Source organism: Panthera uncia, chromosome B4 (assembly GCF_023721935.1).
Source record: "Panthera uncia isolate 11264 chromosome B4, Puncia_PCG_1.0, whole genome shotgun sequence".
NCBI classification, from domain to species: Eukaryota; Metazoa; Chordata; class Mammalia; order Carnivora; family Felidae; genus Panthera; species Panthera uncia.
This window is the reverse complement of record NC_064809.1, coordinates 52,615,562-52,687,650: the sequence shown is the minus strand read 5'-3', so window position 1 is coordinate 52,687,650 and position 72,089 is coordinate 52,615,562. Positions and strand designations below refer to the sequence as shown.

Sequence of the window (72,089 nt, the reverse complement as noted above, 5' to 3'; positions counted from 1 at the left end):
ATTGGGTCATTTCTGGGAACTGGTTGAAGGACTCTGACTCTGTAGTGATTCAGGTCAAACTTCCATTTACCAGAATCAGGGCTTTGTATTCTGCATATTCAGATTGAGTTACCTGTTTCAAGGACATCATGACCAACTAGCCAATGCCAGAGTTCTCTGTGGACTATTGTGATTACTGCTTCTGTTCTCTTGCCTCTTATAGCAACACATGTGCCTTTTCTTTGGTTATGAATTGAATTGCTACCATGTAGCTCCCATGCCTTGGAATCCATCATTCTTATTGATTCTGTTGACCTAGTTCAAAGGCAGTACTTTCCTTACTGTCATTCCTAGCTTACAGAGAACAGCCACTATGAGTTCTTCAGGGATGCTGGGGCTCCCTTATTAATGTATTTTTCACAACCTTAGTGAAGGGAGTGTCCTCTGGATTTTGCTGGTGGACACAGCAAGAGAGTAGATAGTAATCTACCTGATAATCCACTCTAGCATTCCCATCTCCCTAAGCCTCTGGACTCCCTTTTTAGACTATACCTAGGAAGTTCTAGCACTTCAGTGTCATTGGAATCTACACCTGTGTCATTCCAGCCCAACTTTCTGACATTAATCATTGGAGCCATGTTTCTGGCAAACAGCCAAGTAAATTATTAGAGCCACTCCTGGCCACTGTATTTAATGCACTAAGCCAGAATTTTTGTATCAGTAAATTTAGCTTTTTACCTATTTTGTTCTGTTCACTCTGATTTAGTATCCTTAGAATCTATTCCCACATATATTCCCTACTTTTCTGGTGATACAGGCATACCTCAGAGATCTTATAGGTTTGTTTCTAACCACTACAATAAAGCCAATATCATAAAGCAAGGTAAATGAATTGTTTGGTTTCCCAGTGCATATAAAAATTATATTTATACTGTGATCTATTAAGTTTGCAATAGAATGTCTCAAACAACAATGTTCATATCTTAATTAAGAATACTTTATTGCTGGAGTTCTGTCAGTTGAGCATCCAGTTTTTGGTTTTAGCTCAGGTCATGATCTCACGGTTCATGGGTTTGAGGCCTGCTTCAGGCTCTACTGTCAGCGTGGGGGCCTGCTTGGGATTTCTCTCTCCCTGCTCGTCCCCAACTCACACTCTCTCCCCCTCTTTATCTCTCAAAATAAGTAAATAAACTTTAAAAAAAAAAAGAATACTATATTGCTGAAAAATGAGCTTTCAGTGAGTGTAGTATTTTTGCTGGTCAGGTGTCTTCCCTCGATGTTGATGGCTGCTGACTGATCAGGGTGGTGGTTGCTGAAAGTTGGGGTGGCTGTGGCAATTTCTTAAAACAAGACAGCAATCAAGTGTGCCACATTGGTAGGCTTTTCCTTTTTTTCATGTATGATTTCTCTGTACATGTGGTAGCATTTTACCTACAGTAGAACTTCTTTCAAAATTGGAGCCAGTCCTCTCAAAACCTGCTGCTGCTCCTTTATTAACTAGTAAGTTTATGTAATACTCTAAATCCTTTGTTGTTCTTTCAACAATTTTTACAGCATCTTCAAGAACCACTTTATTCACTCACCCCTAAGATGACTCCTGTTATTTTTATCATGAGAGTGCAGCAGTTCACTCCCGTCTTCAGGCTCTACTTCTAATTCTAGTTCTTTGGCTGTTTCTACTGTATCTGCAGTGACTTTGTCCAATGAAATCTTGAACCCTCAAAGTCATCCATGAGGGTTGGAATCAACTTCTTCTGAATTCCTGTTAATATTGATATTTTGACTTCTTCCCATGAATAATGAATTTTCTGAATGGCATCTAGCATGGCAGATCCTTTCCAGAAGGTTTTCAATTGACTTTGCCCAGATCCATCAGAGCAATCCCTATCTGTGGCAGCTATAGCCTTATGAAATGTATTTTGTAAATAATAAGACTTGAAAGTCAAAAATGACTTATTGACCCATGGGTTGCAGATGGATGCTGTGTTATCAGGCATGAAAACAAGATGAATCTCTTGGACATCTCCATCAGAGATGGAGCTCCATCAGAGCTCTTGGGTGACCAGATGCACTATCAATGGAAAAAATCTTTCTTTGTTTTATTCCCCCTGAGCACTAGGTCTCAACAGTGGGCTTAAAGTACTTAGTAAACATGTTATAAACAAATGTGCTGTCATTCAGGCTTACTGAACATAGACAGAGTATATTTAGCATAATTCTTGCCCCTATGAGTTTTGTAATGGTAAATGAGCATTGGCTCTGTTAGCTCCTAACAGAAAATCAGCCTATTCTTTGAAGCTTTGAAGCCAGGCATTGATTTTTCCTCTCTAGCTATTAAAGTCCTATTGATCTCTGTTTTATAATATAAATAAATAAACTTTTAAAAAAGTTAATGAAAAACAGTTGTTCTTGTAGACATTGAAAATTAACAGAGAAAAGTGTAGGGATTCTTTAAATCTTAATCATTAATCTACTCAACCTACATAAAACCATGTAGAAAATTTTAGATGAAAATTAAAACTTTATTTACCCAAACAAGCAGCCAGTTCTTAGTTTATTGACTCCAGTCTAGTGAGTATAGGTAATTGCAAGCAATTGCAGTAAAGGTTTTGTGATAAAGGTGTTAATAGGGAATTAAGTCAGTGCAAAGATCTGGTCTAGGGGCTGTCCAGAGAAGGCTGTCTGAGGAAGTGGCATTTGAGCTAAAAGCTGAAGGATAAGTAGGCAAAGAAAGGATAGCAGAGTAAGGAAGAGTGTTCATTCAGCGGAGCAGTATTTCTGAGAGCCCAAAAGTAAGAACATGTGTGTAGGGAATATCAGTAATCTGGAAGAATTTCAGTGTGGCAGGCAGTGAGGGGCAAGGCATGTGGAAAGAGTCTTGAAAGATACTATAAAATCTTCCTTAGATTAGTGGGAAACCATGGAAGGGTTTTATACCGGTAAGAGACTTGTCAGAATTGTGGTTTAGAAGACGGAGGAATTATAGAAATAATTAGGAGGTAGATTCAGAAGGACTTGGTATTCACTGGATGGGGGTAGGAGAAGGGATAGTCTAGAATGACGCCCAAATTCTAGGCTGGGACAAATGGTGAAGTTGTTCACTGAAGTAGGGTACATTTGGAGAAAGAATTTACGTGGGAATGGAGAGAGAGGGGAGAGAAATTGAGGATGGGGGGCTACTGAATGGGATATTCTTTGGAATGAACTGCTGTGAAGGGAAAAAGAGAGGGTGCCCTAAATTAGGTATCCAGGGTTTTTCAAAGATGAGAGAGGCTTGCCCATGTTTAAATGTAATGAGAAGTTACCATTGATGAGGGAGAATGTGAAAATACAGCAGAGAGACTATTTGAGATGGTAAAATCCCTGATAAAGTCTGAATCTGAGTATAGTTTTTAATTTATCTGCTCTCTGTCTCAGGTTATTTTAAGGAACAAACTACAGAGGTCAGCAATTTTAATAATGTAGAATAGCTATATAGCTGCAGACAGTTTCAGTAATAAGAAAAAGGGATATACTTTCAGAACTTCGGTCAAGGGGTGCCTGGGTGGCTTAGTCAGTTGAGCATCCAACTCTTGATTTCTGCTCAGGTCATGATCTCATTGAGTGCTCCCAGTGTAGAGCCTGCTTGGAATTCTCTCTCTGCCCCTACTCTGCTCATGCCATCTCTCTCTCTCTCTCTCAAATAAAATAAATATTAAAAAAAAAAGAACTTCAGTCAATAAACTATTCATCAGTTTCTACTCAGCATAAATTAATCTGGTACAGTGAGTGTGGAAGAATGCTTATGTAACTACCATTCTTAACTATACAGGTTGCTATCTTTGGAAAGCTTTGTAGTAATTTTTTCCCGATATAACTGGACAGTATTTGACTAGATTTATGTTATTTTGCTGAGATTACCAATACTGATTGTTAAAAAATGATAGTAAAGTAAAAATTCAAAATGATACCTATTTTTATTATTATTATTTTTTAATGTTTGTTTATTCTTGAGACAGAGACAGAGCGTGAACAGGGGAGGGGCAGAGAGAGAGAGGGATACATAGAATCTGAAACAGGCTCCAGGCTCTGAGCTGTCAGCACAGAGCCCGATGCAGGGCTTGAACCCACGAACTGTCAGATCATGACCTGAGCCGAAGTCGGATGCTTAACCGAGTGAGCCACCCAGGCGCCCCTATTTTTATAGTATTGAATAAAGGAAGAGATTTCCCTGTAATCTTCTATTTGCTTATTTGGTTAATGATCATTTATTTATTGCCTCTATTAATGAGGCTAAAAAATAGGAAGTATATTAATGTGTGATGCCCTCAGGTGAGTGGTAGAAACTTATTCTGGAGAAAGTGTAAATTTTAAGGTAGTTACTTTTTCTTTTAGGTTTTACCCTTGTGATTTGCCCATTGATCTCTCTTAGGGAAGACCAGTTAATGGTTTTAAAACATTAGGAATTTCAGCTACCATGTTAAATGTTTCTAAGGTATGCTTCTGTGGTTCTTTTTTATTTTTTTTCCTTTTTTTTTTTTTTTAAATTTAAACCCTTTACTGAAGTAGAGCCTTGGTTATAATTCAGTTGGTTCTAAAATTATAGACTAATGGGGCGCCTGGGTGGCTCAATCGATTAAGCCTCCAACTTCAGCTCAGGTCATGACGGTTTGTGGGTTTGAGCCCCGTGTCGGGCTCTGTGCTGACAGCTCGGAGCCTGGAGCCTGCTTCAGATTCTGTGTCTCCCTCTCTCTCTGCCCCTCCCCTGCTTATGCTCTGTCTCTCTCTGTCTCAAAAATAAATAAATAAAAACATTAAAAATATTTTAACTTAATTTAATTAACATAAAGTGTAAAAACAGATTAGATAGTAGTGGCCACGGTTGCATTTGATACGGGAATTAATATAACAACATGGGAGGTTTGTTATTCATCAGTGAATAAATCTATTGAATTATTACCAAGGATGTGCAGGTATGTATAACTCCTATTCAGAAGTAACTTTTAAAAAAGCTTTTCTAGAGAGCACACTATAGATGATGTTTAATAATTCTGTATTTTGAATCTTCATTATTAGCTACTATTTTTAGAATGAAGTCATTTTTGCAGTTTTTTTTTTTTTTTTTTTACTTTAAGTGCCTATTTTACTTGTATTGGAGTGTTATGAATTGTTTCCTATGTTTGCTAAGATAATTTGGTGTCCCATCTTTGCCTTCTGAATTTTTGATTAGTGGTCTCTAATCTATAACTTCAATAACTGGATTATTTATGTATATATTTTTTAACTCATAAAGTGGATTAAGTTTCTATAGTCATTTTTTTTCTTTTTATAATTTGAGGGAAGCTGTTACAAATTAACTTTCACATTTCTGAACTTTGTAGATGTGATATATTTAGACTATAAAGCATTGCTACCTGATTTTATATATATTATTTTTGCATATTTTGAAATTTTTAAGTAGCTATGCAATCTCAAGATTTCTCACACTACCAGCTGAGATGACATGAAAGCGACTGTATTTTGTATTACAGCTTTGGAGATATATTCAGAATAAGTTCAATGGTGGTGATGGAAAATGTGGGACAACAGAAGCTTTATGAGATGGAGTCATTTTGTCAAAACATAACCAAGTAAGCCACATATCTTTTTTTTTTTTAACTTTTTTATTTATTTGCATTTAAACATAAGCACAATTTGAAAGTCTAAGAAATTACTTTGAGTACTTGTTCACTAAGTAAATACACCAGTAGAGTATCAAGTATAAACCTGAAAAGCAAGTGTCTGAAGGATGGGAGCCAGTACATGAACTCTTAGGATCTGCCTTAATTCAAGAAAATATATTCTCTCTCTCTACCTGATAATCCTCCAAAACTATTTTTTTGTAGTTTTTAAGCAAAACAAGTATACTAAGATGCTGATTTTTTTAGTTGAAGAATAATTGAAGTAGAATGTTGTATTAATTTCAGGTTTATAACATAGTGATTCAGTATTCTCATACGTTACAAAATGGTTACCACAAGAAGTCTAGTTACCCTCTGTCTCCCTACAGAGTTGGTACAACATTATGGACTATATTCCCTCTACTGTACATCATATCCTGCTGTTATCTTTATACTAGAAGATGATACCTCTTAATCCTATTTCATTCATCCCCTCTTTCATTGAAAGTTTTGATATAAATTGACAATGAGCTTAAGCTTTTTCTCTCTGGCACTGGCATATAGCTACATGCTTTATAATTTTGAAAAGGTGTATATAATAGGTTTTGAGAATTGAGCTTAGTAATGTATCATCTCACCAGCTGATGGGTTGATGAAATAAGAACATAGTTAAGCTTCTCCATAAGAAATAAATTTTAAGGCCATTTAGGGTGGTTTTAATGAGACCATATAATTCCCCAATGGCTTCTTAGTATTAGTCATCTTTATACTACTCAAAAATTTTGAACTGATAAGCAGTAGCTGGACAATAATGCCATTTCTTTCCTATAGAGGGCACAATAATCTAGTTAAATAGGAAAATGAAAATTTCATTAGACATCCAGTAGACTCCCAAGAAGTACATTTTGCGATTTAAATTTTTTTTTTTTTAATGTTTATTTTGTTTTTGAGAGAGAGAAAGACAGAGTGTGAGCAGGAGAGGAGCAGAGAGAGAGGGAAACATGGAATCCGAAGCAGATTCCAGGCTCTGAGCTGTCAGCACAGAGCCTGATGCGGGGCTTGAACCCACGAACTGTGAGATCATGACCTGAGCCGAAGTTGGACGCTTAACCGACTGAGCCACCCAGACGCCCCTGCATTTTGCGATTCAGAGTGAAACTGATACTGTAAAAGAAACTGCTTTGCTAATCAGGAAGATTATTTAATAGTTGCAAAATACTGAATTTCAAAGTGAATCTCTGACAACTTCATAAATGTTGTTTAGGGTACATATGGAAAAAATTATATGTGGTGGGGAGAAGACCAGTGCCCCAAAGATGTCTAAATCCAAATTCCTGTAAACTGTAAGCTACCTTGCATGGCAAAAGGGGATTAAGATTGCAAATGGAATTAAGGTTGACAATCAACCTTAAAGTAGGGATATAACTCTGGGTTGTTTGAGGAGTCCCGTATAATCCAAAGGGTCCTTAAATGTGGAAGGAAGCAGGAAAGGTCAGAATGATACTTATTGGCCTTGAAGATGGAGGAAACGGGGGCATTAACCAAGGAATTTAAGGCAGTCTTTAGAAACTGGAAAGGACAAGGAAACAGAGTCTTCCCTAGAGCCTCCAAAAGAAATCCATCCCTGCTGACACCTTGATTTTAATCTAGGGAGACCCATGTCAGACTTCTAACCTATAGAAATGTAAGATAATAAATTTGTGTTTTTTTAAAGCCACTAAGTTTATGGTAATGTTATGATAAGCAACAGGAAAGTAATAGAACATATAACTGTGTTTTGGAATAGGAATTTTTAAAACTTGTTAGGTCATTTTAATAATTTTTATCTCTAAATGTGTTTGCAATGTCACTGTGTATCGATAGCTCAACATTTTGATGAAGCATGCAAGAAAATGTGTGATAACTGATGTAAAGGCATTTATTGAGTTCACTTTTTTCCTCACTGAAGTATAGGTGACATATAAGGTTATTTTCAGGTGTACAGCACAGTGGTTTGGTAAGTCTATACGTTGTGCTGTGCCCGCTATAAGTGTGGCTACCATCCATCCCCATATAGTGCAATTACAATACCATTGACTACATTCCCTGTGCTGTACCTTTCATCCCCATTACTTATTCATTCCATTACTGTTAAGCTGTATCTCCCACTCTCCTTCACCCATTTTACCCTCTCTCCCCTCTAGCAAACATCAATTTGTGTTCTGTATTTATGGGTCTGTTTCTGGGTTTTGTTTATTCCTTTGTTTCTTAGTTTCTACATATAAGTGAAATCCTATGGTATTTGTCTTGGACTTATTTCACGTAATACCCTCTCTAGGTCCATTCATGTTGTTGCAAATAGCAAGATCTTTCTTTTTATGGTTGAGTAATATTCCATTGTGTATGTATACCACATCTTCTTATCCATTCATGTGTCAACAATGGACACTTGAGTTGCTTCCATATCTTGGCTGTAAAAATAGGAGTGCATAGGTATTTCTAAATTAGTGTTTTCATTTTCTTTGGGTAAATACTACGTAGTGGAATTACTGGATCATATGGTAACTCTATTTTTAATTTTTTGAGTAGCTTCTGTACTGTTTTCCACAGTGACTGTACCAATTTGCATTGCCATCAACAGTGCACAAGAATTCTCTTATCTCCCCATCCTCACCAACACTTGTTTCTTGTGTTTCTGATTTTAACTATTCTGGCAATGTGTGAAGTGATCCCACATTGTGGTTTTGATTTGCATTTCCCTAATGACTAGTGATGGTGAGCATCTTTTCATGTGTCTGTTGGCTATTTGTAAGTCTTGTTTGGAAAAAAGTCTGTTCAGGTCTTCTGCCCATTTTTTTAATTGGATTATTTCGCTTTTTTGGTTTGAGTTTATAAGCTCTTTATATATTTTGGATACTAACCCTTTATTGGATATGTCATTTGCAAATATCTTCTCCCATTCAGTAGGTTATCTTTCAGTTTTGTTTTTCTTCATTGTGGAAAAGCTTTTTTGGTGTGGACCCAATTAATTTATTTTTGCTTTTCTCTTGTGTTAGGAGACATATTCAGAAAAATTATACTATGGCTGATGTCAAAGAAATTATTGCCTAATGTTCTCTTCTGGCATTTTATGGTTTCAGCTCTCACGTTTAGGTCTTTATTCCATTTTGAGTTTGGTTCTATGTATGGTGTTAAGAAAGTGGTTCAGTTTCAGTCTTTGCATGTAGCTGTCCAGTTTTCCCAACACTATTTATTGAAGAGACTTTTTCTTTATTGTGTATTCTTGCATTCTGTGTCATAGATTAATTGACCATGTAAGTGTGGATTTATTTCTGGGCTCCCTATTCCGTTCCATTGATCTGCATCTATTTTTGTGCTAGTACAATACTGTTTTAGTTATTACAGTTTTCTACATCTTGAAATCTGGGATGTGAAATCCAGCTTTGTTCTTCCTTCTCAAGATTTATTTGGCTGAGGTCTTCTGTGGTTCCATACGAATTTTAGGATTATTCTAGTTCTATGAAAAATGCTATTGGTATTTTGATAGAGATTGCATTGAATCTGTAGATTGCTTTGTGTATTAGGAATTTTATCAGTATTCTTCCAATCCATAAGCATGGAATATCTTTCCATCTGCTTATGTTACCTTTAATTTCTTTCATCATTGTTTTTTTCATTAAAGTATATGTTCTTTCACCTTCCTGGTTAAGTTTATTCCTGGGTATTTTATTATGTGTAGTGCAATTGTAAATGCAATTATGTTTTTAATTTATCTTTCTGCTACTTCATTAGTGTATAGAAACATAATTGATTTCTGTGTATTAACTTTGTATCCTGCAACTTTACTGAATTCATTCTAATACTTTCTGGTGAAGTCTTTAGGGTTTTCTTTGCATAGTTCTTTTTACTTACATATAGTGGCATTTTAATTCCTCCCTTACCAATATGGGTTTCCTTTATTTCTGGTTGCTGTGGCTAGTACTTCCAGTACTATGTTGAACAAAAGTGATGAGAGTGGACATCCTTGTCTTGCTCCTGATTATAGTGGAGAAGCTCCCAGTTTTTCATCATTAAGTGTAAGCTGCAAATTCTTCACGTATGACCTTTATTATGTTGAGGTGTGTTCCCTCTAAACTCACTTTGTTGACTTTTTGTCATGAGCAGATATTGAATTTTGTCAGATGCTTTTTCTGCATCTATTGAGATGATCATATGGTTTTTACTCTTCCTCTTATAAATATGTAATAGATTTGCCAGTATTGAATTATCCATGTATCCCCAGAATCAATTCCACTTGACTGTTGAATGATCTTCTTAATGTATTGTTAAATATGGTTTGCTAATGTTTTGATGAGTATTTCTGCATCTTTGTTCATTGGGGATATTGGCCTATAGTATTCTTTTTGTCTGTTGTCTTTGGTTTTAGTATCAAGGTAAGTCTGGCCTCATGGAATATATTTAAAAGCTTTCCTTTCTCTTCTATTTTTTGGGTATAGTTTGAGGAGAATTAACTCCTCCTTGGAGCATTAACTCTTTTTTAAGTGTTGGGTAGAATTTACCTATGAATGCATGTGATCTTGGACCTTTATTGGTAGTTTTTGGATTATCACTCCTGTATTGTTCCTAGTAATTGGTCTGTTCAGACTTCCATTTTCCCTGATTCAGTTTTGGAAAACTATAGGTTTCTAGGAATTTACCTATTTATTCTAGGTTCTTCAATTGTTGGCATATAATTTTTCATAATACTCTTACAAGCTTTTGTATTTCTATGGTGTCAGTTGTTACTTCTCTTTCATTTCTGATTTTATTTGAGTCCTCTCTTATTTTTTCTCAATGAGTCTGGGTAACGGTTTATCAGTTTCATTTATCTTTTCAAAATACCAGTTCTTGGTTTCCTTGATCTTTGTTTCTCTTAAACTCTGTTTCATTTACTTTTGCTTTTATCTTCATTATATCCTTCCTTCTACTTATCTTGGGTTTTGTTCTTTTTCTAGTTCCTTTGGGCGTAAGGTTAAATTTCTTGTTGTTTGAGGTAGGCTTTTATTGCTATAAATTTCTTAGAACAGCTTTTGCTGTGTCCCAAAGATTTTGAACCATTGTGTTTCCGTTTCCCTTTGTCTCCATGTATTTTTTGTGTAGTAGCATGTTGTTTACCCTCCACGTGTATATTTTTTGTTTTTTTTTTCTTTAGATTGATTTCTAGTTTCATACTGTTGTGTTCAGAAAAGATGCAGTCTTCTTACATTTATTTAGACTTATTTTGTCCCCTAATGCTATCTGTTCTAGAGAATGCTCCATGTGCACTTGAAAGCATGTGTATTCTGCTCTTTTGGATGGAATGTTCTGTATGTGTCTATTGTGTGCATCTAGTCTAACGTGTTGTTCAAAGACAATGTCCTTGTTGACTTTCTGCCTTTATGATCTATCCATTGATATAAGTGGAGAGTTAAAGTTCCCTACCATTACTACATTACCATTAATTTTTCCCTTTGTCTGCCTATGTTTGCCTTATGTATCTAGATTCGTATGTTGGGTGCATACATAGGATTGGTACCTTTATTATTATGTGATGCCCTTCTTTGACTCTTGTTACAGTCTGTTTTAAAGTTTATTTTAACTGCTACTCTGGCTTTTCTTTTTACTTTCATTTGCCTAATAAGTTTTTCCATCCCTTCACTTTCAGTCTGTATGTGTCTTTAGGCCCAAAGCAAGTCTCTTAGGCAACAGATAGATGAGTCTTGATTTTTTAATCCATTCCACCATCCTATGTCTTTTGAGTGGAACATTTAGACCATTTACATTAAAAAAAAAATTTTTTTTTAAACATTTTATTTATTTTTGAGACAGGGAGAGACAGAGCATGAACAGGGGAGGGTCAGAGAGAGGGAGACACAGAATCTGAAACAGGCTCCAGGCTCTCAGTTGTCAGCACAGAGCCCAACGCGGGGCTCAAACTCATGGACCGAGAGATCATGACCTGAGCTGAAGTCGGCCGTTTAACCGACTGAGCCACCCAGGCGCCCCTAGACCATTTACATTTAAAGCAATTATTAATAGCTGTATACTTAGTGTCATTCTGTTGATTGTTTTCTGGGTGTTTTGTATCTTTTCTCTGTTCCTAGCTTTCTTTGTGATTGCTGACTTTCTGTAGCGTTATATTTGGCTTTCTCTTTTCTTTTTCATTAATTTTTTTTTTAATGTTTATTTATTTTTGAGAGAGAGACAGAGTGTGAGGGGGCAGGTGCAGAGAGAGAGGTAGACAGAGAATCTGAAACAGGGTCCAGGCTCTGAGCTGTCAGCACAGAGGCGGACACAGGACTCGAACTCACGAACCATGAAATCATGATCTGAGCTGAAGTTGGACCCTTAACCAACTGAGCTGCCCAGGAACCCCTCATTTCATTTCTTTTCTTTTTTTTTTAATATTTATTTTGACAGAGAGAGAGAGGGAGAGAATGAGTAGGGGAGGGACAGAGAGTGAGGGAGGGGGAGAGAGGAGCCCAAAACAGGGCTCAAACTCATGAACTGTGAGATAAGGACCTGAGCCAAAATCAAGACACTTAATTTAACCTACTGAGCCACTCAGGCACCCCCTTTTTTTCACTTTGAGTGTAGTTGACACACAATATTATAAGTTCAACATAATGATTCAGCAACTCTGTTATGCTGTGCCCATCACAAATGTAGCTACCATCTGTCCCCATGCAACACTGTTAAAATACCACTGACTATATCCCATATACTGTACTTTTTCCTTTTTTTCTTCTTTTTTTCTTTTAACCTAATTTGGTTTTGGGTTTGTGGTTAGCATGAGGTTCATAAAGAACATCCTAAATATAAAGCAGTCTATATTGAATTCATGGGCATTTATAACACATTCGAAAAGAACTTCCTTTTCACTCCCCTCTCCATGGTTTATGTTTATGTTGCCAGTTTTACATCTTTTTATATATAGTTTCCTTATGTCTAATATGTTTTTTTCTTTTCCATTTAAAGAAGTCCCTTTTGCATTCTTGGAAGGCCAGTTTAGTGGTGATGAATTCCTTTACCTTTTGTATGGGAACTCTCTCTCCTTGAATTCCGAATGATAATCTTGTCAGGTATTCTTGAATGTAGGGTTTTTTATTTGTTTTTGTTTGTTTTTTTCCGTTCAGCACTTTGAATGTATAATGCCACTCTTCTGGCCTGCAAAGTTTCTGCTGAAAAATCAGCTGAGAGCTTTTAAGGGGTTTCCTTCTTTCTTACTATTACAATTCTCTCTTTAGCCTTTGACATTTTAATTATGTGTTGTGGTGTGGACCTTGAGTTCATCTTAGGGAGGGCTCTAAAATGCTTCCTGAATCTGGATGTCTAGTTCTTTCCCTAGGTTGGGAAATTTCCAGCTATTATTTCTTCAAATAAATTTCTGCCCCTTTCTCTCCTTCTGGGGTCCTTATAATATGAATGTTTGTTCACTAGATGTTGTCAACAGATCCCTTAACCTACCCTCATTTTAAAAAATTCTTTATTTGGGGCAGGTGGCAGGAGGGGGACAGCTGACTAGCTCAATAGGTAGAACATGCAACTCGATCAAAGAGTTGTGAGTTCAAGCCTCAAGCTGGGCATAGATTTTACTTAAGAAAAAAAAAATAAGTATCTTTGCTGTTCAGTTTGGCTGCTTTCCATTACCCCATCTCCCAGATTGTTCTTCTGCATCATTAATCTACTTTTGATTCCCTCTAGTGTAGTTTTCATTTCAGTTGTATTCTTCAACTCTGGTTTTTATTTTCCAGTTCTTTGTTAAAGTTCTCATGGAGTTCTCCCACTCTTTTCTGTAGTCCAGTGAACATCTTTATGATCAATTACTTTAAATTCTTCATCAAGCATATTGCTTATCTTGATTTCATTTTCTTTTTCTGAGGTTTTGTCTTGTTCTTTCATTTAGAGCACATTCCTCTGTCTCATTTTGCTTAACTTTGTGTTTGTTTCTATGAATTAGACAGTAGAGCTACTCCTCCTAAACTTGAAGGAATGGTCTTTATGTGTGGTTGTCCTCTGTGTAGACTGTATGTATCTGGTGACTTTTGCTGTCTGGCATGGGATGGGGGTTGCAGTGTACCCCCTGCTGGCTCTGCCCTGGTAGAAGAGTGGTAGATTAAGTGGGTGTGGGCTGGGGGTGGGTCCTGAGGCTCTTGGCATTGGGTGCCCTGGCAGGAAAGCTAATGCTGAAGTGGGTGCAAGCCATGGGTAGTCCTGGGGTTCTCCGTGCAGAGGGCACCCTGGCAGGATGGCTGAAATCCAAGTGGGTGTAAGCTGGGGTGTTCTGGGATGTGCAGAAGGTACTTTGACGGGGGCAGTTGGAGCTGAGGTGGGTTGCTGGCTGGGCACGTCACTGGGTGCTTTGTAAAGGGGACAACTTGGGACAATTATAGCTGAAATGGGCATAGGCTGGGGTCACTCTAGGGTTCTCTGTATGGAGGGTGCCCTGCAAGGAAGCTCAAGTGTGGGTGTCCTGGCAGGGCAGCTGGAGCTGAAAAAAGGCATCAGCTGGGGGTGTGCTGAAAAGCTGTCTGAAACCACAGTGGTGCAGGCCTGAAGTGTTCCAGTGTGCTTTGTGCCTGCCTCAGTGTGGTGAGATAGTTGGAGCTATAGTGAGCACCGACCAGGGCTTCCTGGTATGCACCACCATGGGGCTGCCTGGTGGGACAGCTGGGGCTGGTGTCAGGGCTTACTGAGGTGGCAGGCTGGTTAGGACACCTGGACCCTGCTCCCATCTATGCTGTCAAGGTTGTGGGAGGTGCATAAGCTGTGGCACATGTTAGACCTTCCAACCCAGAGAGAGTTGCAGCAGCTCCCCTCCTGTTTAGCAGGGTTCAAGGGCTACTTTATATTCTAGTTGCTCTTTTAAGCCAGGGCTTTTATTTTCTGTGGCCCAGGGTAGATGAATCTGCTCCTGGTACCTCATTACTATCCTCCCCACTACAGTTTGCAGCATCAGGGGTGGGTACCCTTGGTTACCATGTCTGTCTCTCTTGCTGTTCTCCATGTGGTGTATCTTTTATTGTACAGAAGCTGTTCAGTCAGTCCGCAGTTCTTCAAGAGGAGTTGCCTATAAACAGGTGTAGATTTGGTGCGCCCAGTTCAGGATCTTCCTATGTTGCCATCTTGGATTGGGACACTCCCTAGTTCATTGTTTTTAAATCTTTATAGGCTAATATATATAGCTAGGACTACATGGGGGCAATACTAGATCCCAAAATGGATTTAAAAGATTAAGCAAGCTGTGAACAGCATGTTCTAGATTCAAAAGTAACACAGTTTTAAAACAGTAAAATAATAAAAGGATAAAAGGATAAGTGGTATGTGTATGGATCTATATTGCTGTACTAAGGGCATGTTAAATTTTTAAGAAATGAAGGGAAAAGTTTAAATCCCTCTGAATAGAAATGCTATTTAAGAAAAGACTAATCTCTAAGAGTTTATAGTGGCTGATTGGAAAGAGAAATTTCATGCAAAAGAGTGAATTATTTTTGAACCAGGTAATGGCTAATCACTCATAAGACACTAATATAGATAGCAGTGTTTGGGTGCTGTAGTTGAACTTTTTCATCCTGCATGTTTGTTCTATCTGAAGAGCTGGACTAACCAGTTCCCCCTCACAGAGTTCTGATACCTGGTGGGTGAAGGTAACTATGGTCTTAAATTTGCAACCAGAGAAACTTCTGCGTTTATTATGCTGTGCTATACTCACCAGTTAACAAGAGTCTGATATATAAATCAGGGTACTAGAATCAATAATTATGAATATCTGATGATGAGGACATTCTTGTCTCTAAACTGTGTACCTAGGAAGCCACAGTTTCCAGAATATTGTGTAATGAGCACAAATCAGGTAAATATGAAGAATAGACTGATTCTAAGTATCTCTCAATCATGTCTGGAAGACACTCTGGTTCCTAGAGCATATCCAAAGGCCTTCTGGTAACCAGGTTATTTTCTTTACATCTCTGTAAATTCAACAATGTCTTACAGAGACTATAACAGTTTAGTGACAGACTTGAGGAATATCCTAGTTTTAGTTCAGAACAAATTAACAAATCAGTGTTTAGGGTGGCTCATGTTGAGGACTCATTTTAAGCCAGTTTAATAACTAGAATAGCCTGTCCTTGTAATTCCCAGATCCCAGTTGCCTATTTCATTATAGCATGTGAAAGAAGAAACATCTAACAGCATACTGCAGAGATCTAATCAAGATCCTGAAGTAGGCAGAGGACTTGTTCACAATACCGGTTGTGATCAACACTGGTTGAGAAGTCTGCCTGCGCAGCAAAGGTTGAACCAAGAAACCATGCTGTGTACCACTGTGTCCATAGATTTAGGGTTTCTCAGACAACATATCCCTTCAAGATAGGGCTCACATTTGAGTAGATATTTGAAGACCAAAAACTAGGCCACCGACACTTAACTAAAGAGCTAACCGATATAGAAGGACCCAGGAGGACTATTAATCTGAAGAGAAAATGCAACAGCTGAGTTTTTACCAAAGTGTTTGTTTTTGTTTGTAGACTGAATCACTTCAAACGTTATCATTCTAAAGGAGCTGATAAAGAGGGAAGAAAACAATTCAGGTAACTTCCAAAAGTCTGCAAACATGCTTCAGCAATCTAAGAAGAGAGTGTTTCTGAATTTTCCAAGAAAACATTTTATGCATGTATACACCATTATTTTGTAGTTTAACACAATTTCATTAATATTGAAGGCTTGAACACTTGAGATCATGATTTATAAAAATTGACAGTAAAAAATGAGACAAATGTAAAGTTCACATAAACTCGTATTATTTTTACATAACTGTTGATAGCAGTGTTATCACGTGGAATATATAGGCTTATTACAAAGGGAGTGATTTCAGCTTTTAACAGCTGTGGAATCCAAATGCAAAAGGAATAAAGTATCAATACAAATGATATTAGTAAGTAAGCTATTGCTACATTTCTAGAAGTAAAACCAAACTATAAGCCTCTTGAAACCACAGCCCTAACATTTCAATCAGAATGATTCTGGTGTACCAGGCCAAGTTGTTGGCTAAGTAGATCACAACCTAGCTGAATCTGCCCCAAAGCTAAATTAGAAATGAATAACTTAAATTTACATTAAGTGCTAGGTTTTAAGTTAGAAAAAATATATTTTAAAACTTTGCCACTGAAATCATTATCACTTCTATTAAATTTTACCTTATTGTGACTTTGTATTATTTGGAACATTATGTAGCTCTTGAAATGCTTTTATTAATCAAAATAATCTTCTAAATCAATATTGGGATCTAACAGATCTTCTCCATATGATGAAAGATCCATTTGATTTAAAATTAAGTTTTCAAATGTTTCTTCTAAATCAGTTTCACCAATTAAGACAGCTCCCATCATGCGCCCATTCTGCATGACGACTTTGACGTATTCTTGTCCTTTGGTACATCTCAGCATTAATTCATGATCTGAACCTAAGCCCTGTGCATTGTATTTTCCCAGCAATACAACCTAAATGCAGGGATAAAGTACAAAAAGGAAACACAGTATGTAGTTACACTGTATTATGCTAGAATAGATGACACTAACACACAATCTATATATGAACATTAAAAATATCTAGTGTATTAGCAAATATGCAGGATCTGGACTACATTAGCTTAGAGTCATGATTTAATCTCCTTAAGTCTTACGTGTGTTCTTCCTTATCAGTAAATTATCAAGAAAAAACTTGCCTCAGAGTAAAATAAGTATGGCAGAGTACCTAGTTCATTCTTGAGTATGACAGCTATTAGTTCCCCTTACAAGACAAGGATGGATCTCAAATGAAATGCAGACATGCATCAACAGGGAGTAAGTCTAGAAGAGATGCCCCCCCCACCCCCACCTTTAACTATAAAATAGTATCGTAGGAAGGTAGGTGGTGATTAGGAATTAAGACCAGCAGTAATACCAGGTACTGATTTGCAAGAAATGAGATGTCATTTTTTTGTAAAATGACTAAAACCATACATTTACTTACTCAAATGATAAAATTACATAATTAAAGGCGAACAAGCAGAAAAAGGCACTACTTTGTTTATCTTACCTTATAGTTGAAGAATTTTGTTACGTGAGCAAAAAGTTCAAAGCTGAAGTCCATGTCAGTAGATTGTCCTAAAGCAGCTGCAGCCATGCACTTGGCTGCGTACCACCCCATCTGTCTAGCCTGGGTCCACAACCTCATCTGAAATAAAAAAATGTTATGAGATATAATGTTCATTGTCCATACTTAAAAAATGCTAGCACCTTAACCTTACAGAATTGCTTAAAGGGCTTCAATATTGAGAGTCCTTGAGATTGGTTACATCTAGCTAGTCAGATGACCAGCTGGATTGTCTTTGCCATAGAAGCAATCACCATTCCACACTAACCAAAACGGATTCCGCTATTTGAGAATTCTAAAATTAAAGGATGATACCAACTCTGTACGTTTCAATAAACTATAACAACTAAAACATTTCAGGGTACACCAGGGAAGAATAATACTAATTAACTGGTCTCCTCTCACAGAGTAAGTTTATCATCAGCATAAATAGAGATGAGAAATGATCACTGAAAAATTCATTCCTTTTCCTAATCCTTAGATTTTGGTGCTATATAGTTAAGGCTTCTCATGCAATAAAACCTCAGTGGTCAGGCAGATCGATATATTAGTTGGTGTCCTAACAGCCTCAAGAAATGTTACCAGATTTCAGCAACCAATGCTGGGAATTCATTTTAAATTCTTCCCTTAGGTTATCAGTGATCCTGCATAGAACACTGGCCTTGGAAGTCAAGAGATTTAAATACCAACTCTTCTACATATTTAAGTTTTTATTTCTACTTATTTAACTGAGCCTCAGTTTCTTCGCCTGAAACAAAAATGTATACCACCTATTCAATGGCTATTAAGAGATTTAAATAAGCTAGCCTACACTAAGCAATTAGTAATGTCCTTTTGTGTGCAAAACTAATACCACAATCATTTCTGATAGATTTTTTTTTTAATTCAGTCTCCTCTATAAACATAAACAATGTATACCAGCTTCAAGGTCCCTTCAGTCTGTGTCTCGGACTGTGTAAAACAAATGAATTAGTGTACTTATTTATTATTTACTGCTTCTGCAAATTAAGAGACAGGGTCTATTAGATTCACTCAAGAGACCCTTGTCATTTTTGGACACGGACTATACCAGAGTTTATGACACCCATTAAGGATGTAATTTATCCTAAACGGTTTAAAAGCGTTAAAAAAATCCCACAAACTCAGAGTTTATGACAGATCTGTCACAAAGGGAAAGAGAATGATTACAGAGAAAACTGAAAACAAGCTAGCACTCTTTTTAAAAAAAAATTAAAAAAAATTTTTTTTAACATTTATTTTTTGAGAGACACAAAGCATGAGTGGAGGGTGTGCAGACAGAGAGGGAGACACAGAATCCAAAGCAGGCTTCAGGCTCCCAGCTGTCAGCACAGAGCCTGATGTGGGGCTAAAAACTCACGAACCGTGAGATCATGACCTGAGCTGAGCCTGACGCTTAACTGACTATACCACCCAGGCGCCCCTAGGCTAAAAGCACTTTTATATGATTGTCAGCTCTGCTGTAGGTAAAAACACACAAAGTAATGAAGCTGCCTCTTAAAATACATCTAGCTTTTCTGCTACTTCACACTCCATGGTTGATCTGAAGGAGTAATATCCCTACCTGTGGAGCTGGTCTCACACGGAGTGTTGCCTGGGTCTTTTACCTGTAACATCTACTGTGTCTCTCCTCCCCCTGAGACCACCTCACCTATGACCACGGTCTGAGTATCTTCCTCAAGGATTTCTCCTCCACCATTAGGAGGAAGTCTATGTCCAGTTCAATGGAGGTGTTCAGCTGAGGAAGGCTGTTTACTATAGGAAATTTTTTCAGTCACAGTTCTCACAGGGACAGAATAGGGTCATCATTTATCTACATGGTTTATACCTCAGTAATTATTAATCTAAAGCTGTGCTGTCCAGTCTGGCAGACGCTAGATACATGTAGCTATTTAAACTCAAGTGCTCAATAGAGATACGTAGTTAGTGACTACCTGACTAGACACTGCAAAGGTACAGAACATTTCTGTCATCGCATAAAGTTCCACTGGACAGTGCTGATAAACTACTGTTCCATCACTATATAATAACTTACCGAAAGGGAAAATTCTTTAATTGTCACAAAAAACTCTATGACAGCTTCTTAAAGTAAAAAAGTTGGAAAACCAGATATTTAGATTTGCTGGTAGGAACTCCTTTACCGTCAGATGGAATCTCTGATACGAAGATGTGATCCTGGATGCTGGCTTACCTGCTGCCACACTGGGCTGGGCTGCCATGATGCAGTGCAGATGTCACCTGCAGCATAGATATCAGAGACAGACGTGTGCATGTGATCATCCACTTTCAGGCCACCATCTTCGCCTAGATCAAACTAAACAATGTTCCTTATGAGAACACATGGGAAGAAAAGTGAAAGATGGCTTTGTCATTCTGAAGTAAAAGAACAAGTCACATTTGTACACCTTGGTATGCTGATCTTTAATGAGAAAGTAAATAATAGCTGAAAGTTTAGATAACTCAGTTCAATTTCCAGGGGATCAAAATGCTACTAAGACAGACCAACTCAAAAATTCTTAGACTTTCAACATCAGGAACACTCAGTAACCGTGACTACCCCACTCATAATTACAATATTCCAGTTTTGTGAGCTTTAAATGCTAAAAGGCATTTAGCATTTTAGCATTTCTCTACAAGAATCACTTGTAAGAATTCATAGGTGTCAGTCTCTTACCAACCTTTAGACAAATGAACTGTGCATTATGTTCCATCAATGATGACATTTATGCTGGGATGTTAGCTGCTTAAGGACTTTACGCAATAAGAAATACTGCAAATCCAAACATGAATATGATCTAAATTGTTTTCACCTTCCATAAATTACAGTTTTACACTAAAGCAAGGAACAGTTACTTATGCTTGAAAGTTAAATTTCATACAGTACTTTAAAAATATTCACAGCATGAGGCACCTGGGTGGCTCAGTCAGTTAAGCATCTGACTTTAGCTCAGGTCATGATCTCACAGTTTGTGAGTTTGAGCCCCGTCTCAGGCTGTGTGCTGACAGCTTGTTCAGAGCCTGGAGCCTCCCCTGGATTCTGTCTCCCTTTCTCTCTGCCCCTCCCCCTGCTCATACTCTTTCTCTGTCTCTCTCAAAAATAAATAAACATTAAAAAAAATATAAAAATATTCACAGCAGGACAAAAAAAAAAACAAAAAAAAACTTCACCTTACATTGTTGCCACAGAGAAAAGGTTCTATATTTGGTGTAACTCCTGTAGCACTGACAATGAAATCACAGCCATATATCTTTTCACTGGTCAATTCCACATATACAGGCCATACTTCTAAAACAAAACAAAATAAACAAAACCTTTATTCTCCAATGTAATCACCACAAGTTATCCATAGCATTATGTGACTATAATACCTAGAATAAAGGGTGAAAGAAAATGGCAGGAGAGTACTTTAAAACAACACTGCTTAATAATTTTTATAAGGCACATTTGCTAAAACAATTATAATACAATCAACATTATCTCCTTGTTTTGGGTATACTTATAACATTACAGCATTCTAAACATTTTCCCTTCAAATTTAGACCTAGACCTTTTCTAACAAAGTAAATTTAAATTGATAATCACTTTATAAATTATTTATCTAAAAATATTAATACATTATATACTCCAGAGAGTTTAGCCCAACTACATTACTCATTTTTCAATGTTTTCCCTTACTGTTCTTAGTCAAACTGTAACATTAACTCTTCCCGTGGAAAAACTCAAAGAATTCAAAACAATGGAATATTACACACTAGTTTGAGTGTATTTCTTCAAATAGTGGTAGGTCTCACAGGAGATGTGGAACAGGAATTAGTCCCAAATTACAGATTTTCAATCTGATTTGGGGGAAGTCACTTCATCTCTGAAAGCATAAAGGTTTTTTTAGTTTCTTTTTGATCTGCAAGATATTTCATTTGACTCACAGAGTTGTGGTGGGCAAAACACCATGAATGCCATGTAAAATGTGATGCTCACTATATCAATTATTAGGAAACTTGAAGATTAAGTAGTGAAAAGGAAATGACTTACATTAAGTAATGATTTCATGTTTACTCTTTTTTTTAAGTTTATTTTTGAAGGAGAGACACAGCATGAGTGGGGGAGGGGCAGAGAGAGAGAGGGAGACACTGAATCCAAAGTGGGCTCCAGGCTCTGAGATGTCAGCACAGAGCCCGAAGTGGGGCTCAAACTCACAAACTGTGAGATCATGACCTGAGCTGAAGTCTCACACTTAATGGATTGAGCCATCCAGATGCCCCTCATGTTTATTTTTTATGTTTAAGTTTCCTCCTTTTAAATTACTGGTTATTACATTTTTTCTTAATTACTTACCTTTATCAGTTGTGACTGGCTGATTATGATGGTCTCTCGGAAAAGGCAAGGACTTTTTCCTCGAAATTCTAAATTCTTCCTGAAGATAGATTTTCTTTACTTCACACATAGTTTCAATGTGAATCTTACGAGAAAACTAAAAGAAACAATGGTTACCGTAAATAATACTTCCCAAAAGACTGATTTGGGTTACTGATAAAAAAAAAAAAATTACAATACACTTGTAGAAACATGGAAAATATAAATGAAAACACACTAGATGCCCCCATATAATCTCGATTTCTGTTTGTGAAGGCAGTAAGAAGAAATCCATTCAGAACTTAAGAGAACAAGTAGTTGCACTGACAGGTAACACCAAGGGATGCTTTTTAAGATAAGCCTCACTGATAATTACAAATATATTTTCTAAAAATTTCCACTGTTAGAGAACTATAAAACCCTCTTGAGGGCAGATCTATGTTGATTTACTTACTATTATATCCCAGAACCTTAGTAAAGTACCAAGTATGTAGGAGATAATGTTCACTGAACCAAACTGCTGCTCAGTTTAAAAATACTACTAAACTTAGAATCTGAAGGTGCAGAAGAACTGATTTTGCATAATTTCTATCACAAAAATGAGGTATAACATGAAGCCAGCTCCTCTCCAAACTACCTGAGGCTGAAATCATACAAAGTAATAAGAACTCCGTGTATGCTTCTTACAGTATTTACATATCATAGCCTTTTAGCAATTATTTAAAAACAAATACCTAATAAATGAGTAAAAGCAAATCATCTTATCCAATTAAGGTATTAAATGTGTATTTAGAATTTATCAAGTAACCTGTAAAATATTATAATGCACAGGAGGTGACCTTTAAGAAAAGATTAATTTAAAATAGGACAGGTATATTCACTGTAGAAATCTCTGTGCCTGGAGAATTAAAAAGAAGGGCAACAGTTTGTTTGTTTGTTTGTTTGTTTGTTTTTAATATGTGAAATTTATTGTCAAATTGGTTTCCATACAATACCCAGTGCTCATCCCGAAAGATGCCCTCTTCAATACCCATCACTCACCCTCCCCCCCCTCCCACCCCCCCCCCACCCTCAGTTTGTTCTCAGTTTTTAACAGTCTCTTATGCTTTGGCTCTCTCCCACTCTAACCTCTTTTTTTTTTTTTTTTTTCCCTTCCCCTCCCCCATGGGTTTCTGTTACGTTTCTCAGGATCCACATAAGAGTGAAAACATGGTATCTGTCTTTCTCTGTATGGCTTATTTCACTTAGCATAACACTCTCCAGTTCCATCCACGTTGCTACAAAGGGCCATATTTCACTCTTTCTCATTGCCACGTAGTACTCCATTCTGTATATAAACCACAATTTCTTTATCCATTCATCAGTTGATGGACATTTAGGCTCTTTCCATAATTCGGCTACTGTTGAGACTGCTGCTATAAACATTGGGGTACAAGTGCCCCTATGCATCAGTACTCCTGTATCCCTTGGATAAATTCCTAGCAGTGCTATTGCTGGGTCATAGGGTAGGTCTATTTTTAATTTTTTGAGGAACTCCACACTATTTTCCAGAGTGGCTACACCAGTTTGCATTCCCACCAACAGTGCAAGAGGGTTCCCGTTTCTCCACATCTTCTCCAGCATCTATAGTCTCCTGATTTGTTCATTTTGGCCACTCTGAACAGTTTTTGATGAATTAAATACCCACTTATCTCTTAAGGTAAGGAACTGGGCCAGCTGCTATTGGTTCTATCCTAGCACTATGGATTTTAAGTGACCTAGCAGTTGTTGGACTATATTTGTAACCAGTCTTCAACGAATGGTTCAAGAATTTAAAATTCCATCTACACATGTTTAATTAGTGTATGAACACATACCTCTTTTGTTCCTTTAAGATTCAAGCCTTCATGCCAATCAGGTCCCAAGGCACTGCCCATATTGCCAGCACTACCTTTGGTTTGTCTTTCCTTTTTTCTTCCTGAAAAGATAAAACTCAATTCAAAATTCAAATGATAAAAAAACTTCCAGGCAGAGAAGCATACTTGTGTTCTCAAGCTTTTAGGCAATGTCATGATTCTCATATATAGCATAAACTAACTTATCTGTATTGATCGTTTTAATATTTTGTGATATAGAGCTATAGAACAGGTAATTTTTCAATCAAGTGTTGAATATAAACCATACTATATACATGGTCAATATGAAGGGTGAGATCTGATAAAAGGTTGATATCCAAAATGTATAAAGAACTCCTACAACTTGGTAACACAAATACAACCAAAATAAAAAAAACAGGCAGAGGACCTGAATAGACATTTTTCCAAAGACATATAGATGGCTAACAAGGACATAAAAAAGTGTTCAAAATCACTAGTCAGAGAAGTACAAATCAAAACTACAATGAGATAGATCACCTTACACCTGCCAGAATGGCTAGAATCAAAAAGACAAGAAATTACAAGTGTTGGCAAGGATGTAGAGAAACAAGATACCTCGTGCATGGTTGGTGGGAATCCAAATTGGTACAGCCACTATGAAAAACAGTATGGAGGTTCCTCAAAAAATTATCAGAATTACCACATGATCTGGTAACTCCACTACTGGGAATTTACACAAAGTAAATGAAAACACTAATTCAAAAAGATGTATGCTCCCCTATGTGAACTTGCATAATTTACAAGCAAGATAAGGAATCAACTCAAGTGTCCACTGACAGATTTATGGATAAAGAAGATGTGGTGTGCATGTGTATGTGTACACACACATACACACAATGGAATATTACTCCACCAGGAAAAAGAATGAGATCTTACCATCTGCAACATGGATGGACCTAGAGGATATTCTGCTAAGTGAAATAACTCAGAGAAGGACAAGTACCGTATGATTTCACTCATACGTAGAATTTAGGAAACAAAGAAAAAGGAGACTCAAAAAAACCTACTCAAAAACTGAGAACTGGGGGTTGCCAGAGGGGAGGTGGGTGAAGGGATGTGTGTGTGGAACAAGGAGGATTAAGAGTGTACTTATCATGATGAGCAGAGTAATGTATAGAATTGTTGAATCATTTTACTGTACACCTGAAAATAACAGAACACTGTATGTTAATTATACTTCAATAAAAATTTTACAATAAATGCAGGCAAGTTAAACTAGAAAAATAATTTAAAAAAAACCAAACTCAAAACACAGCAGAAGCAGACTCAGATATAGAGAATAAACTGGTGGTTGCCACAGGGGAGGGAACTGGTGCACAGGATAAACAGGTGAACGGGATTAAGAAGTATGAACTTCCAGTTATAAGTCATGGGGATATAAAGTACACCAGAGGAAATATAGTCAATACTGTAATAATTTGGTACAGTGACAAACGGTAACTAAACCTACAGAGGTGATCACGTCATAATGTATAAAAATACTGAATCACTATTGTACATCTGAAACTAATATATGTGAGTTATAATTCAATTAAACAATTAGCCAACAGTTTTTAAACATTTTGTCAACTTTTAGCACCCTCAACACTTACAGAATTTTTTGAATTTTATAAGCCAAAAGTTAAAAATTTTAAAAAGCCTCTTAAATAAAAATCTAGGTTTGTATTTCCTTTTTAACTCATTGCATTTTTTTTTTTTTTTTTTTTTTGTAAAATTACCTAAGGTTCTGTCCAGTTGTACCATCTGTTTGCAAAGATGCAGATGGGCTGGTTTAATTCACTTTAAATTTCCAGTCTTAATTATACACAGTTTTCATTAAAAAAAAAAGGTCCTGGATAGGAGCTCCTAGATGGCTCAGCTGGTTAGGCATCCAACTTTTGGTTCTGTCTCAGGTCATAATCTCAGGGTTTGTGGGCTTGAGTCCTGCACTGGGCTCTGCACTCACAGCCAGAGCCTGTTTGGGATTCCCTTTCTCTCTCTCTCCTTCCCTATTTCTCTCTGCCCCTGCCCCATCCGTGCTCTCTCCCTCTCAAAATAAATAAACTTTGAAAAAAAAAAAAAAATCCTCGAAAGTCTAAATCCTGTGTATGGAGACAGGAAATAAATATTATCTATAGATCTGTCTCTCAACTGTAGTATGGCTAAGAAACAGTTTCATCTGTGAATTAATGAATAGATGCTATACTTACCTTCAGTTGTATATCTGGTTCTTTTATGTGCAATTTTAGCCTCTGGTTTTTCAGCAATGAGCTTTGAAGTCAAGAATTCAGCTGCACCTGCATCGAAGAAAGTATTCCCAATGGCTTTGTCTTTAATGGCCCAAATGACTTCACAGCCTTCAATTTCATACCTAAAAGGAATAAAGTTACTCAGAGCAATTTAAAAAGTCTGAGTAGGAATCTTTTTTTTTTTTTTTTTTTTTTGTAAATAACAGTTTTCTCCAAAGGCAAAAGAAAGTGTTTTAAGGCAAACAGAAATAAGGAAGAATGTAATACTCTTTCAGGATAATAAGAGCTAAAGTAGAATAAATAATAAATTTATCCAGTTTATTTTAAAGAACATAAAAATGACAAGCATGTGTAAGTGAGTATCAAATAAAATTTCATTACAATGAGCATTACTTCTAAGGGTTCAATTTCTTCAACAGTTACTATACGAATGTTCCCCACGGTTCCCAGGAGTGAGCAGTGCTTTGTTGATGTGGTTATAGTGTAATCAATAATGGATGAATGGATCCATGGTATATGGTTACAGTATTGACAATAGCATACTCTTTGGTAACAAATATTTTGTGTACTCAAAGGAGAGAATCAGAGTTATTAACTACAATTTTAACTTTGTTATAAAGGAACCATTACCCTGCAATCCCTTCCCTTCACCTCAATAATTTCTAAGCCATTCAGCCGAAGAAAGATCCGGTTCACAGAAAAATCAAGAAAGAACAGAATGGCCATGGTGTGTATAGGCCATCACCACTAATGAGACAGCTGGAACTCCTGGGGATCTATTTTATCTCTACGTTTAGTCACAGAGAATGTGGTTTGCTTAGTATTCATTTCACTAAGTCCCTGAAGTCCATTATATTTTTCTGCTATTATTACTTGTTTTGGTACAACTGATGAACTGAGACCATCCATGATAAACAGGATATATGGTCATCCTAATTATACTAGGACTTTATCAGAACCTATAGAGGTAATAAGAATATTATGTGTTAAGAAATTTTAACATTTACTTATGGTACCAAGTACTGCCATGTTTATTTCACAGACTGCTATAATGTAACACATTAACTTCTCAATAAATAAATGATTCAAACTAATCAATAAATAAATGATAGAAAAAAAGGTTTAGTACATCTGATTTCAGGTCACCTGACATTCATGCTTTGTGACAATTGCTCCCTTACCGCAGAAAAAAATATTTAGTTACTAAATTTCAGATTATTTGGTGAATATTCTATGTTGCTCAGATCACATAGGATTGCTGATGAGCAGAAAGTAGAATACACATTCAGTAATAAATTTCATATTTTAATTTACATATAGGCACATAGTTATTATGAAACACTTTCCTTAGTTTTTATTAAGAAACTCCTCTACCATTTTTTAAAAATTTTAAAGTAATATAATAGTATAACACAGTATCAATATAGTTTAAAATACTAATGCTTGACTAGTAGGCCACAATTATAAGTAACCGCGAGTAACATCTATATACGTCCTACCTCACAAGATGCCCTTAGACTATGAACCATGCCCTCAGCGAGATGCATAACCATGGAGGTAGTATCACATACATAGCAGAAATACTTTCATTTTTAAAACCACTTTTAAAAAATAAACAGTGAAGTATTATGGTTTTTTGAAATCATTAAAAAAATGTCTGAAAAGAAAAGACTAACCTACACTAGTAAAGAAGAAAACAGAGGTAGTAATTGAAATAAAAGTACTCTGAAGAAAATCAGCATTAGCCTCAAGGGAACACAAGGGCTATTAAAGAGCAAAAAGGGTTTGTATATAGCATTTTTCACCATGAGATGAAACACCTGATCATTCAGTGGACCTAAGCGGAGACAATCGCATTATATGCAGCCTTTCTTAAACTATCAGAGTTTATTCAATACAAAATTATAAGCTTTGTCCGATTAGTCTTATATCTCCAACCTCAAGAAAATGAGGAATAGGATTACACGTTTTAAGACTGAGCATTTCTGAATGCAAGAAAATTTTCCAGTGTAAATAATAATAGTATTAAATTACACTTTTGGTGATAGCTGCTGGAGAAAATTTGTCATGTGCCTCCTTCTTAGACCTGTTTGATTTGGAATCTCCAGTTTTTTCTGTTCTCCATACAGTGCCACAAATTTCATAATTACAAGAATGATTGCCATCTCTAGTACTCAGGCAATCTAGGAACTCTTAGAAACTTCCACTGGGAATCACTATCCTGTCAAAAAGAAGAGCAGAAACCTAGTCTGCGAATAGGAATGGACAAAGCTTTGGCAAATTCATTACTTTGATTCAAATTTGTCCTCTTTGTAGTTGGACTCAACTTTCTGCCCTAAAAATGTCCAGACTATTCCATCTCAGCCATCCAATGGAAGATAAAATCATAAAGAAAATGAATGCTCTGTAGACCATAGCAGGATATTTATTCCTCAGTGTTCTTTAAACTTGAAATATCATTTTAAGATAGTATTTCACATTAATTGATGGGTTCACATTTTTCAACTTCCAAAAAAACAAGAGCTGGGAGTACCACATCTTAAAATAGGGAGTCAAACACACTGTGGGTTTCATGGGCCCAACAGGTAGCATTATAAATGAATGAAGCAGGATGGGTGTAAACAATAAAACGGGTAGATATTGTGACTAGAAATCTCTAAAGGTGTGCACATTTAAATTGTTTTTCAATATAGTACATGCCTACCAAACACATGTATGGATCACATCTGTCCAGTCACCTGTGACCCCTTGAGACCTAAAACCTTCCCTAAACTCATGTTTTACAATGACATTTCTACAACTATGAATTCCATGAAGCTAAAAATATAAAATGGATTTTTTTCTCCTTGAAAATCTATGAAAAACAATTCTATTTATCTTTGAATTTCAGAACAGGATGTTTTCTAGTCTGCCAACAATTATGAGTCATAGAGTAGTGTTTAAATGATATTTAAAAATATATACTTACACTAGTTCAAGTGCAATGCCACCATTCCCTATGATCATTATTCTTTTAGCTTTAGTAAGCTGTTTCTGAAATTCCTATATTAAAAAGAAAATGAGATAGTGTTTTGTAATAGTGGGCAATACTTGAAGAAAGGCTTCACTGATAATGTTCTTAAAATTGTACGAATTTTACCTGATTTACAAAGGAACAAAAATCTTTCACACTCTGCCAGGAACAGCCTCCCAATATTACAAATGTTTTCCTCTATCTGTCACACAAACTGCCTTTATAGCAATGACTCTTATGATTTGGCTTTTTACGTCATTACATCTAGAGTACTTCAGAATTGCAGCAAGAGGCACTAGCTCTAGTTCATCACATTCCTAACTACTTGATCAAACCAACTTACTAACATGACACTGATCTGTATACATACAGGGTTATTCCTTTTCTTCTAGTCTGTCAGTTGGCACTTCCCTGGACTCACTCAACACCGACACTTACAGGAATGAGAAGCACAACAGCTTGGTGGTTAAGAGTCCCTGGAGTTACTAACTTCCCCCAGTTAGTAACTTGGTCAAGTTGCTTAACCCTTCTGTGCCTCAGCTTCTTCAATATAAATGGAAACAAGAAGTGACTATATTTTATTACGTCTCTGTAAGCATTAAGATAATGTAAATAAAGCTGTTAAGAGCAGGCACGATAATGTCTAAATTAAAAAAAAAAATGCTACTTTCTTATCATAAGACAATCAATTGATGGCTCTACCCCCCCTCTTCTGCCCCCTAAAAAAAATTATCACAATGAGCTTAGGGAAGCCATGGTCATTTTTATGGCACTTTTGAAAGTACAGAATAGTCCCACTGGATCAGGATGACATCTCAATAGCTAAATTTCCTCTTCCTACCATGTCAAGTTACCATTTCTATTAAATTCACCCAAAAACTTATTGTAATATTCAATAAATAATCACTGAAACTGACTGGTTTAAAATTCTACCAGAAAAAAAAAAAAACCTTAAGTTAATTTCAGTCAGCCTTTCTCTGAGGACAGTAAATAAGAAAGATCTGTTAAAAGCACTGGATGTGGAGATGAATGGAATAAGTTTATATTGTACTTCTGGTAACAGCTATTTAAGTGTAGGTAAATAATTAATCTATTGGAGTTTGCTATTTGTAAATTGGGAGTAATACTGTCACACAGTATTATCATAAGCAGTCAGTGAATTCATGTATGTAGGCAGCCTCGCTGGAACACAGCTATGCTCATGGTTTGTAGGATCGAGCCCCATGTTGGGCTCTGCACTGACAGTGTGGAGCCTACTTGGGATTTTCTTTCCTTCTCTCCCTGCCACTCATCTGCTCACACACACACTCTCTCTCTCTCTCAAAATAATAAACTTTAAAAAAGTTTTAAATTAAGAAAGATTGAAAGAAAACATCAATTTCAAGAATATAAAATATTATTAGTATACATAAAATTATCACCTTAGGGACAGAACTACAACAATAAGCTACAGGTAAGACAAAGTATTATGACTGGAAACCAGGAAGAGCTTCTTGGCAAGAAGGGTCAATAAACCCTGAAGCCCTGCAATAAATTATCAGAAGAAGTTGTAGAAGGTTCCACACAGTTTTCACCTTATTGGGATAGTTTACTATGGTTCTTGAGCAGAACAATAAACCAAATGAATTTTTTAGTTCTGGGATTCTGTCATGATTCTGGACCACAAAGATCTGAATATTAATTTCTTTGCTAAGGAGTACAGTAAGTTTGGGATATGCCTTACCTTTGTGGAAAAAGATTGCTACATTATTTAGGCTACAAATCACTATTCCCAATCAAAATACAGTAATGAATGTGTGTATAATTTAAGTTATAACCTTCAGCTTAGTCATTATATCTGGGATAGTGCACAACGGAAAGAACACAGAACATCAGCATGGGGCTAAAAACAGGAAAAATTATCAGCTACAACCAAACTGAAATTGGCAATAATAAAACATTATAACTATTTTCTGGTTTATGGATCACAAAACAAACCTCTTCTGTAATTTAAGAATTAACACTGTAAGTGGAATACTTTGATTCAAATAAAGCAAGTCTATGAAATATTCATGTTCCTTTCCCGTGGCCCCATCTCAGAATGTTACCTGAGCACTGTCTGTATCACGGATTCCTAATACATAAGGATTTCCTTCACATATCAACTTTGGCTTAGCTCCAGCACACAGACAGAGTTTCTTATATACATGCTGACTGCCATCTCCTGTTAAAATGCACTGTAAAAACAGGGCAAGGAAGGGGAGAGGAGAAACATATTTATACATGGGTACAGTTTCATTTTAAATACAAAATTCAGTAAGACAAAAGCAAAAAAAATACATTAAGGCTGCCTCTTGGTGGCACTCAATACGTTGTTACAGCAATTGCAAATCAGAGTAAACATGAGAATGCATTCTCCAACCCAGTGATTCACCATCATTTTAGGGCCACGAACCATTTTGAGAATCTAGGGCAAAACAGTCTTTCTTCCCTGGAAAAAAAACATACATTCACACCAGATTTTGCCTAAAACTTAGGGAATCTTATTATATTCAGGGAGGTATGTTGACCTCAGGTTAAAAACTAAACATTCAGAAATTTTTAAATCAAGCATTCTGATCATATACCTGAGGTAGGCCTTAATGAATATTTCTGATCTCAATGGAAGTTATTGTAGGAAGATCTAGTAATTCTAATGGCATCATACCTTAATATTTGTTATGGGTACAGAGGAGTACAGTGCAGTAAAAAGGTTACATTATGTCTTCTTAATCTAAAAATATTAAAAGTGTTTGGGAAGCTTGGGTGGCTCAGTCTGTTAAGTACCTGACTCTTGATTTTGGCTCAGGGTCATGATTCATGTGTCATGGGATCAAGCCCCGTGTCAGGTTCTGTGCTGAGCATAGATTCTAAGAATCTCAATGTCTCAATCTCTCTCTCCCTCCCTCCCTCCCCCACTCTACCTCCCCAGTTTGCATGTGCATGCATTCTTCTTAAGTACAAATAACAATCACCTAACCACAAACAAATATTCTTTGGGGATATTTTCATATTAAGTGAAAAACATTAACCTTAAATCCTAACATGTACTAGCTTTTAAAGTCATTTATATTAATTTTTAATAGTATTATTGAGTCTAAAAATATATATTTGTGATCCATTGTTTTTATTCTTTAAAATCAAATGGAAATCTGCACATAAGTAGGAGCTTTTAATAAGCATATATGTATGTGTATGTATATATACACACACATGTGACTATGACACAAGACTTTGTTGGAATGGTTTAGAGATTAACACCGTGACATGTGTTTGACTTATAAAACATAACAAATCATAAGATAGCACTTGATACCCACTGAGCCATTTGTTACCCACTGTAACTCTTCAGCTGCATAACAAATACATAAAACTGATGATAATTCAACACAGTATAACGCATACAGAAATTCTGTGCAATTCTTTCTGAAGATAATGTAATGTGGTGGGAATTTTATCTGACAAACAGTAATTAACAGACACTGACCAAATTTAAAAAATAATTTACATTTTATGTTGTAAAAACAAACACAAAAACTCCTTTCATTGGCTACTGCTAAATTTTTGGAAGTAGACATGAAGATAAAACACACAATCTCTAATTCATCAAAGAATATAAAGGACAAATAAGAGAATACAGACATGAGCTCATACAGGACACTTCAAATGGTAATAGATGGCATTTGGATTTATTCAAATGCCCTAATATAAATTCCCTCACAATTTATTAGTCTACATTTGAGCCCACCTCAATTTACAAATTAACGGACATGGATGTTATATAGGATATGTACTACTGTAAATGTTAGAAATTTATTCCAGTTTTGGGATTCAGATTTTTTATTTTTTTCTCATAAAATTTAGTCCTTTTTCTTATTTTTTTACTGTCAAATTATTTGTGTTTCAAATGTATTATGTATGTGTTTTCCCCATAAGGGTGAAAAATTAGAGCTGCTGTAGAGAAACAACTAGAAACCCTACTTCTCATCTTGCCTAAAGCTCACCTGAGGATATTGTTAATCATCTGACAACATGTTTCCTTCGACTGCCTTATTCATTCCCACATCCAATGCGTTACTGAGTCCTGCTAAGTTTACAGGAGAAATCGCACTCATACCTGCACCATTCTTTCCAATTACACAGTTCTTGTCTTCGTTCAGGCCTTCTATCAGTTTGGACTATTGCAACCACCTTCTGGTTTGATTGCTGGCCACTATCACTCACTCCACCCCATTTCATCCTCAACACTGGTATCAGATCTGTCTTCCTAAAAGAATATATTACCATCCCTGCCTCCACTTTATTTCTCCACTGACTGTAAAATAAATCATCTTGGCATGATGTAAACAGCTCTTCACAATTCTATTTGTTTGCCCTAGTCTGCCAATCTCCTCTCTTTATCTCCACCACAGTACCTCTGACGATGTTATTCTTCCACATGCTGCTTTTCTTTGGGTTTCTGAACAAGCAACCTCGTTTTCCTACAATGTCCTTAATTAAGAACTCTTAATTCACCCACCTTTTAAACCCAGTTCAAACATTTTCTCCTTCTGTGAGGTCCTCCAAAATCCCTAATATCAGAGCTTTGATAATACTTCAGTGACTGTGCTTTTCACATGTATATATAATTAATACATGTGCATGTCTATATTCCCTATGACAATGAGACCTCCCAGGCCAAGTTCACTGTAATGCTCCTGTTGTATCCCAGCACTTATTGCAGTGCCCAGAACACAACAGACACTATGTAAATGTTAATGCTAATTTGAAATGTAAAACCTAAAATGTTAAATCAAACTAATTATATAATCCCAATAAATTCGGAAATAGTATAAATTTTCCTAATAAAAAGAAATCAATGTTACTAAACTTTACATGCTAGGGAACTTAGTAGTGGTGGGGGTACAGATGGGTTCAAAAGAAAGCAGGGAAAGCTCATCAATATTTAACAATGGACCATCATTAAGAAAAACATCTTCTAGGGGTGCCTGGGTGACTCAGTCAGTTGGGTGTCCAACTTCAGCTCGGGTTATGATCTTGTAGTTCGTGGATTCGAGCCCCATGTCGGGCTCTGCACTGACAGCTCAGAGCCTGGAGCTTGCTTTGGATTCTATGTCCCCCTCTCTCTCCGCCCCTCCCCTGCTTGTGCTCTGCCTCTCTCTCTCAAAAATAAGCAAACATTTAACAAAATTAAAAAAAAAAAAAACAAAAACTTCTTACATGTTCTTTACTCTTCAGTTGCTTTACTCCGGATTCTATAACCTTAATGTTGGGAAAGCGATTTTCTAACATGGTATTCGGTTGCTCTTCAACATCAAATTCCTCCAATACTTTAGAAACCTGTATTAAATCAAAAAGGTGAAAATGTAAATTTTCAAAAAAATATTTCCTTTTAAGAATTTTAAATAATGAAAATATTTTCATTTATTTTTATATACTACTTAATGTTCATAAAACAAGAACGTTGGCCAACTGTACTGTATACAGTGAAAAAAGGGCTAACTCGCATTTTAAGACTTGAACTCAAATGACAATCCTACCACTGGGGCAAGTCAGCCAAGTACCTGCACCTTAGTTTCCTAGCCTGGAAAATGAGGGCTAACTCTACTTACTTCTGCATATTTTAATTACACAAGCTTGTCTGTTTCTGTATCCTTATAGTTTTCTCTACTTACTAACTAACTCTATCGTGAGCTAGTCTTTGGACTCTTCCCTGTTGTCCAAAACCATCAGCATCCTCTTGGATTCACTTTTCTTCCTATGCAGCCAAGACTCCATTGTAGATCATTTCGTGTTTTGCCCGCTTATACTTCCTTGCTCTCGTCTTTAACCATTAATTACCCTGAAAACTCACAACCACAGATTGAACAACCTGCTTTCTCCAGTCCTATATCCAGTATGCAGTGGAAAGACCACACCTTGCAGACTAGTATTTGACCTCAGCTACCCTTTCAATACTACTTGTAAGACCTACTACATGGCCCTACGAGTTCTCAAACGTTTCAGTCTCAAGACTCTCCCTTTATATTCTTACAATGGACTGAGGACTCCAAAGAACTTTAGTCTGTGTAAGTTAAACTCAGTGATATTTGCAACTACTAGAAATGAAAACTGAAAAATTTAAAACATTTCTTAATTCACTTAAGAATAATAGATCCAATACATGTTAAACAGATATAATATCCTTTTAATAAGAGAACTTTTTTTCCCAAAACAAATTAAGTGAGAAGAATGGCAGTTTTGCATTTTTACAAATGTCTTTAATATCCGGTCTTAATAGACCTGCTTTTGCATTCAAACTGCTTCCATACTCTGCATCTGCATTCAAACTATTGCAGTATGTTAATTTGGTTAAAATTTATGAAGACAGTTCAGGCTGACAGAGATGTGCAGCCTTTTTAGAGAACTGTATATTCTTCTTTGATGTTATACTAAAACTCAACAAGTGTGGTTTCTTAAAGATTAGTTGCAGTGTAGAATTTGAAACCATTATCAAAGAATTTTTCATACCCTACTACTCTGAAATCTATTGGTCTATCCTGCACTTTGAATGGATCGTGTAACATCACATTTGTCATCTGGACAATAGTGGTTCACAAAGTTATGGAGATCTTCCACATGTTAATTTCAACTCAATACAATATCAAAAACCACATTCATTATTGTCACAAACAATCTCATCAGAAAAGTCTTTAAGTACCGTGAGCCTCACAGTGAAGAATAGGAGTTTTCCAAAATTCTTATATTGGCCTAAAAGCTCTAATTTTGTTATACTGGCAACAAATACTGTCACTTGTTTTCACTCATTTTCCAAATATGAAATTAGTTTGTCAGTTGTTCTTTCAAGTAAAATTGGTATTCCACAAAAAAGGTAATTAATACTTCTTACAACTCAGCAACTGCACAATTGCTTTTCCCTCCTAGCCCCATATGTGGAACAAATGTTTTATGCATACATCCCATCTCATCACACAGAACATTAAAAAGATGTGCACTGAAGAGTCAGGATTTAATAAAATTACCATTTTTTACTAGCTTTAATTTATTTCACTGAGTGCCTGGAAGTGAAGAATACACGACCACTAGTTCAGTTTAGCCACCAAAGCTTTTTTAAACCATCAGTGTTTATGTGTCAATGTAGTGACAAGAGTAACATCGAAGTAACATCTTCCAACCCTTGGTGATTTTTCTTTTTTTTTTTTTTTTTAATGTTTATTTATTTTTGAGACAGAGAGACACAGAGCATGAATGGGGGAGGGGCAGAGAGAGAGGGAGACACAGAATCGGAAGCAGGCTCCAGGCTCTGAGCCATCAGCCCAGAGCCTGACGCGGGGCTCGAACTCACGAACCGTGAGATCGTGACCTGAGCTGAAGTCGGACGCTCAACTGACTGAGCCACCCAGGCGCCCCCCTTGGTGATTTTTCTAAACGTTCACCATTCTAATGCTTCCCAAACACATTCCATCCTCAGCACTCCCAGCAAATCACTTTACTTCTTGGCTCAAAGAGACTACTAACAACTCTTATGACTTCTTTCCCACCATCTATATACATTTCCGTACTACAGTCCACCTTCCATGACCCATTTCTACCTTTTCAAGGTGAATCCAGTAATCTGTGCTCTATATGCCATCATCTCTCATCTCCTCAGGACTCCTTGCTTTCCTTCATCTTCAGCCTTTCCTACTGGTTTCTAAATCTCAATAGGTAAACACGCTAAAGTGTCTTCCACCTTAAAAGAATAAAACTCGGGGCACCTGGGTGGCTCAGTTGGTTAAGCATGTGACTTTGGCGCAGGTCATGATCTCGTGGTTCATGAGTTCGAGCCCCACGTCGAGCTCTGTGCTGACAGGTCAGAGCCTGGAGCCTGCTTCAGATTCTGTGTCTCCCTCTCTCTGCCCCTCCCCTGCTCATGTGCTCGCTCACTCTAAGAATAAATCAACAGTAAAAAAAAAAAAAAAAAAAAAAAAAGAATTAAACTCAACTTAATGCTAGTCTTCATGTTCTCTATTTGCTGCCACCCTATCTTTTCTCCTTTTGCAGCTAAATTTCAAAAAAGTTTATCGTTACTGTCATTTTAGAGTTACCCCCCACTAATTTCTGAAAATGGTGTAAACTGTCTCAAAGTCACCAATAATTTACTAGATATAGGCACTTTTGAGTCATTATCTTACCTGCTATCCTTGGATCTGACACCACTGACCACTGCACTTAATTAAACTTTTGCCATCTTTGGCTTCAGGGAAACAAACTCTTCTTCTCTCATAGTTTTCCTCTCTGACTTAAGACTAATAGGGTGCCCACTTTCAGGGCTTCCTTTCTCTCTGATCTTCCTTTAAATGTCGGTGTTCCATAGAACACTACTATTGGGCTCTTCTCCCTGAGAAGTTGCAGCCAATGCCTATGGCTTAGCTGGTACTGAGACAATGATGAATACCAACTTGTTATATCTCCAATTCAGTGTTCTCACCTGCTAAAAATGCTCCAAAAGTTTGGCATCATCTAAATTTTGGATAAAATACAATTCCACATCATAGCATACAAGCCCACCATGGTCTGCCCTCTGACTATTGGTTCAGCACTGAATTTACATTCCAGCAGAACTGAACTGATACCTATTACAACATATTATATAGTCATATACTTTCATCATCTTGGCACATGCCTGCCTCCATTCAACCTCTTGCAAACATGGCAAAACCTACTTATTCTTTCAGTCTCAGTTTCAATCCACCCTCCTATGTAAAGCCTTTCTTGATCTCAAAGGCAGGCTCTGACACTCATTCAAAATATATTTATAAAAATAAATACATATGTAGTGCAATACAACCGCAATTTTTTTTTGCCACTATAAGGATAATTACCACATTATAATGATAACTTTGTCTTGCAGATTTGTTACCATTCTGAGAAAGTGCTACTCATTAACCATGAGGGTTACAGAGCCAACCTGAATTCAAAACCTATCTATACACACCTTGGAGATTTACCCAGCCTCACTGACTCATTTACCTCATCTGTAAGTGGGGATAATATAAGAACCCATTTCATAGGATTACTTTAAGGATTAAATAAGTTAATGTATTTAAAACATTTAGAAGAGTGTTTAGTACATAGCAAGTACTCCATATATAACATGTTATTATTAATCTTTTTTTCCCCTTTAGAAATTACACATGCCATGAAAACATGTTCTTTAACATTAAACAAACAATACCTAATATAAAATAAAGTGTCCCTTTTACTCTTCCCTAAATCTCACACTACCCCACCATGACTGCCATTCCCCAGCTCCAGAGATGACCATTAGTGACTTTTTGGTATATGTTCTATACTTTCAATCTGTCTTCTGGGTACTCAGCACACTGGCTCATACATAATATAGATGTTCAATAAATGATAAAAAGGATGCAATTTCCTACTTCTGAATATTAAGAATAACTGACATTTGCATAATGTTTGTTATTCCAATTCATTTTCACATATATTAGTATATCTTAAACTCCCAACCTCCTTCAAGTAAACAAGGAAGATACTATCCTAATATTAGAAGTGAAACAACTTAGATACAGAGGTTTGCCAAGGCTACACAGGCAGTAAATAACAGGTAGGCCTAGAATCCAAAATTGTTTTTCTTCTATTATACAAAATTTACAAAATCAGCAAAAAATTAAGTCTTATAACTCTGGAATAGTCACACTGAATTAAGTCTTCCAGAAAAACACTTATAAGACACAGCCAAACATCTTTCTCTTATGTATGTGCTCCTGGCCTATAATTGGATTTTTTTTTTTCCCCATTAGAGATTAATAGCCACAATTTGTTTTCTAGTTCTCCCAATCCCTTAAGTCCTTTGGCCATACCTCAGTACTAAGATATCTTACGTATCTCTAAGAAGGTTATAAAGGAAAAACATATCACACTAAATTACCTTTGGTCTTAGGGGTTTACAACATGAGAAAGTTTTATTTTATTCTCAGGATCTAAAGGAAAACTTGTATTAAAAACTATAGTAGTATTCTTCACTGAAGTATCAGAAGGAATACTTCAGTGAAGTATGATTTACTTAATTTTTTTGCATAGCCATTATAACATTCATAATTAGAGCACTATAGTATATACATAGTTTATAAATATATAAATATACACATATTACAAGATCAGCCAAAACTTTTTAACAGGTGAGGTATCAGATCAAAAATGTTTATAGATCACTTTTCTATAACACTAAGACCCAAATGATCTTAGACTCCTAATGTAATGCTATAATGTGTGTAATATAAATTCATGGAACTACAAAGTGTTCTGAGATGCTTATTACACATCTGAAACATTAATTACCTACAATTGTAAACTTAGCTGAGAAGTACTCTTCTGATATGCAAACACACAATTTATACACACACAACTACTTATAATAATTACATATATGTATTGGTATTCATATTTACATTTGCAAAGCATTTTTCCTCAAAAGAACTTTATTTAAAAATTCCTGAAAAGTAACTCTGAGTGGGAGGAAAAGATAGGAAAAACAAGACTAGGAATTCAACATCAGTTGGGTGCTTTTGGTATTTAATTGTATGTACGTATGTATGTATGTATGTATGTATGTATGTATTTATTTGGAGAGCAAGAGGCAGAGAGAGAGTGAGAGAGAGAAACATAAGCAGGCTCCACCCTGCCAGTGCAAACCCAATTTGGGGCTCGAACTCACCAACTGTGAGATCATGACCTGAGCCAAAATCCAGAGTCAGACCCTTAACCAACTGAGCCACCCAGGTGCCCTGGTATTTAATATAATTCTAAACGTGGGGCTTTGGTTTTAAAATGACCATCAAAAGAACATTTATCATTTTAAACATTTAAAAACTATAATTACACTAACTGCTGGGAAAGTTACTGAAATTACAAAAATATATATGACTAAGAAAGTTATATAAAGGATTCTTACCTGCTTGAAATTTGTAACTGCTTTAATAACAGGAGAAGCTGTTACCAGGAGAATATCTTCTGATGGAAAGTGAATAGCCAACTTATTTAAAGAAAAAAAAAATTGGGAGAAAAAATTTCATAAGTAACTTTAGGTATTAATATATATGACATGGGGGTGAGATAGGGATAATGCAATTTTAATAATGTTATTATTAACCTAGAAAACTAAAAAGTCACTTTTCCTCATCCAAAGGTCTCCATTATTCTGTGTCTTGTTCCTATTTATGGGGTAGTAGTGACTAACGTTCAACTCTGATACTGATAAAATGTATAATATGTTTATAATAAACACTAACAAAAACCTCCTTAATAAGAAAAATATAAAGAGGTATCCCTTACTATCTTGCATACCAATGTAAAGTTGTCATTCAGAGAATGAGAAAAAAAATATCTTCCTAATTAACAGTTAAACCAACTTTTATTTCTTTTAAAATAGTATTTTCATTTCCCTTCAGTGGCATGAAATTATAGTAAATCCTTACTCATAAATATTCAGAATCTTAGCCTGACTTTTCCCAAGTGTTTTGGAACTCCTATTCTGCCTCTTCCAAATGCCCAACCAGTGTATATTCTGGAAAAACAAAACCATTTTAGTAGTAGCTTCCACAGTATTTAGAGGCTTAACTTGCTATTTTTTTCCATCATTCTCCTCTGGCTACAACCTCTCTTTCACTTTAAACTTCTTGAAAGAATTTTCTTAAATCATACTCTGGTTCCTCAACCAATTCTATTTCTCCACCAATTTCTATTTCTTTCCCTACTATACTGTTAAAACTGGCATGTTCAATCAAAAAAACAAACAAAAATAAATAACCAAAAAATAATATTAGAATGAAAAAATGAATCCAGTAAAACTACAGGATACAAAATTGACATACAGAAAATGCATGTCAAGTTTCTGTATACTGGTAACAATCTATCTGAGAGAGAAATTAAGAAAACAATCTCATTTATAACCACATCAAAAAGAATAAAATACCTAGGAATAAATTAAACCAAAGAAGTGAAAGACCTGTACTCTGAAAACTATAAGCCACCGATGAAAGAAATTGAGTCAGATGTAAATAAATGGAAAGATCATGCTCATGGATTGGAAGACTTAATATTAAAATGTCCATACTACCCAAAGCAATCTACAGATTCAATGCAATGCCCACCAAAATAGCAATGGCATTTTTCACAGAACTGGAACAAAGAATCCTAGAATTTGGATGAAACTGCAAAAGACCCCAAACAGCCAAAGGAGAAAGAACAAGGCTGGAAGTATTATGCTTCCTGATTTCAAACCACACTACAAGGCTGTAGTAATCAAAACAGTATGGTACTGGCACAAAAACAGACACAAAGATTAATGGTACGGAACACAGAGCCCAGATATAAATCCACACATAGATGGTCAATTAATCTATGACAAAGGGGGCAAGAATATACAGTGGGAGTGGGGGAAGTTTCTTCATAAATGATGTTGGAAAAATGGGACAGCTTACATGCCAAAGAATGAAACATGACCACTGTTTCATACAAAAATAAAGTCAAAATGGATTAAAGACTTGAATATGACTCAAAACCATAAAACTCCTAGAAGAAAACATAAGCAGTAAGCTCTTGAACACCAATCTTAGCAATATTTTTTGAGCCATTTTCCTCAGGCAAGGTTAAACAAAGCTAAAACAAACAAAAGAAATTACATCAAACTAAAAAGCTTTTGGAAAGAGAAGGAAACCATCAACAAGACGGAAAGACAACCTACTGAATGGGAGAGGATACTTGCAAATCATACATCCAATATGGGTTAATATCCAAAATATATTAAAAACTTACACAACTTACTATTAAAAAAATTTGTAAATGGGCAAAACTTGGATAGACATTTTTCCAAAGAAGACAGATGGCCATTAGATACAACAAAACATGTTCAGTATCACTCATGCAAATCAAAACTACAATGAAATATCACCTCGCCCCTGTCAGATTGGCTATTATGAAAAAGACAAGAAATAGCAAGTGTTGGTGAGGATGTGGGGAAAGGGAACCATTGTACACTGTTTTTCAGAATGTAAATTGGTGCAGCCACCATAGAAAACAGTATGGAGGTTCCTCAAAAAATTAACAATAGAACTACCATATGATCCAGCAATTCTACTTCTAGGTATGTATGGGAAGAGAACCAAAACACAGCTCAAAGAGATACATGCATTCCTATGTTCACTACAGCATTATTTACAATAGCCAAGATATGGAAGCAACCTAAGTGTCTACTGATGAATGGATAAAGAAGAGATGGTATAAATATATTCAATGAAATACTATTCAGCTATAAATGAAATCTTGCCATTTTTGACAACATGAATGGACCCAGCGGGTATTATGTTAAGTGAAGTAAGTCAAAGAAAGACAAATATTACATGATTTCACTTATTTGTGGAAAACGAAAAAACAATGCAAACAAAACAGACTCATAGATACAGGAAACAAACTATTAATGGAGTGGAAAGGGATTGGGGCTGGGGGGAAGAGGGAAAAATAGGTTAAAGAGATTAAGAAGAACAAATTTCCAGTTATAAAATAAGTAAGTCATAGGGATGTAATGTACAGCATAGGGAATATAGTCAACACTGTAATAACTTTGTGTAGTGACAAGGGGTAACTATGCCTATTGAGATGATCATTTCATAATGTACAGAAATAGCCAATCACTATGATGTACACCTGATGAATATTGTATGTCAATACTTCAGTAAAGAAAAAAGGAGCATCTTGACTTCACCTCCAGACTCTTAAAATTCACTAAATTTTTTTAAATATCACCCTATTTGAACTTTCCATAATATCTGATGATATTACCATTCTTTCCATCTTTCTTCTCTTTATATATTGTTATTTCCCCACTTTGTTTTCATTGCTATACCTGGCTTCAAAATTTCTTTATACCACTAAATTCACCTTCCAGTTGGCCTTCCAGTCTCATTTTAACCAGCTGCCCCTGCCCCAAACATACTGGAGCTAATCAACTCTCAAAATATTTCATTTGATCACATTACTCCACTGCTTAAAATCACCTCACTTCTTGCAAGTTCTGGCTAAATTTTTTTGTTTTAATTTTATTTTAGAAAGAGAGCACAAGCAGGAGAGAGGGGCAGAGGGAGAGAGAGAATCCCAAGCAGTCCCCTCGCTCAGTATGTAGCCTGCCATGGGGCTCGATCCCACAACTGTAAAATCATGACCTGAGCTGAAATCAAGAGTTGGACATTCAACTAAATGAGCCACCCAGGTGCCCCACTTGTTAGTTATTAGCAAGACTTAATAAGATACTTCATGATGTGGTCTCTACCAGCCTTCCCAGCTTCATCTCTGGTCACCTCCCCAAGCACCATGTTCTTTAAGCTTTGCTGCTCTCAGTAGTACTTTTCTACCTGAGATTATATATCCTTGCCTCCCTTTGGACCATCTAGTTTTTCTTGTCCACCTGGTCAACTTTTACTCATTTTCTATACTGAGACAAAAGGACACCTCCCCCTAATTCATGCCCTGTCAACTCACCAGACACCCTTAAGCTGGCAAACACACTGATGAAATGGTTCATTTACATGTCTCTTCCACTAGATTGCGAGTCCCTAGAAAGGAGGTACCATGCTCTGTTTATAATTGATTACTCAGCTCCTAGTACAGTACCTGAATAACAGGTGTTTACTTGGTGAAAACATGGAAAATACACACCTAAAGATTAAAAGTTTGAAAACAATACTTGGATTTCCTAAACTACTTCTGTGACTTCAATGATTGCTTATATTTACTTTATATCAACAAAACGATTCTTTTTGGAATGTGTGTGTGTGTGTGTGTGTGTGTGTGTGTGTGTGTAGTGTGTGGTGTAGTCTGATTATTCACTATAATTAGAAAAGCATTCCCCAGCATTAATCTAAAAGGCAACCAACGGAATGGGAAAAGATATTTGCAAATGACATATTGGACAAAGGGCTAGTATCCAAAATCTATAAAGAGCTCATCAAAATCCACACCCGAAAAACAAATAACCCAGTGAAGAAATGGGCAGAAAACATGAATAGACACTTCTCTAAAGAAGACATCCGGATGGCCAACAGGCACATGAAAAGATGTTCAACGTCGCTCCTTATCAGGGAAATACAAATCAAAACCACACTCAGATATCACCTCACGCCAGTCAGAGTGGCCAAAATGAACAAATCAGGAGACTATAGATGCTGGAGAGGATGTGGAGAAATGGGAACCCTCTTGCACTGTTGGTGGGAATGCAAATTGGTGCAGCCGCTCTGGAAAGCAGTGTGGAGGTTCCTCAGAAAATTAAAAATAGACCTACCCTATGACCCAGCAATAGCACTGCTAGGAATTTATCCAAGGGATACAGGAGTACTGATGCATAGGGGCACTTGTACCCCAATGTTTATAGCAGCACTCTCAACAATAGCCAAATTATGGAAAGGGCCTAAATGTCCATCAACTGATGAATGGATAAAGAAATTGTGGTTTATATACACAATGGAATACTACGTGGCAATGAGAAAAAATGAAATATGGCCTTTTGTAGCAACGTGGATGGAACTGGAGAGTGTGATGCTAAGTGAAATAAGCCATACAGAGAAAGACAGATACCATATGGTTTCACTCTTATGTGGATCCTGAGAAACGTAACAGAAACCCATGGGGGAGGGGAAGGAAAAAATAAAAAAAGAGGTTAGAGTGGGAGAGAGCCAAAGCATAAGAGACTGTTAAAAACTGAGAACAAACTGAGGGTTGATGGGGGGTGGGAAGGAGGGCAGGGTGGGTGATGGGTATTGAGGAGGGCACCTTTTGGGATGAGCACTGGGTGTTGTATGGAAACCAATTTGACAGTAAATTTCATATATTAAAAAATAAAAAATAAAAAATAAATAAAAAATTAAAAAAAAAAGAAAAGCATTCCCCAGCTGCTTTTAATCCCTTGTTGGTTGTTTTACAAAACATTACTACAGATGAAATCTCTTCCATCTTGGGAGTTCAAAGTATAGGAAACTACGTAAGGGTTTATCAATTATTTACTAGGAACTAAGGACCTGGCATCTACCTGAAAGCTGAATTCAATCAGCTAATGAGCAATGGAGGCTTTTCTGACCAACTATTTGCCAGTTTAAGCCCTCTTGTCTGCTCTGGCATAACTAGCACCACAGTCTGGTTCAGTCAGCTTTGGGGTCCCACCTGCCAACAACTTGCTCCCCACTCCTCTTCCCTAGGCCTAAGGCGAAGCTTGCGAGGTACCAAAGAACTTCGTACAGGGGCCGCCACGCAGTCTCTAGTATCTGAGAGCAATTGAGTGTGGGGGCGGAGGGAAAGAAGCGGCTAAAGCGGGATCTGGAAGGACAAGGTGGGGGCGAGAGGGTGCCTTGAGTGCCACCGCCGCGGGGTCAGGGAAGAGGCGGAACTATTGGCACGTCAGCCTACCTGCTCAGCACAGGTGACACCCGCGATGCCACCGCCAACCACCACAAACTTTCCCGCCGTCAACGGAGGGCGCGCTGCCTCCATCATCTCAGACTCCTAGCGGTTTTCTGGCAACCGGTGGGCGAGCCGCAAGCGTTCTTACTCTGGGAGCGGAAGTCAAGCTGGGCGGCCACTTCCGGTGCCGGGGCCTGAGCCTGAGACTCTGAGCTACGGGTGCCCAGCAGTTCACACTTAGTGTTCTCGCGTATCCGCTTAGAGCCTCGTTTCCGCGGTAGAAAGACGTCTCTTTGATTCCAGGGTTTCGTTTTACTGTCAGCACACCTGAATAGAATTTTGACACATAGATATGATAAAGAGAAGACCAAAATAATAATAATAATAATAAATAATAATAATAATAAATTTAAAAAAGAAAAAATCTAACAAAATTAAAGTAAAAAGATGAGTCGCCAAGAGAAGCTTGGCAAATTGTCTAAACACAGACCAGAGTTCTCACAGACCGGGCACTCTCAGAATAAATAAACTGCCCTGAAGTTTTCACTATTGGTTCTTCGAGGAATTTGACAGTCAATTTTAAACTCTTATATCATAAGTAATATAATCCTTGCCTACCTTCTGCCTGGCAAACCAAGATTTGATATTTTGAAAGCACATTCTTCATGATACATTAAAGCAAAGCAATACTACTGAATTGTTCTGAGAAGTTATTTCCATTTACAATTTTGACCTCAGCTAAAATTTTCAGTAGTATAGAGAGTTGCTCACCATTTTGTCAAGATAAATGAACATCCCTCCCAAGTGTCCAGTAAATAGCATGTGTGAAGGAATTTAATATTCCCAAGGTAATTTTATTGCTAATACCTTTTTTGTTGTATTCGTTTTGAGAAATGACTAAGTTTTTTAAAAATGTTTTTTATATTCGTATTATAGTATTCACTATTTTCATTATTTTGCTATTTACTATTGCTTTTACTGTCTCATACAACATGTTTCCATAGTGTTGTACTATAATATTAAGAACGTACAATTTCTCTAAGTGGCTTACTCTAAAACTGGTAATTGCAACCCCCCCCCCTTTAATTCTTTAAACTCTGTAAATAACCATTCTGGATAAATAGAAAACCCTGCCATGTAATTATATATATTTGCTGATATTCTAATAATTATTGAATAATTATTAAATACTTAATTTCACAAATTAAATAGTAGTTCAATTGTGAGTTTAATTCCCATTACTAGCTTAGACAACCAAACAAAACATTTCTAAGAGGAGGAACTAGTACTTTAAGCCCATTGTTTACTTCTGTAGCTTCTTATTTTCACATGATCTCACTCACACTGTGCTCTAATTAGATTGAACCGCACTGGCAGCACCCAGGATATGGTATGTTCTTTCTTTTCTGAGCATTTGAACATAACTTTTTCTGTGATATTCTTCCTCCAACTAATTTCCCCTAGCTAAATCCTTGCTGACCTTTGGTTACCTCCCTTAAAAAGGTCATTACCTCCCTTAAAAAGCTTTATCAAATGTTGTTAAGACTGAGCTAGGTGTCTTCTCTGTATGTCCCAATAGCACCTTGTCATCCCCTGAGTTTAGACTTATATCACCTTATTTTTTTTTATTTATTTTTATTTTTTTTAATATATGAAATTTATTGTCAAATTGGTTTCCATACAACACCCAGTGCTCATCCCAAAAGGTGCCCTCCTCAATACCCATCACCCACCCTGCCCTCCCTCCCACCCCCCATCAACCCTCAGTTTGTTCTCAGTTTTTAACAGTCTCTTATGCTTTGGCTCTCTCCCACTCTAACCTCTTTTTTTTTTTTTTTTTCCTTCCCCTCCCCCATGGGTTTCTGTTAGTTTCTCAGGATCCACATAAGAGTGAAACCATATGGTATCTGTCTTTCTCTGTATGGCTTATTTCACTTAGCATCACACTCTCCAGTTCCATCCACATTGCTACAAAAGGCCATATTTTTCTTTCTCATTGCCACGTAGTATTCCATTGTATCACCTTATTTTAAAACTACCTGTTACTCACCCTAACCCTCACACCCCACCACAATAAACTCCTTAATCTTAGGGATTATTACTAGTCTCCCTTTGTAGTCCCAATCTTCAATTAGTAGTGAGTGCTCAATGTAAATGTCCTGAATGAATTAGTAATTAAGTGGGGCATGAGACTGCCTGTGAGTTCCCTAAAGACTTTTAGATTCATTTTCCAGGGTCAAGATCTTCCTGTATATTGAAAGCTAGCTCCCCTTTAGGATGGGCAAAGAGAAGAACAGCCTAGAACTCAAGCATCTGGAGGAAATGGAGAACGGCCAGTGGAATGGAATTATTGTTTACTTATCTTGATACTTAACTATTTTTCATTTTAGTGTATAAGGTAACATTTTAACATTAGCTATGTTGAAGATAAGAGAAATTAAAATTGTTTTCTGATAAATAATTAAAATATTTCCCAGAGCTAGTTATTATAGTAAGGGAAGAAAAAGGAACACCGCTTTGTATTTATACTTTTTTGTTTATTGAAATTGTAGTTCCCATAAAATAAATGGAGGTATAAAGAAGGTAAAGCATATTCCCTTCCAATGAGAAAAATGCTAAAATAGGGTATCAAGTAGATATGGCTAATTTAATTGATATAAATACTGATGTCAGAACAGTTGCACCAAAGAATTTTACCTGTTTTTAAAAGAAAAAAATACGTTGTTTCAAATACTACAAACACTGCATTATCTTCTCCATTATTATTTTTTTAACTTCACATTAACCCAAGACAGACTTACATGAAAGTTTAAGTAAATTTTCCATTTTTAGTCTTGAAAATTCTTTCAGGTTTACATGAGATTTTGGAATTCTAGCCATCAAAATGATCTCAATCAAAATATATTTGGTAGCAACAATGATTCATATACATGCCAACCTGAACATATCAAGCTAAAAGTGAAAAGAAATTCAAATTTCATCATTAGCCCTGGGAGACACAAGTATATAACCAATTTCTGGTTTGGTTCAGGTGAGGTTATTTATTGTATAGATCACATTTTGAAAAACAGCTGTTTAAAAAAAACATTTTTGGGGTGCCTAGGTGGCTCAGTCAGTTAAGCATCTGACTTTGGCTCAGGTCATGATTTCCCCGTTCGTGGGTTCCAGCCCCGTGTTGGGCTCTGTGCTGACAGTGCAGAGCCTGGAGCCTACTTCAGTTTCTGTGTCTCCCTCTCTCTCTGCCCCTCCCCTGCTCATCCTCTGTCTCTCTCTCTCTCTCTCAAAAATAAACATTAAAAAAGTTTTTTTAAAAAGTTCTAAAAAATCTTGTTATTATTGTGACTGTGGAACTGCATTCACAAAGGGAAATATTTTTCTTCAAGAAGGTGAACATGTATTTTGGGGCGCCTGGGTGGCGCAGTCGGTTAAGCGTCCGACTTCAGCCAGGTCACGATCTCGCGGTCCGTGAGTTCGAGCCCCGCGTCAGGCTCTGGGCTGATGGCTCGGAGCCTGGAGCCTGTTTCCGATTCTGTGTCTCCCTCTCTCTCTGCCCCTCCCCAGTTCATGCTCTGTCTCTCTCTGTCCCAAAAATAAATAAAAAACGTTGAAAAAAAAAAAAAAAAAAGAAGGTGAACATGTATTTAAAGAGACACATTAGCTGGCCGTGCAATGATTTCACTTTTTGACATCTTTGAAGTAATCTAATGTATTACCAGTTATAGAATAGTTACAGCATCTAGTGTTTGTAGAGAATTACACAACCATTTATTTCCTCCTTTTTTTGCCCCAGCCATCTGCCCCAGGAACCTACACTATATTTTTGTTGTTCTTTGTATTGATTAATGCTCCATTTGAATTTTTTTAACGTTTATTTATTTTTGAGACTGAGAGAGACAGAGCATGAATGGGGGAGGGCCAGAGAGAGAGGGAGACACAGAATCTGAAGCAGGCTCCAGGCTTTGAGCTGTCAGCACAGAGCCCGATGTGGGGCTGGAACTCAATGCAAGATCATGACCTGAGCCGAAGTTGGACGCTTAACCGACTGAGCCACCCAGGCGCCCCGATTAATGCTCCATTTGAAAAGGAATGTTAATACCAATTATCAGACAGCCATGACTTATGGAATCATGAAGTAATTATTTTCCTCATATTTAAAAATAATTTAGAAAAGTGTCATAACATTATATAAACCTAATAATATTATAAAACTTGAATAACTCTTTTAACAATGCTCCTATTTTCCTTTTACATATTTAAGTCTTTTTGCTTTCTGTCCTATGATGATCCATTTTCTTTCACCTGCCCCTAAATGCACTTGTTTCTCAAAGTTCTATTCTCTGTGAAGTTCTCTTCCCTTTCTATTTTCCATTTCTAACATATCTGCTCCTCTGTTGCCTATTGGATATACATTCTTCGCCTTTTTCCTTGCTAACAGAATCCTAATTTTGTTTAAATTTACAATGTGCTATCTACCTGGAGCAGAGACCTGAGGGGGAAAGAGTAAGATATGAGGTGAGAAAGGATAATGAAAGAGGTAGACAGATTAAATAGAGCTTTGTAGGCTATGTGAGAACTTTGGTACTTATTTAATGAAATGAGGAGGCATTGCAAGGTTTTGAACATAAGAGTGACATGCTCTGAAGGCAAGGTCAAAAGCAGAGAGACAAAATGCAGCAAGTGAGAGGAGATGGTGGCTTGCATCAGGAAGAAGTACTTGAATTCTGGATATATTTTGAAGGAAGAACCAACAGGATTTGGAGGGTTGACCATATACTTTTTATCATGTCTATTAGATATTCATAAAACTGAAAAGGGATTCTATTAAATATTATGCCAAGACAAGAGACATAAATCAGAACTGTCCTGGACAAAAGTAGACATAAAATCATTAGTCATTAGTGACCTTGAAAGAACTTCCCCTCCCTGCCCTCTGCAGAGCATTTCTTTCTCTTCTTTCCTCTCCAAACTGTCCCATAATCCACAAAAATTTATACATTTTGAAACTGTTTATCCTGGGTCAGAAAAATGTCTTCTGAGAAAAATCATCATTGAATGAGAAAGAGAAGGAAGTATTGCTTTAGAGTTTTTGGCTTAAGTAGCCAAATGGATGATATACCATCCACTGAGATGGGGGAACCTGAAGGTGGAATGGCACCTTTTTGTTTGTTTTTGTTTTGTTTTGTTTTGTTATGTTTTGTTTTGTTTTTGAGTGAGAGAAGGAGGAAGGAGAACATCAATTCTAATTCAATTTTTTACATGTTATCTTTGATATATCCAGTAGAGATGATAAGTAGACATATATCTGAAGTTTGGTAGTAACATCCAGCCTGGATACATCAGTTTGGGAATGATCAGCCTATAAGAGGTGTTTTTAAGCCATTAAATTAGATGAGATCACTGAGGAAGTTTATATAGATTAAATAAAGAAGAGAACCAAGGACTGAGCCATGAGGTATTCTAGTGTTACAAGATCAACCAGAGGAAGGGGGTGGGAGTCTCACCAGAGGAGACAGAAATAAATCACCCATAATACAGGAGAAAAATAAGAGATGTAGTGTCCTAGAAGCCAAGTGAAGAGACTTTTCAGGAGAAAGGAATGATAGACTTTGTCAAATGCCACTAATAAGTTAAGAGAAGACTGAAAAATATCCATTAGATTTAATAATGGAAAGGTCATTGGTAGGTTGACCATATGAGTTATCATTCAAACTTGACTTTTCAAAAACCAAAAGGGAGGGTGGATGTTAATTATGATGCTAAGGTAATAGGCATAAATCAGAACTGACCTGGGCAAGACTGGACATAAGTTCACCTTTGTCATTTGTGACCCCTTCACGGAAATACTACTTCTTTTCTCCTTTTCTCTTAAGTATGCTCCAGTCAGGCTTTTGGACCCACATTCTATAGAAATTGATCAGTTTTGCAATTGTTTTTCCTAGATCAAAAACAAATGTCTTCTGGACAAAGGTAGTATTGAATGATTGAATTCTAGGATTACATAACATTTTATCTTCTGCTAGATTTTGGTCAGAAAATATATATATAAATATACTTCAGTAGGTTGATCTAATTTACCTAGATCAAGGGTTCACAAACTTCCCTTGTGAAGGGCCAGATAAATATTTTGGCTCTACAGAACATATGGTCTCTCTCATAACTACTCAACTCTCCCACTGAAGCATGAAAGCAGCCATAGACAATATGTAAACAAATTATCATGACATTCTTCCCATACAACTCCATTTATGGACAATGAAATTTGAATTTCATATAATATTTACATACTTTTTAAAATTAAGCATTGTATATTGATACAATTGAAGATTCACATACAGTTATAGGAAGTACCATAAAAATATCCATGTACCTTTACCCAGTTTCCCTCCAATGGTAATGTCTTGAAAAGCTACAGTACAAATCATTTTGTACTGTACAGTACAGAACATTTCCATTACCACAGGATTGCTCATGCTTCCTCTTTATAGCCACACCTACTTCTCTACCACTGTCATCTCCTTAACTCCTAGCAACCACTAATTTGTTCTCCACTTCTGTTATTTCGTTATTTAAATAATTCCATTCTATAAATGGAATAAGGCAATAAGTAAACTTGTAGGATTAACTTTTTTCACTCAGCATCATTCTCTGGAGATTCATCGAGGTTGTTGCATGTATCAATAGTTAAATGTTCTGTTTTCAAAAGTGGAAGCTCCCTTACCTCTTTAAATCTTTATACATAATTGTTCTATATTCTGTGCCTGAAATTTCCAGTATTTGCAGTTCTCAGTAGTCTAATTCTGTTTGTTATTTCTTCTGACTCTCACTCACTTTTTCTTCTGTTGAAACCCAGAGGCACTGGTGACTTGGAACCTTCCTCTAGAATTTTGGCTTAATGAAGGAGACTCATATTTAGCTTCCCTCTGTTGCTTTTGGAGTAAGGTATACCATCCCAATACTGGTATTTTTCTGGCCTTCAGTTTTAGAACAACCCAGGTGCAGGTTGGGAGTGGGAGTAGGGTCATAAAGTTTTACTATCCTTATAGACCTCCCCTACTTCTGTGGAGACCCATGACATGTTGAAAAAAAAGTATGTTTTCTTTCCACAAGCTGGAGGTGTTCTGGAGATGATATTGTGTAGTGAGAAAGTCTTTCAGTACACTTATCTGACATAATGCTGGAAACAAAGGTCAACATTCCATTTCTATATGTTTACTGATTATCCTCACATTTCAATACATATGTACATTGTACTATCCTCAAATGCGTATATGCTTCCAATATTTTCCCAAACAACTCAGGAAATTTAGCATGATTTAACTTCTCTTTGATATGCACCATCTCTCATCTTTACACATAGTTTTGGCCATTGAGTATATGTATCAGTTTGTATAGTTTTTATTTTTTATATTTTGTTTACACTTTTAATAAATTATTTTTATAAGTATCAAAATTATGCATAAAAATGTCAGGAACTACAAATCTTTCAGCAAAAATAATAGTATTTGTTACTTTTCTCCATTCACAAACACCCCTCATTAAAGAAAATTACTTTTAATATTTTTTTTTCTGGTATCACCTCTTTTTTCTTTCCAACTAAGAACTGGCTTTATGCTTTTTATCTGCTTCTTCCTATGGAAGATGTAATTCTCTTTAACCCATTGTATATGTAACTACACAGACAAATACTCCTTTTGATAGCATCCCAATATAGTCAATTATCATTTTGATTAAATGTTTGTCAATGTTTGTATAGTTATGACTGTGTAAATATTATTCACAGTTGATATTACAATATGAATACCTTTCTTGTATAACTTTTTTGTTTTCCTGGAATCAATGGTTGCCTTGCCTTTTTATTGCTTACTTTACTTGCTTAGTGTTCTTATCACTAATTTCTTCCCAAACTGTCCAAAAAATGAAGATATGACAGGGACATAGAAAATTAATATATTGAGTACCTACTATGTGCTACTTACTTCCCTCATGGAGTTAACATTCTAAATCAGTAAGTTCAAACAGTTAATATTCCAGCTCAATAACTTCAAACACATCAGTAATGTAACAGTTTTGGGTTTTCCTTAGAATTTTCCTTCATTGAGCCCTTCATTCCCCTGATTCAGTTGAAATGAATTAATACGAAACTTAGTAAAAGGGAGACAAACTGAAATTATGAATTAACATGGTAGAAGCAAGTCCAAGTATATCACTAATTAAAAGAAATATAATTACTCAACTCACCAGTTAAAAGATACAGATTAATAAATAGGGCAAATAATCTAAATGTATAGTATTTACAAAAGAAACACCAAATATAAGGACATGCAAAGATCAAAAGTAAAAAAAATTTAAAAAATATTTACATCAGGCAAATGTTAGCCAAGATAACGTTGGTATTGTTATTTATATCAGATAAATTCGACTTTGAGGCAAAAAAATTATAAAGAATAAAATAAATCATCACATAATGATAAAGATTGCAATACATTTTGAAAATGTAGAATTTTAACCCTTAAAATACATGAATCAAAATTGATAGACATTACAGACATTGATACATCCACTATTGTACTGCCAAATAAAACTAAAACAATTTTGTGACAAGTTTGATGTCTTTTATTCGAGGGAAAACAATTCATGGGTTGGGGGGTTACACTGCCTCATAAGCAGTGGAACAATGTTCCCAAAGGATTTGGGACAAGAGGGAGTTTTGTAGAACTTTAGAGGAGGCCGCTTTGAAACAGGACATGATTGGCTGGGAGGTCAGTGTAGCAGCTCCTATTTTCTAGGGTAAGGTAAGCTAGCTAAAGCTAAGTTGGAGGACTGTGTTTGGTGTATGTTAGGATTCTTTGACAGGTGCTTCTTGTAAGTGCAGGCTGAATTGGGTTTACATTTGTGACATGGGCCAGGTACTGGGGTGACCTCCATTTTGAGGGGCCTGACATACAAATTAAGTTTAACAGTACTGAATGTCAGTACACTCTTGTGATTATTGATAAGTCAAATATAGAAAAGGCTAGAACAATTTTAAACACCTAAACAATACTATTAACAAGCTAAAACAAGTTAGAAGTTAGAAACAACAAAGCATAAATACAAACTCCCCACATTTGGAAATTGAAAAAAATGCTACCAAACAAGTCATAAATTAAAAAAAAAATAATGAAAACTAAAAATGGTCTAGAACTGAATGGTAAGAAAATAGTATTCACCAAAATAGTATTTACCTTAAGGACTTACATTAGGAAAAAAAGAAAGTATCACAATCAGTGAACTAAGCATCCATCTTAAATAAGTCATAGGACCTTTCTTCTGGACTGAAGTCCAAGAGTGCAAGTCACAGCACTGTAACATGGTAGAATCTTGGTCTTTAACCCTAACCCTTTACTATGGCATTCATTAATGGGAAAGCAGCAGCCCTCAGGGCTGAGATCCAAAAGTTACAGAACTTGGGGTCTGAGCCTTCACCTTAACACTCTATCAAGAATGATTGCCTCAAGGACTAAACAGGAGCTGATTTCCAGTGGAGCTTTGCAGGGACTAGTTTACAGAGAATTAGTTTTGAACAAATTAACTCTTACTTCTCAACGAAGGAGAAAGCTCAAAATTGGTTCTTTTAGAAAACTAACAAGACAAATTCATCAATGCAACTCAACAGATTAAGAGAGGAAAATATATTATCATTTGATTAATAACTGAAAAAATCCAACAGGAAATCATGGTAAATATTCTAAGTAACTCAGGAATAGAAAGAAAAGGATCTTAAACTTATAAAATTATTTATGAAATGATTAAATTTGACAAAAGATATTTGTTATATCTATAAGGAAATTATGAAACTTTATTTAGAAATACTTTTTTAAATTCCAGATAGAGATACTATGTTCATAGATAGAACCAAATATCATACAGATGGCATTTATCACCAAATTGATCTATAGATTCAATGCAATTCACAAACATGACACTTGATAAGATTATTCTAATTTTATATGGTCAAGTAAAAGGACACAAATAGGGTGTTTCTAAAGGAAAGTCTGTGGGAGGGTGGACTTAGTCTATCGGATTCTAATAATTATTATAATGACATAATAATAAACACTGTGTAGTAACATTGCAGAAATAGATAAATTGACAAATGGAATAAAATTAGAGCCCAGAAAGAGGCCCAGATGTGCTTGGAATTTTGGTATGACTGTGATGACATGAGAGATCAATGGGGAAATGAGAAATTGTCTAATAAATGGACCTGGAGAAAAGTATATCCTTATTGAAAAAGATAATATTGGATTAGTATATCATATCATATAGAAAGATCAACTTTAGATGTATTAAAGATCTACTTATCAAAAACAAAATTTTAAAACATGACATGAAAAAATTTAGTTTAAAAAAATATTTTTGGACAGAGTTTTATTGTCACAAACAGGCATTGGCAATAAATTTTTAAGAATTGAAAAATTTGGGGTGCCTGGGTGGCTCAGTCAGTAAAGCATCCGACTTCAGCTCAGGTCATGATCTCACAGTCTGTGAGTTCGACCCCCGCATCGGGCTGTGTGCTGACAGCTCAGAGCCTGGAGCCTGCTTCTGATTCTGTGTCTCCCTCTCTGTCTCTCCCCCACTCATGCTTTGTCTCTCTCTGTCTCAGAAATAAATAAACATTAAAAAAATTTAAAAAAATAAAATAAAAATTGAAAAATTTGACTATACTAAAAAGTAAGAATTTTTGTTCATCAAAAGCCAACATAAAGAATGAAATGACAAGTAAAAAAGTTGGAGAAAATATTTACAATGCATACAACTAATATATTAGAATTAGTAATATACAAAGAACCTTTACTCATTAATAAGAAGAGTACAAACAGGCCAATAGAAAAATAGATCAGAGAAATAAGCAGGCATATCACAGAAGAAACATATAGCCAATAGACATATTAAGAAAATGTTCAATCTTCTCAATTAATCAGTAAATTATACATCACAATCATGAGATATCATTTTATACCCATCCTTTTGAGAAAAATAAAAAAGTCTGAAAATACCAAGTCTGTATTTCAATAACATTTTCCACGCATTGCTGTTCAGTATAAAGTAACTACTAGAAGAGTTTGCATTTACTTCCCTAAGTTGAACATTCACATACCTTCAGTTGCATCCTTCCACAGGGTAAGTCTATTTTCAAAATAAAATTTTGCACTTGTATAATAAGAGCTGTTCTTAATAGCAAAACCCAGATAAAGAGTTTTGTGTTCGAAAACCCTACAGTTCTCTCTTTTCAGTAGGGAATAATCCTGTTCTTTCTTTGTATGTTCCTCTCCAATGTGTCTACTATGACATCACTAACCCACTCATACATAACACTTGACTTCTGACACTCTGGTTACCAAATGTATATGGAGTTTTCCCCACATCAAGCAATTCTCTGCAACCGCATCTGGGTGTTCTATAATTTTACTCAATTCCAACACTATCTACCTGGAAGTAGCATAAGACCCCACTAAGGCTTCATTCCCACAAGACTGCCCCCACCTGCAGATTCCAATCACAACTAGTAGATCCCCAGGTTACCCACAACTTCTTTTCAATTTGGTTACACATCAGAGGTTCGTATGATCCTTCCTGAGGTTTGATTAATTTTCTAGAGCAGCTCACACAACTAAGGAAAACACTTATTTACATTTACAAGTTTATTAAATGATATGATAAAGAACACAGATGAATAGCCAGATGAGGATATACATATGGCAAGGTCTGGGAGGATCTTAAGTGCAGGTGCTTCTGTCCCTGTGGAGATGTAGTATGTCACCCTCCTGGTATAAGGGTGTGTTCTCCAAACTGGATGTTCTCTGGGCCCACTGCTATTGGGATTTTGTGGAGGCTTCCTCACATAGACATGATCAATTATTAAGTATATTCCCAGCCTCTCTCCCCACACTGGAAGATGAGGAGGGAGGTAAGGCTGAAAATTCCAAGCTTCTAATCATGGCTTGGTCTTTCTGGTGACCAGCTGCCATCTAGGAGCCATCCCAGGAACCCACCTTGAGTTGCTTCAATAGAATATACAGGAGCCCTGTGTCAGGGATAGGGTCAAAAACAAATATTAGAAGAAGATATTCTTAGTGCTCTTATACCTTAGAAAATTACAAGGGTTTGGGGAGCTCTGTGCCAGGAACAGGGGGAGAGACCAACAAACCTTCATGCCTTCAAAGAGAAAGTAGGTAATTTAACTGTGGTACATTCACCCAATGGAGTTTTATGCAGCAATAAAAACAAATTAATTACCATGATACAATATCCAACAAAATGAATGAATCATAGCAATAAGTGAAAAAAAATTGAGTCCCCTCAAATTACATACACCCTGAAACACTTTATAAAGTTTGAAACAAACAGATATATGCATGCATGGTTGTGCTCTCTGTCTCTGTCTCTCTCTCTCTCTGCCCCTCTCTCTTTAGGAATATTCATAAAAACAAAACTACATAAAAATGAAAGCAAAGGAATGATGAACAAAATATTCATGATGAACATAAGATTCAGGTGGATGGTTACCTTGAACTGGATGAGACAGGAGGTGGGTTGGTGGGAAAATCAGACAGATGCAGTTTATTGATAAGGTGTTAGGTTTTGCAAATAAAAGCATCCATGCATGGGCAATGATGAGAACAAGTTGTAAACCAAGGGGTGTTATTAATGTAATTCTAGGTTCCTGAGGCCCCATAAGTTTGTTTTTTTGTTTTTTTGTTTTTTTTTGTTTTTTTTGTTTTTTTGTTTTTTTTGTCCAAATGAAGGATTTCCTAAAAGGGTTACTTTTATTTATTTATTTATTTTTTTTTTTTATGTTTTTATTTTTAGAAAGAGAGCACAAGTTGGGGAGAGGGGCGGAAGGAGAGAGAGAGAAAATCTTAAGCAGGCTCCACTCTCAGTGCAGAACCTGACATGGGGCTCTATCCCATGACCCTGAGAACATGACCTGAGCCAAAATCAGGAGTTCGAGACTCAACCTACTGAGCCATCCAGGTGTCCTGAGGGCTACATTCCACATTTTAAAAACACAACACCCACAAAAAAAATTATGAGGGATACATGTATCCCTTGGAACTAGTATATATTTTTTTGTATTCTTTGGGTTAATACCCAGTCCTGCAATTGCTGGATTGTAAGGTAGTTCTATTTTTAACTTTTTGAGGAACCTCCATACTGTTTTCTAGAGTGGCTGGCACCAGTGTGCACTCCCACCAAGAGTCTAGGAGGCTTCCCTTTTCTCCGCATCCTCACCAACACCTGTTGTTTCTTGTGTTGCTGATTTTAGCCATTCTGACAGGAGTGAAGTGATATCTCATTGTAGTTTTCATTTGTATTTCCCTGATGATGAGAGATATTGAAAGTCTTTTCATGTGTCTGCTGGTCAGGTGTATGTCTTCTTTGGAAAAATGTTCATGTCCTCTGTCCAATTTTTAAAATCAGATTATTTGGAGGGTTGAGTTTTATAAGTTATTTCTATATTTTGGATACTAACCCTTTATCAGATATGTCATTCTCAAATATCTTCTCTCATTCTGCAGGTTGCCTTTTAGTTTTGTTGACTGTTTCCTTTGCTGTGCAGAAGCCTTTATTTTGATGAAATCCCAGTAGTTTATTTTTCACCTTTGTTTCCCTTGCCTCAGGAGACATATCTAGTAAGAAGTTATTGCAACCATGAATGGATAAAGAAGATGCCATATATATATATATGTGTGTGTGTGTGTGTGTGTATGCTACATTTTTATAAAACTTGATAAAAATAGATAAAAAATTGATAAAAAATAGATATCAAGCTGTACAATTACCAGAAGTACACAGTTATCAAAAATGCACACACTTCACTTGGCATCTCCAGCACCTTCAGCTTTCAGATGTCTGTTTTGGCATCTCCATTTTCTGCAGGGTTACTCCCATATTTGCCAATATCAGCTTTTCCTCTTTTTCCTCCGGGAATCTTTTCTCCCTTCTTTACAGGGGCCTTTTTAGGTTTGGGCTCTGGATTTGGAGGAATAGGTTTAGCAGATAACTTTGCAGATCTTCTCTGTGGCTTATCCTTCACCTTGGCTTTATCTCCTTTAGCATCCCCTTCAGCCTTTCTCTTGGGCATAGTGGTGACAATGGTGGGATATAGGCACTGGGCACATGGATGAAGTGGTGTGTGGGCTTTGGCCAGTCTGGGGGTCATTCTTGCCCCCACTTCTTCACACTGCTCTTTTATGTACATATGAATATAATGGAGTATATAGAAAGAATAGAATATATAATAGAATATTACTCATCCATAAAAAAGAATGAAATCTTGCCATTTGTAACGATGTGGATGGAGCTAGAGACTATTATGCTAAGTGAAATAAGTCAGCAGAGAAAGACAAATACCATATGATTTCACTCATATGTGGAATTTAAGAAACAAAAGAAATGATCAAGAGGAAAAAGAGAGAGAGACAAACCAAGAAACAGACTCTTGGCTATAGAGAACAAAATGATGGTTACCAGAGGGGAGATTGGAGGGGGGGATTGATTAAATATGTGATGGGGACTAAGAAGGGCATTTATTGTAATGAGCACCAGATGTTGTAGATAAGTGTTGAATCACTAAATTGTGCACCTGAAAATAATATTACACTGTGTTAAGTAACTTGGATCTAAATAAAAACATTAAAAAATAAATAAATACTATTTAAATAGATTTTTAAAAGTCATGGGGAACTACCTGACTAACCAGTGCTCACTGAGAGGAAAGAACATGTGCAACGGAGTGAAGAGAACACACATAAATACTTTAAAGTTCAGAGAGAGATAATCAGGAGGTGCAGATTCTGAAGGAAGTTTCTGAACTGTACAATTCTGTGATATAACCATGATCTCAACGCTTATTTTCAAAGGCAAAGATGGTAGTTCGTCATTAGCCACGCATGGATTCATTTCAACATTTCATGTTGGTATCTGTATAGCTCTAAGTCCAATTTTTATCAGAAATTTTGCTGACATGACACCAAACTGGCATTGCTGTTACCAGGAGCATTATTCTATACTGGGGGTCAGCTAACCTATACTGTAAAGGGCTAAACAGTAAACATTTTAGGCTTTGCAGGCTCTATGATCACTGTCACAACTATTCAAAGCTGTCATTAATAGCAGCCATGGATAAAATGTAAATGGTTGAGTGCAGCTGTGTTCCAATAAAACTCAAAAACAAGTGGCAGGCCAGATTTGGCCCCAATGCGTACTTTGCTGAGCTCTGTTCAATCCTATCCATGCAATGGTTAATATGGATACCTTATAGTGGGGGAACAGGTATCAATACAGCATCCTTGCCAGCGTGGTGAGATGGTGTCTAGGTCAGAACTTAGAGTTTAATGAGTTATCCCTCCACAGGTGCTACATCTTCCAACGTGAGAAGAAACATAACCCTCTGATCCAGGCTATAGGAATCTTTATAGTGGAATTATTACCAAGAAACACTATCTCCATTGCTGCAAGTTAGAGATGAGGACTTGAGGGAAGTAAACAGTAAAAAGAGTTTAAAGGAGACTTCTCAGTTATTTTTGGATGTCTCCTCTTTGAATAAATATTTATCCAAGATCATCATCCCTCCTTCAGCAGCAGTGAAATACAGAAGCCCTTTATACTGTCACTGCTGCCCCTGCCTCTGCTTACAACATTTAAAGTGACTTCTTAACATGCAGTAGTATTTTACCATATGCTTTGTTGCACCCAAAGACCTGTGCATATGTTCCTCCACACTTTGCTGGTGAGTTCACTGGAGAAACCGTTCACTAACGAAGATTTCCAATCCCTTCCCTGCAGGTGAAAATCCAGTGTACCGTGTTGAAGATGCTGGTCCTATAAGTTGCCAGATAAAAGTTCTAGGCAGGAAGGCACATGAATCAGGAAAGTAGGCCACCCTTTCAGCGTGTGTGTGTGTGTGTGTGTGTGTCCACATGCATGGGGTTGGTGGTACTTACAGACAAGACAGAGCACAGTCACTCACTTTAAAAATGAGGATGAAAACAATGTGTTCAAAGATCCCCAAAGCTATCTTAAAACAAGTCTGAATGGCTGGCAGAATAAAACCTACTTTTGTTTCCAAACAGATTCAAACTTATAGGTACATAGGCAATGAAGGTGTAGACAGAACTCGTAGATTGGTCTCAGAAAGACATCCTGGGTTCTGAAAGCATTGATAAGTCCAATCTTGATCCAGCCTCTCTCCCAGCCCTTTATAGTTTTTAAAATATATTTATTAAATAGGCCTAGTGAGGGGAAAATATTCTCTCTGAATCTTATTATGTTGACTTTTTTATATCTTCCTTCCTTCAGTCAGAACAAACAATGCCTATGACTTCTTACCACCTAGGATAGTATTTTGCATAGAGTAGGCACTTAGCAAATATTTGTTGAATGAAAGAATAATCACATCAAATATTTGAGGTAGATGCTATAATTATCCCTTAGCATAGGTTAAAAAAACAAAGCTAATGATCTTGTCCAAGAACACAACTCATCAGTGCTGGAGCTGGTTTAGCTGGTGCTTGTAAACATTCCATAGCATTTGTTTTACGTTAATCCAAACCATCCTTTCCACTTCATCCTGAATTTTACCTGGATCTGACCACCTCAGCACATGACATAGCTAATCTTTCACTCACTCGATCTGGCTGGCAAGTTACCAATGGAATAACTTGTAATCATTGTTTTTCTCCCATCGGCCTACTGTTTGGAAATGTTGGTGGCTGACGGGAGAAAATCAATGTTTGATAGAAATGAATGGTCCTATCCACAGCATTGCTCCAAGTTTATTGTCTCCAAGTTTATTCCTATTTTGGTATCATCTTTTCTTAGGTTATCCAGTTACCCAGAATTGAACTAATGCTCAACATATTAAGTTTGTTCAATACATGAGTAAATCAGTAAGCAATTCTTTGATTTACAAAAGATTTGTTAATATACAAAGAAAAATACTGAAGTCTAAGAAAGTTAAGTACTTATTATTTAACTTATTATGTACTCACTGAGTTTTTCTTTACTCTTTTAATACAATGTTATAGTCTGAACCACAACCATATAAGAGTTAAGAAAAAACAGCCAGGGAGAGGAGCCTCTGTTTCCAAGTGATTAATCTTTTCTTTAACCTGTTTTACGTAACCCTCAGAGCAAAGAAACTTTATCAAAGGATTAAAAGTTATATAAACAAAGATCCCTTTATTTATAACTCTGATTCTCTGCGGGACAGGAAGTTCCAGCTTACATGTGTGCAGAGAGTTATACATATTGGTTACTCAATGTGTACTTTTAAAAAACTGTGATGATCTTACACAAGTGTAGAAGCAGCAGTGAATGGAGATGATGGTGAATGCTAAGGTAAAGGGAGTTCATTGACTTGGGTTGTTGTGAGTGCATTTCAGTTATTTTTGCTTAGAAAAAAATATAAGGCCAATTTAATACTTGGAAATATAAGACTCTTTGGGTTTTCTAATTATCTTGTCTATAATTTTCTGGTAGTGACAAGAATTCTGTGTAATGCAGAATCATGTAATTATAATAATATTGCTTGTTCACTCACAAATATATGGATATATACTTGGATTTTTTCTAAATATGCAGTTATAAGTGATTTGGAGCATTTGGAGTGAATCTAAATGATTCTGGATAATACTGCTTTCCTCTTGTTTTGCCCATGGTCTGAAAGACTTCTTTTTGTTTATCTGGTTCCTCCAAACCCATCCTTCTAGTTCTGATCAAGCTCCATGTTCTCCATATCCCTGTCTCTCTCCCATGAAATCCTAGAGCATTAGCTGTCTATATTATACACATACAACACACACACACACACACACACACATGGGTGTTTTCTTTAAAAATTCAAAAGTGAGAGTTATATTTTTAATAAAGCCAGATGACACAAATAGTATAAAAAGAAAAAGTCAATTTGGTATATATCTTTTTACATTTCTTCCTATATTCACATAAAATATACATATATCATATATAATTATACATATTTATATACAAATGTTCCCCTTACTTTTATTCACATGAATAGAATCATCATTATATATGTGACTTACCTTGTTGCTGTATTCATTCAACTGTGTACCATGAACATTCCTTTAGGTCCACACATATATCTAAATCATTCTTGGCCTGTATCTCCTTAGAAAGAAACATGTCCATTTCTAGAGAACAGATTTCCAAAAGGGAAATTACAGAACCATTGCACCCTGCAATTCACAACTTACCATTTTTATACCTAATTTGATTAAATATTATAAATTTCCATAAATTTTTTAATTTATTATATTAATAAATGAGAATATTGTGTTGTGCTAAGTTGCATTTCCTTAGCTATTAGTGAGATTTGACATTCTTTTACAAAAAGCTTTTTATAAATTTTTTGGGCCATTGCATTTCCTCTTTTATGAACCCCAGCTCATACCCATGTTTGTCTCTTTTCTTGTCAATTTGTAAGAGTTCTTTTTTCACATTAGAGATATAAACCTCTGCCTCTTGTATATATTTCAAATCTTTCCTCTATCTCTTTCTCTTTCTTTCTTCTTCTTTTTTTTTTTTTAACCTTACTTATGGTACTTTTTGGCCTTTGTGTAATGTGCATCATTATGAAGTCAACTCTAAATTTTTTCCATTATTGTTTCTTGTTTTTTTTTTCTTTTTGGAAGAGTTTTTTCCCAATCCTAACACTCCTACTTTTAAAAAATATTTTCATTTTTTACATTAAATCTTCAATCTATTGCTCTTTTCACTTTTGAACATGACATTAGGGAGGGCTAACAGTCTATTTTCTTTCCAGAAGGAGATCTAATTATGATACAATATCATTTATTACACAAGATATATTTTTTCCTGATGAACTATTATTGAAGTATTTATCTTTTTTTAAATGTTTATTTATTTTTGAGACAGAGACAGAGCACAAGTGGGGGAGGGGCAGAGAGAGAGGAAGACACAGAATCTGAAACAGGCTCCAGGCTCTGAGCTGTCAGCACAGAGCCTGATGCTGGGCTCGAACCCATGAACCGTGAGATCATGACCTGAGCTGAAGTCAGACACCTAACCGACTGAGCCACCCAGGCGTCCCTGAAGTATTTATCATATATTACATTTTCAATTTTACTGGATCTAGTTATGGACTCAGTCTGTGCCAGAGACTTGTTTGCCTGCTTTTTTGCTCATGACTTACTCTTTGAATCACATTAATGCTACAGAAGATTTTAGCATCTCCTATGGCAGGTGCCTACCATCCTTTTCAATTTCAGGGCAAAGACATTGTTTTGCCCAACCTCAAGCTTAGTGAGCATGATTTTAGAGGTTTGCTCAGAGTGCTTTATATTTGTCCTCTACAGTTTGGAGGATTCAGAGACTGGTCTGATTCCTGCTAAAAAGTCTAGAAGGCAAAGAGCGGAGGTGGATCCTCCTGCCAGGAGGTGGAAGGAAGCAAGGGCTACATTTGAAAAGGAGCAACATCCCAGTCAAGGGTGGGCCAACTGGTTTGGGTCTGTCTTAAGTCTGGCTAATTGGATTATATGGAGCAATGGTGAGACCTGAGTAGAGAGGCTAAAAGTGTGTCCTACAGGTAAAAATTTGAAGGAGAACTTGTGTGTGACTAGTCAGAGGAAGTGCATTTACCCCACCGAAGATACTGCACATTAGAGATCACAAATGAAGGGTAACATCTCCAAAGACCCACAGAAATGGCCGGGAGAGTCTGTTTTAAATTGCTCTCTAGGCCAGAGAAAGAAAAAATGACAATACCTGCCTCTTTAACTTCCCACACCAAGTTTCAACTCCGGAGGACACAGAAGCAGCCTTGCTTCACTGTGTGGGAAGAGCTGCAGTGGGGCTAGGGAGAGAGGCCAGGAGAAGCTAGAGCAGAGCATAAACAAACTACCTGAACCCTTTTTCCCACCTGGAAGATTTGGATATGTTGTAGTGGGAGGAAAGAAGCTTCAGTTTAAATGAAGTTCAAAGTCATTTTTGTGAGACTAATGTGACCAGAGGGCTTTTATTTTTCTTTTGAAAGTCAACAGAAAGTAGTGCAAACTGAAATTCCACTTAGTATCAGGAGAAGAACAGGTCCCATAAAATCATTTTATAGTCAGTGGAGGGAGAAGAATAAGGCTTATTCTCTGATGTTATAAAGACCATTTGTTCAAGGGATTTGTACTTGTGATCAATTTCTAATGTAAATAATAGGGTGGATTATTTAAATTTTAAAGTCTTTTTTCAACAACACATCCCTTTCAGTAAACATTGGCCTTCTTCTCAGAAAGACACCAGGATTATATATTTGCCTGCCTTCAACCTTCCCTTTACTTCAGTATACTGTTGCTAGTTGCTCTACTGAAGTATTTTCTACACATATGTAGTATTTTACCATTTAACCTAAAGACATCTTTATGAATCATGAGAATAGATTTAGCTTTACAAGTATGTCATCAATTCCACAGGATAGGGATTAGTAAGGACAGTTGAAGCATGTGACTCAAACTTGGGCCACGTTATAAAGGGAGTTGTTTTCTAAGTGGAATTATCATTTATAGTAATGATGATAATTTCAGAGATTTATATAGTATTTTAAGTCTTCAAAATAGCCATTTGTTTTTTAAAAGACAGGATATAAATAGAATTGCATGTCCTATACTGAAATGAGGACAGAATGTAGAAAATGTCTCAAGAGTTACAGGGGTACCTGGCTGGCTCAGTCAGTAGAACATGAAATGCTTGATCCTGGGGTCATGTGTTTAAGCTCTGCATTGGGTGCAGACATTACTTTAAAAAAAAGTTCCTTAATACAGCTATTCAAATGCAGAACAGGATAAGATGAAGCTCAAGCTTGACAGCTTTTTAGTCATTTTGTCTAGCAACAGAGGCAGCAAGAGCTACCAATTATTGAAACTTATAATGTGTCAGGCTTTCTGACAAGTACTTTGCATCATTTGTCTCCTTTTTCATTACATGCCATGTGGATGTCTAATCTTTTCAGGATCCACCAAGAAGATTTATACATCCCTATTTGAGTCAATTCTAGAAAGCCTGACAAGATCTACCTAGATGGTCCCTTAGCAGTTCTGGAAAATCAGAGGTATTCAGGTTACTTGGGTTTAAAAATTAGAATTAATTCAGATATGGCAGTGGGAGCTTAGGTGCTACAAAATGTCATCTAATATGTAATGTAAATCGCATCATATTTGTAATCCAGGAAAAGAATGAGAGAATGTAGAATGGGTTCTATATTAGTTTGGTTCACCAACATTTTTGTCTTATAAATTATAAATATTTTTGTCAGTAATAATATATGACTTCATATACTTTATGAGAATATAATATGGCAATCCAGCGATCACCAAACTGTATAACTTTTATTTACATTCTCAATGGAAAAACAGCTAATGAAATAAAACTGTGAAAAACCCATAGGAAATACCTCATTGTAAAGACATCCTGGTTTCCTTTCATATCCATATTCTTTTATTTATGTATGAATGTTATTTTTTCTTCATTTGCTAGTGACACATTGTGGTTTATGTACTCCTTTATGCTGTGAATCTTGACGTTAAAGTCCAGCAAATGGGGCCAATTATAGGACTACTTAATATCTAAATTCACTATGAACTACAATGTCAGAAATATATATTTGAGTAGTGAACAAATCTTTGATCTTCCTATCCCATCTTTTGCCATATTTATCTGACAGAATAAATTGTTTACATACATAAGGAAAGGACAGAGGGTAGACTATGTTCCATGTTTCTGTTTTCCAGATGGGACCCTGATCATTTGCTAACCTCTTACATCAATATTGGATCTTAACTTCTTAATAATCTCATCTGTATATGCAACTCATAATCATGTTTTTGTGTATTTCTATCAGCTAAATTAAGTTTTAAGTATTCATTCCTAGAAAAGGCTAAAAAGAAAGGTGTGTAAGTGGTAATAACGCCTTAGCTTTTGTGAGGCAAAGTTCCAGATAAAAACTTGTAGAAAAATGTAACTGTATGTGTTATGACTATTTTTAGATATGTAAACACTTTGTCCTGATGCTTTCCTGTATTACAGTTGGAAAAACAATTTAGCTCAGATTACTGGTCACAGTGACTAAGCTCATTTGGTAGAGCAGTGCATTATCCGTTTTAGGTGATTCTGCTCTTAAACGCAAATATACCAAAAGGGCAGCATGTGCTAGAGATGTGTAGACGTAAAGGATGGTTAAGTACCTGAGCACATGATGTGCTAAAACAGTCACAGTCAAGCGTTCGTTAGATTGTTGTATGAGGATGTTCATGATGATGAAGAACAAATGGGTCTTCTCTATATTTGAATAGGCTCTAGAAGACGAATCCTACACTCACAACTTTTCTCAGCTGTAGCTGTAGGGTCTCCTAAGCATCCTGATTTGAGTTTACTGTTTTCTTATTTTTTACTTGGAAGTCTTAGAATCAAGGTGCAGCCAAACGTGAACAGAGTGAAGTTGTATCAGTATTTAATACCTCATGTTCTGGTCAAGGCCGTATCTTGGAATTGAGCTAATAATAATCACAGCTCAAAGTTGCCAAATGTAGTATAGCCAGGTATAATTATATACTAAGTGATTTCCATGCATTATCTCTATCCTTTCATCTCTACAGAATAGATTATCTTTTTCATATATTAATGAAGGAATTGAGGTTAAAGAAACTACGAAATGTTTTCAAAGTTTCGAAAAGAACCAGGATCCTAACAAAGGTCAGCCTGATTCCAAAACCCACCCTTCCCACCACACCAGCAACCTCACTGTAGTAGCTTCCAGAGTCCTGATGAGTTTTTGTTTTTCAACATAATGATAGGACATCCTTCAAATGATTGATTTTACTTTTCTATTATGGAAGTTGAACACACCTAGAGCAATATCTCTTGGGTATAGACATCTGCTAATTATAAACTCAAATTCAAAGAAAGCTCCAGAAACTGGCATTTAATGTCCTGGTCCTCAAAGAACTTGGTTCTGTTTCGTAGCCTCTTTCCAGTTCCATTTTTGTAGGTGGGGGACTCTGGGAAAAAAGAGTCCCAAGGATTCAATCCTGTCTGAGGAACCCCGAGGAAGCTTCAGAGAAACAAATGGTTTCCATTGTGTTGCTCTTTTCCCTGCTTTGTCCTGTCAGCCTTCTCTACTCCACTGACCCAGGCTAACAACATTTAGGATATTTAAAAAAAATCTTATTTATTTATTTACTTATTTTATTTGAGAGAGAAAGAGAAAGAGAAAGAGAAAGAGAGAATGAGAATGAGCAAGGGAGAGGGGTAGAGGGAGAGAGAGAGACAATCCCAAGTAGGCTCCATGCTGAGCAGGGCTCAGGGCTCGAGGCAGGGCTTAAAGCTGGCTCCTGTGGGTCTTCCACAACCCTGATCTAAGCCAAAATCAAGAGGCTGTCACTCAACTCACTGAGCTACTCAGGCTTCCCACATTTAGGATCTTTATAGTCAAAGTAGAATCTGTGCTTTAAACACTGATCATGCCTAACTCTGTGCAAGAAAATGGTTACAGATGAATGTAGGTCCCAAAGCCTGACCAGAGGAATTGTAAAATAACCAGGACCCTTTAAGTCTTTTCCTTCTATTCTTTCTCCTTTTTACCCCTTGCAACTTGAGCCTCCTGCCCACCTTTTTTTTTCTTGACTTCAAGTGATGATTCTATTCTCCGAGGGTTTGTTATTAGCTAATCAGTACTGTACTTCATCTAGGGTATTATTTGATAGTAAGGATTTCTCTGTCAAGAGAGATTTGTCTTTTATTGAGGGACTTTTAAGCTAAAAAGCCTTTAAAATGCAAAGTAATAGATTTCAAATTGTAAAAAAATTATGGGGGTTAATTGGGGTAGGGGTTTTATTCAAGCAAGACCTGTTGCTTATTCAGATTATTCATATTTCTGGCAGTGGAGGCACTTACCGAATAAAAGAAAGTCAATTGTCACAAACAGTTTTATCACACTTATATGTGTGTAGGGCCATAGGCTCCTAGCCCTCAGGTAAGCTCACGCTACTTATTACAGCATTTCAGTTTCCCAGACCCCACATTCACATATTTATAGGATAAAATTACATTGGAAAATAAAAGATTTTTTTTTACCTATGTCTACAAGTTTTTGACAAAATTAATTTCCCTTTTTACAGTGACTGTCCATGATTTCAATTTAAAAGTATTAAACTTATTAATATATGGTTTGTTATATATGTGGTGACATTTCTGGCTGCTTAAATTCCAGCCTTTAAAAGTTTGAGAATTTGCTCTTGCTCTTCTAACCTACTTCCAACCCAGGTAAACTCTACCAGATGTGCTTTCTCTATATTGTCTGTGATTTCCTTATTAGGGTTTGTGTGCCACTTCTTACTGATCATGACCTTTGTTCTAAAAACAAAAGGAATGTTTTTCTCAGCAAAGAGGTGGATTCTCAGAAACTGCATCTTGTATGGCTCTGTCAAAATTTTGTAATTCTAGACATGGTTGTGCAGGACAAGTGTCTTTGCATTGGTTATTGGAGCAGGAAAGGTATCTTGTGATACAAATCCTATTTAGGATTTGGGTAGATTATTGTCATTATTCTATTTCCCTTTCTGTTTCTTTGAATGTTTCTCCACATTGTTTTGAGCCCCTTTTTGTTATCTACCTTTATCATTTTCCTCCCCCCTCTCTCTTTTTAAATTCCTTTTGTTTGCTATCAATAACAAAAGTACCGACTTTTGTTGGTCCAATATTGTTCCTTTCTTTGTGTACAGTGGCCATGACTGTAATAGCTATCACTGATGGAACACCCAAGATGCATATTTTCTTCCTACTCTTTAATAATAAAATCCTACAATTATTATCCCCTGTTTACAAAAGGTGGGAGTTGCCATACTGTATCAACTTTATCATACTGTATTAAATCATAACTTTATATTAGGTTTCATTCATTCATTTGTTCATTAGTCATAGAGTACATTTATTTAACAACATATATTGAGTGCCTGTTATGTCAAGTAGTGGGCTTACATATTACAGGAATTACAGAGATGACTCATATGTCCTTGTCTCCAGCTAGTTTACAGGCTAGATCAGGAAATAATACCTGGTCATACAAACCAAAATGCAAAGTAGAAACTAGGAACTTCGTCAAGATGTCCTCGAAATTGTAACCACGAAAGTATTATCAAATACCAAAGTGAGCTAAATAATCATTTGTTGAGTGACTGAGTAAATGTTTGAATAAACTGGTATCAGAAGAGTAATACAGATAAAAGTCTATGCAAATTCAGAGGAGAGCTGAAAACATCATGAGAGATTCCTCGGAAAATGTGGATTTTAGCAGAACCTCGAGGTAGATTTCCGAAGGGTGAAGAAAGACTACAAGTTCAGTAAATTATATGACCAAAGTTGTGGAGGTGGGTGAGTGTGAGGTGTGAAATATATAGAGATTAATATGAAAGACAGGCGGTAGCAATGAAGATAAAAATATAGTCTGAGAACCCTCGTAGGAGAACCTCAATAGATTGGCTACTGAATGAAGGCCTATTCACTCAGCAGAGTTTCATTAAGCCATAAAAGAAAATTTTCGTAGTTGTATACAGAGCAAAGAAATAAAATCTCAATAGAAAACTAAATATGAAAATCTAAGTTGAATTTGGTGAGGGGTGGGAATCAAGATAAGCTACAAGCAATCTTTCAGTATTAGACATATTTAATAAGTATATTCGATTTTTCAAACTTTCTTTCAGTTGAAACCTTAAAAAAAACAAGGCAAAACTATCTCATACTGGGTAATGATTGTTATTCTTAACATCAAACAAGTTCTTCATATTTTGAAAAGATATTTTTGTCCTATTATTCTTTTGCCTGACCTGTTTATCCAGTTCCAAGACAAACTGATTTGGCAAGGTTCTACATAAAATAAATCACAGGACATAGTGGAAGTACAATAAAAATATTTTTGTTTGGACATGATGTAGAGAAATTGTCTGGGCTTTGGAGACTGATAAACCTGGGTTCCAATATTGTAACGACCCTTATTAACTGTGTGATCCCGGACAAGTTGCTTTATTTTCTTTAAAGAAATAATCGCTTTATTTTGAAATATGCAGCTGTTTTGAGACAGCAAAGAAATCCTTATTATTATCATCTATTTTGCAGAATGAAATTTTTATGCCAGCTCATTTTTTGCTCCTTAATTTTTATCAGCAAATGGTATAACAATATTTGGCTCATAGAGTTTTCTGAAAATTAACAATTATATATATATATATATATATATATATATACATGTGTATATATGAGTATGTGTAGATGGTACTTAGAAAATAG

The 72,089-nt window shown here is 36.2% G+C and overlaps 3 protein-coding genes and 1 long non-coding RNA gene across 9 annotated transcripts in view; 1 reads left to right on the top strand and 3 right to left on the bottom strand.

The window, feature by feature from the left end:
• LOC125920136 (cationic amino acid transporter 3-like) overlaps positions 1–5,573 on the top strand; it is a 52,453-nt gene extending 46,880 nt beyond the window's left edge. For 2 of the 3 annotated variants that reach the window (XR_007456962.1, XM_049627135.1), the window contains one exon: positions 5,490–5,573. The gene's annotated coding sequence lies outside the window, so the exon portion shown is untranslated. The remainder of the gene's footprint in view (positions 1–5,489) is intronic. The other variant, XR_007456963.1, reaches the window with a different exon arrangement.
• Positions 5,574–12,693: 7,120 nt separating this feature from the next.
• On the bottom strand, positions 12,694–57,010 carry LOC125920146 (pyridine nucleotide-disulfide oxidoreductase domain-containing protein 1). Of its 4 annotated transcripts, none has more exons than XM_049627150.1 (13): positions 56,878–57,010; positions 45,744–46,064; positions 40,246–40,326; positions 34,512–34,631; positions 31,361–31,489; positions 29,229–29,302; positions 26,222–26,382; positions 23,973–24,073; positions 22,099–22,234; positions 20,939–21,051; positions 19,957–20,079; positions 17,691–17,828; positions 12,694–17,113 (listed from the first exon to the last, which is right to left on the bottom strand). In XM_049627150.1, exons 2-13 carry the CDS (start codon positions 45,828–45,830, stop codon positions 16,865–16,867), a joined length of 1,512 nt encoding a protein of 503 aa, XP_049483107.1. In that variant the 5' UTR covers positions 45,831–46,064; positions 56,878–57,010; the 3' UTR covers positions 12,694–16,864. The 4 variants fall into 4 exon arrangements, with proteins under 4 accessions (XP_049483107.1, XP_049483110.1, XP_049483108.1 ...); XM_049627153.1 differs by lacking the exon at positions 56,878–57,010 and adding an exon at positions 45,501–45,653 and having other exon boundaries at positions 45,744–45,830; XM_049627151.1 differs by lacking the exon at positions 40,246–40,326.
• Positions 57,011–59,188: 2,178 nt separating this feature from the next.
• On the bottom strand, positions 59,189–64,208 carry LOC125920158 (uncharacterized). Its single transcript, XR_007456973.1, has 2 exons — positions 63,830–64,208; positions 59,189–59,410 (listed from the first exon to the last, which is right to left on the bottom strand). It is a non-coding gene; the product is annotated as an uncharacterized LOC125920158 (long non-coding RNA).
• Positions 59,540–60,407, bottom strand: LOC125920149 (non-histone chromosomal protein HMG-17-like). The gene has a single exon (XM_049627156.1). It carries the CDS (start codon positions 59,980–59,982, stop codon positions 59,626–59,628), a length of 357 nt encoding a protein of 118 aa, XP_049483113.1. The 5' UTR covers positions 59,983–60,407; the 3' UTR covers positions 59,540–59,625.
• Positions 64,209–72,089: the final 7,881 nt, after the last annotated feature.

Excerpts from the sequence above, each read along its gene's own strand:
- LOC125920146 (XM_049627150.1), bottom strand. The coding sequence starts at position 45,830 with ATGATGGAGGCAGCGCGCCCTCCGTTGACGGCGGGAAAGTTTGTGGTG. Across the intron at positions 31,490-34,511 it reads AACTGAAGAGTAAAGAACAT|TGCATTTTAACAGGAGATGG; the intron begins GTAAGAAGTTTT and ends CTGTTTTTACAG. Across the intron at positions 20,080-20,938 it reads CTTTTCTCTGTGGCAACAAT|TTTGATCTAGGCGAAGATGG; the intron begins GTAAGGTGAAGT and ends AACATTGTTTAG.
- LOC125920149 (XM_049627156.1), bottom strand. The coding sequence starts at position 59,982 with ATGTACATAAAAGAGCAGTGTGAAGAAGTGGGGGCAAGAATGACCCCC.